Source organism: Lagenorhynchus albirostris, chromosome 19, assembly GCF_949774975.1.
Source record: "Lagenorhynchus albirostris chromosome 19, mLagAlb1.1, whole genome shotgun sequence".
Taxonomy (NCBI): Eukaryota; Metazoa; Chordata; class Mammalia; order Artiodactyla; family Delphinidae; genus Lagenorhynchus; species Lagenorhynchus albirostris.
In genome coordinates, this window is record NC_083113.1 from 25,714,964 (window position 1) to 25,787,052 (window position 72,089).

At 40.9% G+C, this 72,089-nt stretch overlaps 1 long non-coding RNA gene across 1 annotated transcript; it reads left to right on the top strand.

Annotated features, from left to right (window-relative positions):
* Nucleotides 1-8,338: 8,338 nt before the first annotated feature.
* LOC132509873 (uncharacterized) lies at nucleotides 8,339-35,796 on the top strand. Its single transcript, XR_009537157.1, has 3 exons — nucleotides 8,339-8,377; nucleotides 30,736-30,796; nucleotides 35,219-35,796. It is a non-coding gene; the product is annotated as an uncharacterized LOC132509873 (long non-coding RNA).
* The last annotated feature ends 36,293 nt before the right edge of the window (nucleotides 35,797-72,089 follow it).

The following is a 72,089-nucleotide window of genomic DNA, read 5'->3' on the forward strand; positions in this document are numbered from 1 at the left end:
GTTGATTTAAAGAAAATTAGATTAGTTGGGTGATAAGTGAATATAACAATGTTGGCAGAATAATGAAGGTGTATTCACATGACTGCCATTGGGGGAAATGCTGAGCTGAGGACTGACTGTATTTCTGGGAAGATGGCTGTGTGTTGAGAAAGGCTGCTGCCATGTGCATTCCCCCACAAAGTGCTACACCTCTGTTTATGGATCTGAATGAGCTTGAATTTTAAAATGATTCAGTACAACATAGCTGCTCCAAACTGCTAAGTCCACCATAGATTGAATTCACAGAAAAGAGGGAACGGAGCTGGGGAAAAGGACTTGGACTGTAAGAAAGGGAATTCCGACTTCCCTGGTAGTGCAGTGGTTAAGAATCCACCTGCCAGCTAACACATATCCTTCTCAAACTCTTCCAAAATATAACAGAGGGAGGAACACTCCCAAACTCATTCTACAAGGCCACCATCACCCTGATACCAAAACCAGACAAAGATGTCACAAAGAAAGAAAATTACAGACCAGTATCATTGATGAACATAGATGCAAAATTCCTCAACAAAATACTAGCAAACAGAATCCAACAGCACATTAAAAGGATCATACACCGTGATCAAGTGGGGTTTATCGCAGGAATGCAAGGATTCTTCAATATATGCAAATCAATCAATGTGATAAACCATGTTAACAAATTGAAAGAGAAAAACCATATGATCATCTCAATAGATGCAGAAAAAGCTTTCAACACAATTCAACACCCATTTATGATAAAAACTCTCCAGAAAGTAGGCATAAAGGGAACTTTCCTCAACATAATAAAGGCCATATATGACAAACCCACAACCAACATAACATCATTCTCAATGGTGAAAAACTGAAACCATTTCCACTAAGATCAGGAACAAGACAAGTTTGCCCACTCTCATCACTCTTATTCAACATAGTTTTGGAAGTTTTAGCCACAGCAATCAGAGAAGAAAAAGAAATAAAAGGAATCCAAAATCAGAAAAGAAGTAAAACTGTCACTATTTGCAGATGACATGATACTATACATAGAGAGTCTCAAAGATGCTACCAGAAAACTACTAGAGTGAATCAATGAATTTGGTAAAGCAGCAGGATATAAAGTTAATGCACAGAAATCTCTTGCATACACTAATAATGAAAAACCTGAAAGAGAAATTAAGGAAACACTCCCATTTACCATTGCAACAAAAAGAATAAAATACCTAGGAATAAACCTACCTAAGGAGACAAAAGACCCGTATGCAGAAAACTATAAGACACTGTTGAAAGAAAGTAAAGACGATAACAAACAGATGGAGGGAAATACCATGTTTTTGGATTGGAAGAATCAACATTGTGAAAATGACTATACTACCCAAAGCAATCTACAGATTCAATGTAACCCCTATCAAACTACCAATGACATTTTTCACAGAACTATAACAAAAAATTTCACAATTTGTATGGAAACATAAAAGACCCTGATGAGCCAAAGCAATCTTTAGAAAGAAAAATGGAGCTGGAGGAATCAGGCTTCCAGACTTCAGACTATACTACAAAGCTACAGTAATCAAGACAATATGGTACTGGCACAAAAACAGAAACATAGATCTATGGAACAGGATAGAAAGCCCAGAGATAAACACACACACATATGGTCACCTTATCTTTGATAAAGGAGGCAAGAATATACAGTGGAGAAAAGACAGCCTCTTTAATAAGTGGTGCTGGGAAAACTGGACAGCTACATGTAAAAGAATGAAATTAGAACACTCCCTAACACCATACACAAAAATAAACTCAAAATGGATTAAAGACCTAAATGTAAGAAATGGAAATAAAAACAAAAATAAACAAATGGGACCTAGTGAAACTTAAAAGCTTTTGCACAGCAAAGCAAACCATAAACAAGAGGAAAAGGCAACCCTCAGAATGGTAGAAAATATTTGCAAATGGAGCAACTGACAAAGGATTAATCTCCAAAATATACAGGGAGCTTATGCAGCTCAATATCAAAAAAGAACAAACAACCCAATCCAAAAATGGGCAGAAGATCTAAATAGACATTTCTCCAAAGAAGATATACAGATTGCCAACAAACACATGAAAGGATGCTCAATATCACTAATCATTAGAGAAATGCAAATGAAAACTACAATTAGGTATCACCTCACACCAGTCAGAATGGCCATCATCAAAAAATCTACAGACAATAAATGCTGGAGAGGGTGTGGAGAAAAGGGGACCCTGTTGCACTGTTGGTGGGAATGTGAATTGATACAGCCACTATGGAGGTTCCTTAAAAAACTAAAAATAGAACTACCATAAGACCCAGCAATCCCACTACTGGGCATATACCCTGAGAAAACCATAATTCAAAAGAGTCATGTACCACAATGTTTTTGCAGCTCTATTTACAGTAGCCAGGACATGGAAGCAACCTAAGTGTCTATAGACAGATGAATGGATAAAGAAGATGTGGCACATATATACAATGGAATATTACTCAGCCATAAAATGAAACGAAATTGAGTTATTTGTAGTGAGGTGGATGGACCTACAGACTCATACAGAGTGAAATAAGTCAGAAAGAGAAAAACAAATACCATATGCTAACATATGTATATAGAATCTAAAAGAAAAAAAAAGGTTCTGAAGAGCCTAGGGGCAGGAAAGGAACAAAGATGCAGAGGTAGAGAATGGACTTTAGGACACGGGGAGGGGGAAGTGTAAGCTGGGACGAAGTGAGAGAGTGGCATGGACATATTATACACTACCAAATGTAAAACAGACAGCTAGTGGGAAGCAGCTGCATAGCACAGGGAGATCAGCTATGTGCTTTGTGATCACCTAGAGGGGTGGGATAGGGAGGGTGGGGGGGAGACGCAAGAGGGAGGAGATATGGGGATATATGTATATGCATAGCTGATTCACTTTGTTATACAGCAGAAACTAACACACCATTGTAAAGCAATTATACTCCAAAAAAGATGTTTAAAAAATAAAAAAATAAAAATAAACCTTAAAAAGAAAAAAGGAATCCGCCTGCCAATGCAGGGGACACGGGTTCGATCCCTAGCCCAGGAAGATCCTACATGCTGCAGAGCAGCTAAGCCCGTGTGCCTTAACTACTGATCCTGTGCTCTATAGCCCATGAGCCTCAACTACTGAAGCCCATATGCTTAGAGCCCATGCTGTACAACAGGAGAAGCCACCGCAATAAGTTCGTGCACCGCAAGGAAGAGTAGTCCTGGCTCGCTGCAACTAGAGAAAGCCCATGCACTGCAACGAAGACCCAACGCAGCCAAAGATATAAATAAACAAACAAACAAACAAATAAATAAATAAATAAAAGGGAATTCCTATGGAATAAGGTGCCTGCTCCATGTCCAGCACACACATCGAGAGAAGGGAAAACTGTCCTGTCAAGATCCGTTGAGGAAATGAGAGAAGAGAGAAAATGCAGGAGGAGTGGGACAAAATGCCAGTCGCTTACAATTGCTTAGCCCTTAGCAATTGGCAAAGGGCTTACAGGCCTGTTTTCTTGACTGGATTCAATGATATTCTGTAGTCAAGCTGGGTGGGACATGGGGAACTCTTAAACACTGTGTTCTCCTGCACCTCCGTTCCCAGTCCCCTTGGCCTGGCTCCTGCTTCATCACTCCAGCAAGCAGACCCCTCAAAGTCACCAGGGCTCTTGATGATCACCCCAGTTTTGCAGACAAGGAGCCAAGGGCCACCAAAGTGAAGCCACTTCCTTGACTAAGGCTGTCCAGCTGGTGGGGGGCAAAGCTGAGGAGCTTTATGTTCCTCACTCTAGGGCTTGTTACGACCTAGTATTTCCCTTTCTTTACCTGTTTGCAGGACTGTTGTATGGATGTGACACTACTCTGTCTGGGCAGCTTAAGAGTAAATCTGGGCCTCAGTGCGAGAAGATGTCAGCAGAGGGTGGAGCTGGTAGGAGAGGGTAAGGCCAGAGGCAAGTTTCAGCTCTGTTATCTCACCAAGAAAATTCTCCTGACTTCCTTGTTTCAGTGGTGTCATGCTTAAAGTCTCCAGGCCTGAGATTTTTAAAAAACAACTTTACTGAGGTATAATATACGTACAATAACATGCATCCCCTTTTTTGTGTGCAGTTCCACGAGTGTTGATAAATGTTTGCACCCAGGTGTCCACTGCCACCACATTCAAATATAGAACAGTGCTGTCACTCCACGTTTCCTTGTACCCACGGACCTCTGTTCTGCCACGAAAGATTAGATTTGCCATTTCTAGAGCTTCCTGTAAATAGAAACATGCAGTAAGTATTCTTTCATGTCCGGCTCTCTCAGCATGTTTTGAGACTCATCCAAGTCACGTGTATTAATTTTTTTTTCTGACTAGTTTCCATTGTATGTATATACCCTAATTTTTTCATTCATTTATCTCTTGGTGGACAATTGAGTTGTTTCCAGTTTTTGTCTAATATGAGTGAAGCTGCCATGAACATTCCTTAAGATTTTGTGTGGAGGTATACTTCCATTTCTCTTAGGTAGATACCTAGGAGTGGGATTGCTGAGTCATACTATAATGGGTAGCCTTTAAAAGGAAAATGCCAAATTATTTTTCAAAGCGATTTTGCCATTTTACATTCCCTTTAGCAATGTATAAGGGTCTTGGGTTGGGTTGCTCCGTGTCTATACCAATGCTTGATAATATCGGTCTTTTGATTTTTTTTTTTAAACCTGACTGTTTTCTTATTTTTAGCACTGTGGGTTTTTTGTTGTTCTTTTGGTTTGGTTTTGTTGTTTTTTTTAAAATATTTATTTATTTATTTTTATTTTTGGCTGCATCAGGTCTTAGTTGCAGCACGCAGGATCTTTTGTTGCGGTTTTCGGGCTTCTCTCTAGTTGTGGTGTGTGGGCTCCAGGGCATGTGGGCTCCGTAGTTGTAGCACATGGGCTCCAGAGTACATGGGCTCTGTAGTTGCAGCACTCAGGCTCTCTAGTTGTGGCATGTGGGCTCAGTAGTTGTGGTGTGCGGACTTAGTTGCCCCACGGCCTGTGGGATCTTAATTCCCCACCTAGGGTTTGAACCTGTGTCCCCTGTATTGGAAGGTGGATTCTTAACCACTGGACCACCAGGGAAGTCCCAATGTTGGTCTTTTTAATATTAGTTATTTTATCGAGTGTGCAGTGGCATCTCTTCATTTTGATTTTAACTTGGACTTTCTTGATGACTAATGATGTTGAGTATCTTTTCATGGACTTATTGGCCATTTATGTAAGTCTTCTTTTGCTAAGTGTCTACTCACATTTTTTGCTCATTTTTTATTGGGCATTGTCTTATTATTGAGTTGTAAGAGTTGTTTTTTAAAAAATTTATCTGGACACCAATCCTTTTTCAACTATATGTGTTATATTTTCTCCCCCTCTGTGGCTTGCTCTTTCATCTTTTAAAATGATATCTTTAGGAGAGCAGGAGTTAAATTTAGTTTTTCTTCTGCCAAGTGGATTTTCAAGATTTAATTTTCAAAATTTATTTTGGTGCTGAGAAGTGGGAAGGCTATTTATTTGTTCACATAACATGTCTTAGTCCCCAGTGTTCCTCTGGCCAAGCACACTGCATGGGAGGAATCCATCTGTCTCCCTGACTTGCTCCCAGTCAGTAATGCCAGCTAGGAAGTGCCTTGGCCCTGACATCTCAGCTGGAGGCTGCCAAGCAGAGGGGCCAGAGCTAAATCCCAGGTAAGCCGGGTAGGCTTCTGTCCTTGCTGGGGCCCTACCTTTGCAACATCTGACACTGTGAATCTAAATACAAATATCCTCTTTTTTTCTCTGTAGCACTTATGTTGGCTTGTAATCTTATCTTGGTGGGTTCATTTATCTGTCTTTCCCACTTGACTGTGTCTGAGGACAGGGACCTTGTCTGTTTTTATGTCCAAGAATTTGCAGAATATTAGTGGCTTTCAGAGCCCTACTTGCCCAGCACTGTGGGAAGAAGGCAGACAGTTCCCATTCTCAGGGTCCACAAGGAGTTCTAACTTGTGGCTGAGAAGTGTCCCTCATGGTTCTCCATCCCTAGACCAGGGCAAAAGTGCTTGTGGTCTATGGGCAGGAGGCTGGGAGAATCCCACCTCTCAGCCATGTGCCTGGGGTCCTCACCTTAGGAAACACTTGTTTTCAGCTTTACCCTCTTCCCCCTGTGGATCCCCTACTGGTCTGTTAGGTGATGAAGGGTCTCATCACACTATTTGCTCCTTCCTCCTGTCTTCTGTCCCCTCTCTTCTTTCCATCTTTCTTCTGGGGTCCTTTCCTGCCCCCTCCTCCTCCCCACTTCCCTCTTTCCAGCTGTAAGATGTGAGGAAGACCTCAAAGACTCACCAGGAGACAAATTCAACTGTAAGGACAATAAACGTAAACATGGATAACTATACAAATTCCAAAAGTATCTTTATTGTTTTCAAAGCAACCTATTAAATAGCAGTTCTTGCGTGCATTATAAACTTCCTTAAAATTCATTGTCATCTATTACAGTGCATGTATCAGCTTCAAATTTCACCTCAAATGCCCAGGGCTGAGACTTAGGCTTTCTGGGTGGGTTAACCTCCAGTAACCCCAAAGAGCTTAAGGTATGGGAAGTGAAGGCACATCTAAGGAGTTTTTACATAATCCTGGAGGAGTTTTTAATTTTGATGAAATCCAACTTTATCATATTTTTTCTTTTATGATTTGTGCTTTTTGTATCCTATTGGAAAAAATTTTGCCTACTCTTACTTCAAAACAGTCTATGATTTCTTTGAGAGCTAACGATTACATTTAGGCCTATGATTCATTTCAGGTTAATCTTTGTGAATGCCATGAGGTTGCCTTTTCATTTTGCTGATTTATTCTTTTGCTTACAGAGGCTTTTTAGTTTGATGTAGTCTCACTTGTTTATTTTTGCTTTTGTTGGCTGTGCTTTTGGTGCCATACCAAGAAATCATTGACAAGACCAATATCAAGGAGATTTTCCCCTGTATTCTTCTGGGAGTTTTATGGGTTCAGGTCTTACAGTTAAGTCTTTAAACTATTTTGAGTTAATTTTTATGTATGGTATAATATAAGGGTCCAATTTCATTCTTTTGAATGTGGATATCTAGTTTCTTAACACCATTTATTGCATAGACTATCTTTTCCCCATTGTTAATTTTGGCTCCTTTGTCATAAATTAGTTGACCATATATGCATGCGTTTATTTCTGGACTCTCTATTCCACTGATTTATGTGTCTGTTTTTATGCTAGTACCATACTCTTTTGATTAGTATAGCTTTGTAATATAGTTTGAAAGCAGGAAATTGGATACCCCCAGCTTTGTTCTTCTTTCTCTAGATGGCTTTGGCTATTCAGGGTCTTCTGTGGTTTCATTTGAATTTTAGGACATTTTTTTCTGTGAAAAATACCCTTGGAATTTTGATAGGGATTGCATTGAATCTGTAGATTGCTTTGGGTAGTATGGACATTTTAACAACATTTTAATTCTTCCAATTCATGAGCATGGAATATTTTTCTATTTATTGTGTCTTCAGTTTCTTTCATTAATGTCCTATACTTTTCAGTGTACAAGTCTTTTTTTTTGTGATACGTGGGCCTCTCACTGCTGTGGCCTCTCCCGTTGTGGAGCACAGGCTCCGGACGCACAGACTCAACGGCCATTGCTCACAGGCCCAGCCGCTCCGCGGCATGTGGGATCCTCCCTGACTAGGGCACGAACCCGCGTCCCCTGCATTGGCAGGCAGACTCTCAACCGCTGCACCACCAGGGAAGCCCAGTGTACAAGTCTTTCACCTCCTTGGTTAAATTTATTCCTATAAATTTATTCTTTTGATGAAATTATAAATGAGATTGTTTTCTTAATTTATCTTTCTAATAGTTTGTAGTTAGTATATAGAAATACAACTGATTTTTTTTTGTGGTACGCAGGCCTCTCACTGTTGTGGCCTCTCCCATTGTGGAGCACAGGCTCTGGACGCGCAGGCTCAGTGGCCATGGCTCACGGGCCCAGCCGCTCCGTGACATGTGGGATCTTCCTGGACTGGGGCACGAACCCGTGTCCCCTGCATCGGCAGGCGGACTCTCAACCACTGTGCCACCAGGGAAGCCCACAACTGAGTTTTGTATATTGATTTTGTATCCTGCAACTTTACTGAATTCTTTTATTAGTTCTAACAAATTTTTTGGTGGAGTCGTTAGGGTTTTCTATGTCATATCATCTGCAAATAGAGACAGTTTTATTTCCTCCTTTTTGATTTTAATGACTTTTATTTCTTTTTCTAGCCTAACTGTCTGGCTAGGACTTCCAGTACTATGTTGAATAAAAGTGGTGAGAGTGGACATCTCCATCTTGTTCTTGATTTTAGAGGTAACAATTTCAACATTGATTTGCCCTTTGGTCTTACCTCTCTTATGGATCCAAAAAGAGTTGTTAATTTTTCAGTCTATTCAGCTCCTTTCTTATGGAATTGGACACTGGAAATCTCCTTTCCCCAATTTTTAATGGGATATTTTGTTGTTGAGTTGTAGTTCTTTATATGTTCTGGATACTAACCACTTATAAGGTATATGATTTGCAAATATTTTCTCTCATTCCATGAGTTGCTTTTTCACTCTGTTGATAGTACCCTTTGAGGCACAAAATTTTTAATTTTGATGAAGTCCAACTTATCTATTTTTTCTTTTATTGTCAGTACTTTTGGTGTCATATCCATAAATCACTGCCAAATGTCATGAAGTTTTACCCTTATGTTTTCTAAGAAGGGTTTTATGATTTTAGCTCTTATGTTTAGGTTTGATCCACTTTGAGTTCATTTTTGTCTATGGTATAAAGTAAGGGTCAATTTTTGTTCACTTGCATGTGCATGTTCATATTTCCCAGGACTGTTTGTTGAAGAGACTGTTCATTCCCCATTGTGTAGTCCTGGCTCCCTTTTTGACTCATTTGACCACATAAGTGAGGGTTTATTTCTGGGCTCTCTATTATATTCCATTGGTCTGCCATTATGCTGGTAATACAGTTTTGATTACTGTAGCTGTAATATATATATATATATATATTTTTAACATCTTTATTGGAGTATAATTGCTTTACAATGGTATGTTAGTTTCAGCTTCACAACAAAATGAATCAGTTATATATATACATATATTCCCATATCTCTTCCCGCTTGCGTCTCCCTCCCTCCCACCCTGCCTATCCCACCCCTCCAGGCGGTCACAAAGCACCGAGCTGATCTCTCTGTGCTATGCGGCTGCTTCCCACTAGCTAACTACCTTACTTTTGGTAGTGTATATATGTCCATGCCTCTTTATCGCTTTGTCACCGTTTACCCTTCCCCCTCCCCATAGCCTCAAGTCCATTCTCTAGTAAGTCTGTGTCTTTATTCCTGTTTCACCCCTAGGTTTTTCATGACATTTTTTTTTTAAATTCCATATATATGTGTTAGCATATGGTATTTGTCTCTCTCTTTCTGACTTACTTCACTCTGTATGACAGACTCTAGGTCTATCCACCTCATTACAAATAGCTCAATTTCGTCTCTTTTTATGGCTGAGTAATATTCCATTGTATATATGTGCCACATCTTCTTTATCCATTCATCCGATGATGGACACTTAGGTTGTTTCCATCTCTGGGCTATTGTAAATAGAGCTGCAATGAACATTTTGGTACATGACTCTTTTTTAAATTTATTTATTTACTTATTTATTTATTTTAACATCTTTATTGGAGTATAATTGCTTTACAATGGTATGTTAGCTTCAGCTTCACAACAAAATGAATCAGTTATATACATACATATATTCCCATATCTCTTCCCGCTTGCGTCTCCCTCCCTCCCACCCTCCCTATCCCACCCCTCCAGGCGGTCACAAAGCACCGAGCTGATCTCCCTGTGCTATGCGGCTGCTTCCCACTAGCTATTTACCTTACGTTTGGTAGTGTATATATGTCCATGCCTCTTTATCGCTTTGTCACCGTTTACCCTTCCCCCTCCCCATAACCTCAAGTCCATTCTCTAGTAAGTCTGTGTCTTTATTCCTGTTTCACCCCTAGGTTTTTCATGACATTTTTTTTAAAATTCCATATATATGTGTTAGCATACGGTATTTGTCTCTCTCTTTCTGACTTACTTCACTCTGTATGACAGACTCTAGGTCTATCCACCTCATTACAAATAGCTCAATTTCGTCTCTTTTTATGGCTGAGTAATATTCCATTGTATATATGTGCCACATCTTCTTTATCCATTCATCCGATGATGGACACTTAGGTTGTTTCCATCTCTGGGCTATTGTAAATAGAGCTGCAATGAACATTTTGGTACATGACTCTTTTTGAATTATGGTTTTCTCAGGGTATATGCCCAGTAGTGGGATTGCTGGGTCATATGGTAGTTCTATTTGTAGCTTTTTAAGGAACCTCCATACTCTTCTCCACAGTGGCTGTATCAATTTACATTCCCACCAACAGTGTAAGAGGGTTCCCTTTTCTCCACACCCTCTCCAGCATTTATTGTTTCTAGATTTTTTGATGATGGCCATTCTGACTGGTGTGAGATGATATCTCATTGTAGTTTTGATTTGCATTTCTCTAATGATTAGTGATGTTGAGCATTCTTTCATGTGTTTGTTGGCACTCTGTATATCTTCTTTGGAGAAATGTCTATTTAGGTCTTCTGCCCATTTTTGGATTGGGTTTTTTTTTTTTTTTTTTTGTTATTAAGCTGCATGAGCTGCTTGTAAATTTTGGAGATTAATCCTTTGTCCGTTGCTTCATTTGCAAATATTTTCTCCCATTCTGAGGGTTGTCTTTTGGTCTTCTTTATGGTTTCCTTTGCTGTGCAAAAGCTTTTAAGTTTCATTAGGTCCCATTTGTTTACTTTTGTTTTTATTTCCATTTCTCTAGGAGGTGGGTCAAAAAGGACCTTGCTGTGATTTATGTCATAGAGTGTTCTGCCTATGTTTTCCTCTAAGAGTTTGATAGTTTCTGGCCTTACATTTAGGTCTTTAATCCATTTTGAGCTTATTTTTGTGTATGGTGTTAGGGAGTGATCTAATCTCATACTTTTACATGTAGCTGTCCAGTTTTCCCAGCACCACTTATTGAATAGGCTGTCCTTTCTCCACTGTACATTTCTGCCTCCTTTGTCAAAGATAAGGTGACCATATGTGCGTGGGTTTATCTCTGGGCTTTCTATCCTGTTCCATTGATCTATCTTTCTGTTTTTGTGCCAGTACCATACCGTCTTGATAACTGTAGCTTTGTAGTATAGTCTGAAGTCTGGGAGCCTGATTCCTCCAGTTCCTTCTTTCGTTCTCAAGATTGCTTTGGCTATTTGGGGTCTTTTGTGTTTGCATACAAATTGTGAAATTTTTTGTTCTAGTTCTGTGAAAAATGCCAGTGGTAGTTTGATAGGGATTGCATTGAATCTATAGATTGCTTTGGGTAGTAGAGTCATTTTCACAATGTTGATTCTTCCAATCCAAGAACATGGTATATCTCTCCATCTATTTGTATCATCTTTAATTTCTTTCATCAGTGTCTTATAATTTTCTGCATACAGATCTTTTGTCTCCTTAGGTAGGTTTATTCCTAGATATTTTATTCTTTTTGTTGCAATGGTAAATGGGAGTGTTTTCTTGATTTCACTTTCAGATTTTTCATCATTAGTATATAGGAATGCCAGAGATTTCTGTGCATTAATTTTGTATCCTGCCACTTTACCAAATTCATTGATTAGCTCTAGTAGTTTTCTGGTAGCATCTTTAGGGTTCTCTATGTATAGGATCATGTCATCTGCAAACAGTGATAGCTTTACTTCTTCTTTTCCGATTTGGATTCCTTTTATTTCCTTTTCTTCTCTGATTGCTGTGGCTAAAACTTCCAAAACTATGTTGAATAAGAGTGGTGAGAGTGGGCAACCTTGTCTTGTTCCTGATCTTAGTGGAAATGCTTTCAGTTTTTCACCATTGAGGATGATGTTTGCTGTGGGCTTGTCATATATGGCCTTTATTATGTTGAGGAAAGTTCCCTCTATGCTTACTTTCTGCAGGGTTTTTATCATAAATGGGTGTTGAATTTTGTCAAAAGCTTTCTCTGAATCTATTGAGATGATCATATGGTTTTTCTCCTTCAGTTTGTTAATATGGTTTATCACATTGATAGATTTGCGTATATTGAAGAATCCTTGCATTCCTGGAATAAACCCCACTTGATCATGGTGTATGATCCTTTTAATGTGCTGTTGGATTCTGTTTGCTAGTATTTTGTTGAGGATTTTTGCATCTATGTTCATCAGTGATATTGGCCTGTAGTTTTCTTTCTTTGTGACATCCTTGTCTGGTTTTGGTATCAAGGTGATGGTGGCCTCGTAGAAGGAGTTTGGGAGTGTTCCTCCCTCTGCTATATTTTGGAAGAGTTTGAGAAGGATAGGTGTTAGCTCTTCTCTAAATGTTTGATAGAATTCGCCTGTGAAGCCATCTGGTCCTGGGCTTTTCTTTGTTGGAAGATTTTTAATCACAGTTTCAATTTCAGTGCTTGTGATTGGTCTGTTCATATTTTCTATTTCTTCCTGATTCAGTCTTGGCAGGTTGTGCATTTCTAAGAATTTGTCCATTTCTTCCAGATTGTCCATTTTATTGGCATAGAGTTGCTTGTAGTAATCTCTCATGATCTCTTTTATTTCTGCAGTGTTAGTTGTTACCTCTCCTTTTTCATTTCTAATTCTATTGATTTGAGTCTTCTCCCTTTTTTTCTTGATGAGTCTGGCTAGTGGTTTATCTATTTTGTTTATCTTCTCAAAGAACCAGCTTTTAGTTTTATTGATCTTTGCTATTGTTTCCTTCATTTCTTTTTCATTTATTTCTGATCTGATTTTTATGATTTCTTTCCTTCTGCTAGCTTTGGGGTTTTTTTGTTCTTCTTTCTCCAATTGCTTGAGGTGCAAGGTTAGGTTGTTTATTCGAGATGTTTCCTGCTTCTTAAGGTGGGCTTGTATTGCTATAAACTTCCCCCTTAGAACTGCTTTTGCTGCATCCCACAGGTTTTGGGTCGTTGTGTCTCCATTGTCATTTGTTTCTAGGTATTTTTTGATTTCCTCTTTGATTTCTTCAGTGATCACTTCATTATTAAGTAGTGTATTGTTTAGCCTCCATGTGTTTGTATTTTTTACAGATCTTTTCCTGTAATTGATATCTAGTCTCATGGCGTTGTGGTCAGAAAAGATACTTGATACAATTTCAATTTTCTTAAATTTACCAAGGCTTGATTTGTGACCCAAGATATGATCTATCCTGGAGAATGTTCCATGAGCACTTGAGAAAAATGTGTATTCTGTTGTTTTTGGATGGAATGTCCTATAAATATCAATTAACTCCATCTCGTTTAATGTATCATTTAAAGCTTGTGTTTCCTTATTTATTTTCATTTTGGATGATCTGTCCATTGGTGAAAGTGGGGTGTTAAAGTCCCCTACTATGAATGTGTTACTGTCGATTTCCCCTTTTATGGTTGTCAGTATTTGCCTTATGTATTGAGGTGCACCTATGTTGGGTGCATAAATATTTACAATTGTTATATCTTCCTCTTGGATCAATCCCTTGATCATTATGTAGTGTCCTTCTTTGTCTCTTCTAATAGTCTTTGTTTTAAAGTCTATTTTGTCTGATATGAGAATTGCTACTCCAGCTTTCTTTTGGTTTCCATTTGCATGAAATACCTTTTTCCATCCCCTTACTTTCAGTCTGTATGTGTCTCTAGGTCTGAAGTGGGTCTCTTGTAGACAGCAAATATATGGGTCTTGTTTTTGTATCCATTCAGCCAATCTGTGTCTTTTGGTGGGAGCATTTAGTCCATTTACATTTAAGGTAATTATCGATATGTGTGTTCCTATTCCCATTTTCTTAATTGTTTTGGGTTCGTTATTGTAGGTCCTTTCCTTCTTTTGTGTTTCTTGCCTAGAGAAGTTCCTTTAGCAGTTGTTGTAGAGCTGGTTTGGTGGTGCTGAACTCTCTCAGCTTTTGCTTGTCTGTAAAGGTTTTAATTTCTCCATCAAATCTGAATGAGATCCTTGCTGGGTAGAGTAATCTTGGTTGCAGGTTTTTCTCCTTCATCACTTGCAATATGTCCTGCCACTCCCTTCTGGCTTGCAGAGTTTCTGCTGAAAGATCAGCTGTTAACCTTATGGGGATTCCCTTGTGTGTTATTTGTTGTTTTTCCCTTGCTGCTTTTAATATGTTTTCTTTGTATTTAATTTTTGACAGTTTGATTAATATGTGTCTTGGCGTATTTCTCCTTGGATTTTTCCTGTATGGGACTCTCTGTGCTTCCTGGACTTGATTAACTATTTCCTTTCCCATATTAGGGAAGTTTTCAACTATAATCTCTTCAAATATTTTCTCAGTCCCTTTCTTTTTCTCTTCTTCTTCTGGAACCCCTATAATTCGAATGTTGGTGCGTTTAATGTTGTCCCAGAGGTCTCTGAGACTGTCCTCAGTTCTTTTCATTCTTTTTTCTTTATTCTGCTCTGCAGTAGTTATTTCCACTATTTTATCTTCCAGGTCACTTATCCGTTCTTCTGCCTCAGTTATTCTGCTATTGATCCCATCTAGAGTACTTTTAATTTCATTTATTGTGTTGTTCATCATTGCTTGTTTCATCTTTAGTTCTTCTAGGTCCTTGTTAACTGATTCTTGCAATTTGTCCATTCTATTGTCCATTCTATCTCCAAGATTTCGGATCAACCTTACTATCATTATTCTGAATTCTTTTTCAGGTAGACTGCCTATTTCCTCTTCATTTGTTAGGTCTGGTGGGTTTTTATCTTGCTCCTTCATCTGCTGTGTGTTTTTCTGTCTTTTCATTTTGCTTATCTTACTGTGTTTGGGGTCTCCTTTTTTGCAGGCTGAAGGTTCGTAGTTCCTGTTGTTTTTTGTGTCTGTCCCCAGTGGCTAAGGTTGGTTCAGTGGGTTGTGTAGGCTTCCTGGTGGAGGGTACTAGTGCCTGTGTTCTGGTGGATGAGGCTGGATCTTGTCTTTCTGGTGGGCAGGTCCACGTCTGGTGGTGTGTTTTGGGGTGTCTGTAGACTTATTATGATTTTGGGCAGCCTCTCTGCTAATGGGTGGGGTTGTGTTCCTGTCTTGCTAGTTGTTTGGCATAGGATGTCCAGCACTGTAGCTTGCTGGTCGTTGAGTGAAGCTGGGTGCTGGCGTTGAGATGGAGATCTCTCCGAGATTTTTGCTTTTGATATTATGTGCAGCTGGGAGGCCTCTTGTGGACCAGTGTCCTGAAGTTGGCTCTCCCACCTCAGAGGCACAGCACTGACTCCTGGCTGCAGCACCAAGAGCCTTTCATCCACAGGGCTCCTTAATTTGGGATGATTCGTTGTCTATTCAAGTATTCCACAGATGCAGGGTATATCAAGTTGATTGTGGAGCTTTAATCCGCTGCTTCTGAGGCTGCTGGGAGAGATTTCCCTTTCTCTTCTTTGTTCTCACAGTTCCCAGGGGCTCAGCTTTAGATTTGGCCCCGCCTGTGCGTGTAGGTTGCCGGAGGGCGTCTGTTCTTTGCTCAGACAGGACGGGGTTAAAGGAGCCGCTGATTCGGAGGCTCTGGCTCACCCAGGCCGGGGGGTAGGGAGGGTCACGGAGTGAGGGGCAGCCCTGCAGCGGCAGAGGCCGGCGTGACGCTGCAGCCTGAGGCGAGCCGAGCGCTCTCCCGGGGGAGCCGTCCCCGGATCCCGGGACCCTGGCAGTGGCGGGCTGCACAGGCTCCCTGGAAGGGCGTGTGGCTAGTGACCTGTGTTCGCACACAGGCCTCCTGGCTGCGGCAGCAGCGGCCTTAGCGTCCCATGTCCGTCTCTGGGCTCCGCACTCTTAGCCGCGGCTCGCGCCCGTCCCTGGAGCTCTCTCAAGCAGCGTTCTTAATCCCCCCCTCGTGCACCAGGAAACAAAGAGGGACATAAAAGTCTCTTGCCTCTTCGGCAGGTCCAGACCCCTCCCCGGACTCTCTCCCGGCCAGCCGCGGTGCACCAACGCCCTGCAAGCTGTGTTCACGCCGCCAACTTCAGTCCTGTCCCGGCACTCCGACAAAAGCCGGAGCCTCAGCTCCCAGCCCCACCCGCCCCGGCGGGCGAGCAGACAAGCCTCTCAGCTGGTGAGTGCCGGTCGGCCCCGATCCTCTGCGCTGGAATCTGTCCGCTTTGCCCTCCGCACCCCTGTTGCTGTGCTCTCCTCCGCGGCTCCCAAGCTCCCCCACTCCGCCTCCCGAAGTCTCCACCCGCGAAGGGGCTTCCTAGTGTGTGGACACTTTTCCTCCTTCACAGCTCTCTCCCGCTGGTGCAGGACCCGTCCCTATCCTTTTGTCTCTGTTTAGTTTTTTCTTTTGCCCTAACCAGGTACGTGGGGGGTTCCTTGCCTTTTGGGAGGTCTGAGGTCTTCTGCCAGCGTTCAGTAGGTGCTCCGGAGGAGTTGTTCCACGCGTAGATGTATTTCTGGTGTATCTGTGGAGAGGAAGGTGATCTCCGCGTCTTACTCTTCCGCCATCTTCCGGTCTAGTCTGTAATATATTTTGAAATCAGGAAGTATAAGACCTCTAAGTTTGTTCTTTTTTCAAAGATTGTTTTGACTACTTGGGGTTTCTTGAAACTTTGGATGGACTTTTCTATTTTTGCAAAAAGGTTGTTAGGATTTTGATAGAGATTGCATTGAATCTCTAGATTTCTTTGGGTAGTATGGATATTTGAAAAGTATTAAGTTTTCCAGTCTATGAATATGCATTTTCATTTGTTTGTATATTCTTTAATTTCTTTCCACAGTGTTCTGTAGTTTTCAGTGTACCTTCACCTTCTTGGTTAAGTTTATTTCTAAGTATTTTATTCTTTTTGGTGCTGTTGTAAATGGGACTGTTTTCTTAATTTTCCTTTTATATTGTCCACTGTTAGTGTATAAAAATGCAACTAATTTTGTGTATTGATTTTGTATCCTGCAACTTTGCTGGATTTGTGTATAAGATCAAACAGTTTTTTTTGTGTGTGTGGAATTTTTAGGGTTTTCCACGTATAAGGTTATATCATCTGTGAACAGAGATAATTTTACTTCTTCCTTCCTAATTTGGATACCTTGCATTTCTTTTCCTTATGTGATTGCTCTGGCTAGCATTTCCAACACTATGTTAAATAGAAATTATGAAAGTTATCCTTGTTTTGTTTCTGATCTTAGAAGAAAAGCTTTTCAACTTTAACCATTGAATATGATGTAGTTTTTTCATATATGATTTTTCTGATGTTGAGGTAGTTTCCTTCTATTCTGAGTTTATTGAATTCATTTTTTTTTTATCATGAAAGGGTATAGATTTGCCAAATGCTTTATCTGTCTCTATTGAGGGGATCATGTGATTTTTTTCTCACTTCATTCTCTTAATGTAGTGTATCATATTGTTTTTCATATGTTGAACCATCCTAGCGTTCAAGGAATAAATCCCACTTGGTCATGTTTTGTAATCATTTTAACATGCTGATGAATTTGGTTTGCTAGTATTTTGTTGAGGATTTTTATACCAATATTTATAAACAATACTGGTCTGGGTATATATATATATATATATATATATATATATACACACACATATATGGTAGTATCTTTGTGTGGCTTTGGTATCATGGTAATGCTGAGCTTGTAGAATGATTGAGGAAGTGTTCCCTCCTCTTCAATTTTTTGGAAGAATTTGAGAAGGATTGGTGTTAGTTCTTTAAAGGTTTCATAGAATTAAAGCCATTTGGTTCACGGCTTTTCTTTGTTGAGAAGTTTTAACTTACAGAATTAAACTTCCTTAGTAAGTGTAGATCTGTTCAGATTTTCTACTTCTCTATTACTCAGTTTTGGTAGGGTGTGTGTTTCTAGGAATTTGTCCATTACACTTAGGTTATCCAATTATTTTGGTATACAATTTTTCATACTACTCTTTTATGGTCCTTTTATTTCTGTAGAATTGATAATAATGTTCCCATTTTAAACTTATGATTTTAGTAATTTGAGACCTCTCTGTTTCTTTTTAATCTAGCTAAAGGTTTGTCAATTTTGTTGTCATTTTAGAAGAACCAACTTTTGGTATCATTGATTTTCTTTATTGTTTTTCTATTCTCTATTTTATTTATCTCTGCTCTAATCTTTATTATTTCCTTTCTTCTGCTAGTTTTGGTTATAGTTTATTTATTTATCTGTTCCTCAAGGTATAAACTTAGATTGTTGATTTGGGATCCTTTTCTCTTTTGTACAGCTATAAATATTCCCCTTAGTACTGCTTTCATTGCATCCTATGTTTTGGTATGTTGTGTTATCATGTTCGTTTCTGTCAAGATATTTTCTAATTTGCCTTTTGATTTCCTTTTTAGACAATTGGTTGTTTAAGAATGTGTCATTTAATTTCTGCATATTTGTGAATTTTCCAGTTTTCCTTCTGCTATTGATTTCTAGATTCATTCCATTGTGATCGGTAAAGATACTTGGTATCATTTCAATCTTTTAAATTTTATTAAAAATTTTTGGCATAATACATGATCTCTTCTGGAGAATGTTCCATGTATACTTGAGAAAAATATGTATTCTTCTATTATTGGGTGGAGTGTCCTGTATATGACTGTTAGGTCCAATTGATTTATAATGTTTAAGTCCTCTATTTCTTCATTTTCTGTCAGCTGTTATATCTGTTATTGAGAGTGGGGGTATTGAAATCTCTTACTATTATTGTAAAACTGTATATTTCTCTCTTCAATTCTGTTAATGTTTGCTTCATATATTTTTGAGCTCTAATATTTGGTAATTGTTATATCTTCTTGAATAATTGACCCCTTTATCAATAAAGAATGCTCTTCATTGATTCTTGCAACTTTTCTTTTTAACTTAAGGTCTATTTTGTCTGATATTAGTGTGGCCATCCCTGCTCTCTTTTAGTTATTAGTCGTATGAATTATCTTTTTATATCTTTTTACTTTCAATCTATGTATTTCTTAGGTATAAAATGAACCTCTTGTAGATGTCATATAGTTGGAACTTTTTTTTTTCAATTATTCACTCTATGCCTTTTAAAAAAATTTTTTAAATATAATTTTTTTTATACAACAGGTTCTTATTAGTCATCAATTTTATACACATCAGTGTATACATGTCAATCCCAATTGCCCAATTCATCAAACCACCATCCCCACCCCCACCCCCTGCGGCTTTCCCCCCTTTGTGTCCATACATTTGTTCTCTACATCTGTGTCTCAACTTCTGCCCTGCAAACCAGTTCATCTGTACCATTTTTCTAGGTTCCACATGCATGTGTTAATATACGATATTTCTTTTTCTCTTTCTGACTTACTTCACTCTGTATGACAGTCTCTAGATCCATCCACATCTCAACAAATGACCCAATTTTGTTCCTTTTTAAGGCTGAGTAATATTCCATTGTATATATATACCACATCTTCTTTATAAATTCGTCTGTCGATGGGCATTTAGGTTGCTTCCATGACCTGGCTATTGTAAATAGTGCTGCAATGAACATTGGGGTATATGTGTCTTTTTGAATTATGGTTTTCCCTGAGTACATGACCAGTAGTGGGATTGCTGGATCATATGATAATTCTATTTTTAGTTTCTTAAGGAACCTCCATACTGTTCTCCATAGTGGCTCTATCAATTTACATTCCCACCAACAGTACAAGAGGGTTCCCTTTTCTCCACACCCTCTCCAGCATTTGTTGTTTGCAGATTTTCGGATGATGCCCATTCTAACTGGTGTGAGATGATACCTCATTGTAGTTTTGATTTGCATTTCTCTAATAATTAGTGATGTTGAGCAGCTTATCATGTGCTTCTTGGCCATCTGTATGTCTTCTTTGGAGAAATGTCTATTTAGATCTTCTGCCTATTTTTGGATTGGGTTGTTTGTTTCTTTAATATTGAGCTGCATGAGCTGTTTATATATTTTGGAGATTAATGCTTTGTCCGTTGACTCATTTGCAAATATTTTCTCCCATTCTGAGGGTTGTCTTTTTGTCTTGTTTATGGTTTCCCTTACTGTGCAAAAGCTTTTAAGTTTCATTAGGCCCTATTTGTTAATTTTTGGTTTTATTTCCATTACTCTAGGAGGTGGATCAAAAAAGATCTTGCTGTGATTTATGTCAAAGAGTGTTCTTCCTATCTTTTCCTCTAAGAGTTTTATAGTGTCCAGTCTTACATTTAGGTCTCAAATCCATTTTGAGTTCATTTTTGTGTATGGTGTTAAGGAGTGTTCTAATTTCATTCTTTCACATGTAGCTGTCCAGTTTTCCCAGCACCACTTATTGAAGAGACTGTCTTTTCTCCATTGTATATCCTTGCCTCTTTTGTGATAGATTAGTTGACCATAGGTATGTGGGTTTATCTCTGGGCTTTCTATCTTGTCCCATTGATGTATGTTGCTGTTTTTGTGCCAGTACCACACTGTCTTGATTACTGTAGCTTTGTAGTATAGTCTGAAGTCAGAGAGTCTGATTCCTTCCACTCCGTTTTTTCCCCTCAAGACTGCTTTGACTATTTGGGGTCTTTTTTGTCTCCATACAAATTTTAAGATTTTTGTTCCAGTTCTTTAAAAATGCCATTGGTAATTTGATACGGATTGCATTGAATCTGTAGATTGCTTTGGGTAGTATAGTCATTTTCATAATATTGATTCTTCCAATCCAAGAACATGGTATGTCCATCTGTTGGTATCATCTTTAATTTTTTTCATCAGTGTCTTATAGTTTTCTGCATACAGGTCTTTTGTCTCCTTAGGTAGGTTTATTCCTAGGTATTTTATTCTTTTTGTTGCAATGGTAAATGGGAGTGTTTCCTTAATTTCACTTTCAGATTTTTCATCATTAGTGTATAGGAATGCCAGAGATTTCTGTGCATTAATTTTGTATCCTGCAACTTTACCAAATTCATTGATTAGCTCTAGTAGTTTTCTGATGGCATATTTAGAATTTTCTATGTATAGTATCATGTCATCTGCAAACAGTGACAGTTTTACTTCTTTTCCAATTTGTATTCCTTTTATTTCTTTTTCTTCTCTGATTGCTGTGACTACTACTTCCAAAACTATGTTGAATAAAAGTGGTGAGAGTGGATATCCTTGTCTGGTTCCTGATATTAGAGGAAATGCTTTCAGTTTTTCACCATTGAGAATGATGTTGGCTGTGGGTTTGTCATACATGGCCTTTATTATGTTGAGGTAGGTTCCCTCTATGCCCACTTTCTGGAGAGTTTTTATCATAAATGAGTGTTGAATTTTGTCAAAAGCTTTTTCTGCCTCTATTGAGATGATCATATGGTTTTTATTCTTCAGTTTGTTAATATGGTGTATCACATTGATTGATTTGCGTATATTGAAGAATCCTTGCATCCCTGGCATAAATCCCACTTGATCATGGTGTATGATCCTTTTAATGTGTTGTTGGATTCTGTTTGCTAGTATTTTGTTGAGGATTTTTGCATCTATATTCATCAGTGATATTGGTCTGTAATTTTCTTTTTTTGTAATATCTTTGTCTGGTTTTGGTATCAGGGTGATGGTTGCCTCATAGAATGGGTTTAGGAGTATTCCTTCCTCTGCAATTTTTTGGAAGAGTTTGAAAAGGATGGGTGTTAGCTCTTCTCTAAATGTTTGATAGAATTCACCTCTGAAGCCATCTGGTCCTGGACTTTTGTTGCTTGGAAGATTTTTAATCACAGTTTCAATTTCATTCCTTGTGATTGGTCTGTTCAGACTTTCTATTTTTTCCTGGTTCAGCCTTGGAAGGTTATACCTTTCTAAGAATTTGTCCATTTCTTCCAGGTTGTCCATTTTCTTCACATGGAGTTGCTTGTGGTACTCTCTTAGGATGCTTTGTATTTCTGCGGTGTCTGTTGTAACTTCTTTTTCATTTATAATTTTATTGATTTGAGTCCTCTCCCTCTTTTCTTGGTGAGTCTGGCTAATGGTTTATCAATTTTATCTTCTCAAAGAAACAGCTTTTAGTTTTATTGATCTTTGCTATTGTTTTCTTTGTTTCTATTTCATTTATTTCTGCTCTGATCTTTATGATTTCTTTCATTGTACTAACTTTGGGTTTTGTTTGTTCTTCTTTCTCTAGTTCCTTTACGTGTAAGGTTAAATTGTTTATTTGAGATTTTTCTTGTTTCTTTAGGTAGGCTTGTATGGCAATAAACTTCCCTCTTAGAACTGCATTTGCTGCATCCCATAGTTTTTTTTTTTTTTAAGTGGCTGATTTTACTTAGTTCTTTTTTTTTGATATTAGAATCTTTATATTTTTATCATATATTCTACACAATTTAAAAAATTAACGTTACAATGAGGATTTTTCCTATTTTCTATTGCTTTAAATATCACATATTTATAAAAGTAAATTGTATTTTGTATAAATTTGAATATATGTTAAGATATTAAATGAACAGTTTCTAATGGTGTTTTTTCTTTTTTCGTTAACATCGTTATTGGAGTATAATTGCTTTACAGTGGTGTGTTAGTTTCTGCTTTATGATAAAGTGAATTAGTTATACATACACATATGTTCCCATATCTCTTCCCTCTTGCGTCTCCCTCCCCCCCATGCTCCCTATCCCACCCATCTAGGTGGTAACAATGCACTGAGCTGATCTCCCTGTGCTATGTGGCTGCTTCCCACTAGCTATCTATTTCACGTTTGGTAGTGTATATATGTCCATGCCACTCTCTCACTTTGTCACAGCTTACCCTTCACCCTCCCCACATCCTCAAGTCCATGCTCTAGTAGGTCTGTGTCTTTATTCCCGTCTTACCCCTAGGTATTTCATGACCTTTTTTTTTTTTATTTTTCTTAGATTCCATATATATTTGTTAGCATACGGTATTTTTTCTCTTTCTGACTTACTTTACTCTGTATGACAGACTCGAGGTCTATCCACCTCACTACAAATAACTCAATTTCGTTTCTTTTTATGGCTGAGTAATATTCCATTGTATATATGTACCACATCTTCTTTTTCCATTCATCTGTTGATGGACAATTAGGTTGCTTCCATCTCCTGGCTATTGTAAATAGAGCTGCAATGAACATTTTGGTACATGACTCTTTTTGAATTATGGTTTTCTCAGGGTATATGCCCAGTTGTGGGATTGCTGGGTCATATGGTAGTTCTATTTGTAGTTTTTTAAGGAACCTCCATACTGTTCTCCATAGTAGCTGTATCAATTCACATTCCCACCAACAGTGCAAGAGTGTTCCCTTTTCTCCACACCCTCTCCAGCATTTATTGTTTCTAGATTTTTTGAAGATGGCCATTCTGACCGGGTTGAGATGATATCTCATTGTAGTTTTGATTTGCACTTCTCTAATGATTAATGATGTTGAGCATTCTTTCATGTGTTTATTGGCAATCTGTATATCTTCTTTGGAGAAATGTCTGTTTAGAACTTCTGCCCATTTTTGGATTGGGTTGTTTGTTATTGAGCTGCGTGAGCTGCTTATAAATTTTGGAGATTAATCTTTTGTCAGTTGCTTCATTTGCAAATATTTTCTCCCATTCTGAGGGTTGTCTTTTGGTCTTGTTTATGGTTTCCTTTGCTGTGTAAAAGCTTTGAAATTTCATTAGGTCCTATTTGTTTATTTTTGTTTTTATTTCCATTTCTCTAGGAGGTGGGTCAAAAAGAATCTTGCTGTGATTTATGTCATAGAGTGTTCTGCCTATGTTTTCCTCTAAGAGTTTGGTAGTATCTGGCCTTACATTTAGGTCTTTAATCCATTTTGAGTTTATTTTTGTGTATGGTGTTAGGGAGTGTTCTAATTTCATACTTTCCCAGCACCACTTATTGAAGAGGCTATCTTTTCTCCACTGTATATTCTTGCCTCCTTTATCAAAGATAAGGTGACCATATGTGTGTGTGTTTATCTCTGGGCTTTCTATCCTGTTCCATTGATCTATATTTCTGTTTTTGTGCCAGTACCACACTTCTTGATTACTGTAGCTTTGTAGTATAGCCTGAAGTCAGGGTGCCTGATTCCCCCAGTTCCATTTTTCGTTCTCAAGATTGCTTTGGCTATTTGGGGTCTTTTGTATTTCCATACAAATTGTGAAATTTTTAGTTCTAGTTCTGTGAAAAGTGCCAGTGGTAGTTTGATAGGGATTGCATTGAATCTGTAGATTGCTTTGGGTAGTAGAGTCATTTTCACAATGTTGAATCCTCCAATCCAAGAACATGGTATATCTCTCCATCTATTTGTATCATCTTTAATTTCTTTCATCAGTGTCTTGTAATTTTCTGCATACTGGTCTTTTGTCTCCTTAGGTAGGTTTATTCCTAGATATTTTATTCTTTTTGTTGCAATGGTAAATGGGAGTGTTTCCTTAATTTCACTTTCATATTTTTCATCATTAGTGTATAAGAATGCCAGAGATTTCTGTGCATTAATTTTGTATCTTTCTACTTTACCAAATTCATTGATTAGCTGTAGTAGTTTTCTGGTGGCATATTTAGGATTCTCTATGTATAGTATCATGTCATCTGCAAACAATGACAGCTTTATTCTTCTTTTCCAATTTGTATTCCTTTTATTTCTTTTTCTTCTCTGATTGCTGTGGCTACTACTTCCAAAACTATGTTGAATAAGAGTGGTGAGAGTGGGCAACCTTGTCTTCTTCCTGATCTTAGTGGAAATGGTTTCAGTTTTTCACCATTGAGGACGATGTTGGCTGTGGGTTTATTATATATGGCCTTTATTATGTTGAGGTAGGTTCCCTCTATGCCCACTTTCTGGAGAGTTTTTATCATAAATGGGTGTTGAATTTTGTCAAAAGCTTTCTCTGAATCTATTGAGATGATCATATGGCTTTTATTCTTCAGTTTGTTAATATGGTGTATCACATTGATTGATTTGCGTATATTGAAGAATCCTTGCATCCCTGTCATAAAGCCCACTTGATTATGGTGTATGATCCTTTTAATGTGTTGTTGGATTCTGTTTGCTAGTATTTTGTTGAGGATTTTTGCATCTATATTCATCAGTGATATTGGCCTGTAATTTTCTTTTTTTGTAGTATCTTTGTCTGGTTTTGGTATCAGGGTGATGGTTGCCTCATAGAATGAGTTTAGGAGTGTTCCTTCCTCTGCAATTTTTTGGAAGAGTTCGAGAAGGATGGGTGTTAGCTCTTCTCTAAATGTTTGATAGAATTCTCCTCTGAAGCCCTCTGGTCGTGGACTTTTGTTGCTTTGAAGATGTTTAATCACAGTTTCAATTTCATTCCTTGTGACTGGTCTGTTCAGACTTTCTATTTCTTCCAGGTTCAGTCTTGGAAGGTTATACCTTTATAAGAATTTGTGCATGTATTTCTGTGGTATCTGTTGTAACTTCTCCTTTTTCATTTCTAATCTTATTGATTTGAGTCCTCTCCCTCTTTTTTTTTTTTTTTTTTTTTTTTGGTGGTACACGGGCCTGTCACTGCTGTGGCTTCTCCCGCTGCGGAGCACAGGCTCTGGACGCGCAGGCCCAGCAGCCATGGCTCACGGGCCCAGCCTCTTCCCAGGATCTTCCTGGACTGGGGCATGAACCCGTGTCCCCTGCATCGGCAGGCAGACTCCCAACCACTGCGCCACCAGGGAAGCCCCTCTCTCCTTTTCTTGATGAGTCTTGCTAATGGTTTATCAATTTTGTTTATCTTCTCAAAGAACCAGCTTTTAGTTTTATTGATCTTTGCTATTGTTTTCTTTGTTTCTATTTCATTTATTTCTGCTCTGATCTTTATAATTTCTTTCCTTCTGCTAACTTTGGGCTTATTTTGTCTTCTTCTTTCTCTAGTTCCTTTAGGTGTGAGGTTAGATTGTTTATTTGAGATTTTTCTTGTTTCTTGAGGTAGGCTTGTATGGCTATAAGCTTCCCTCTTAGAACAGCTTTTGCTGCATTCCATAGGTTTTGGATCATTGTGTTTTCATTGTCATTTGTCTCTAGGTATTTTTTGATTTACTCTTTGATTTCTTCAGTGATATCGTGGTTATTTAGTAGCATTTTGTTTAGCCTCCATGTGTTTGTGTTTTTTACATTTTTTTCCCTGTAATTCATTTCTAATCTCATAACGTTGTGGTCAGAAAAGATGCTTGATATGATTTCTATTTTCTTAGATTTACTGAGGCTTGATTTGTGACCCAAGATGTGATCTATCCTGGAGAATGTTCCATGCGCACTTGAGAAGAAAGTGTAATCTGCTGTTTTTGAATGGAATGTCCTATAAATATCAATTAAATCTATCTGGTATATTCTGTCATTTAAAGCTTCGCTTTCCTTATTTATTTTCATTTTGGATGATCTGTCCATTGGTGTAAGTGAGGTGTTAAAGTCCCCCACTGTTATTGTGTTACTGTTGATTTCCTCTTTTACAGCTGTTAGCAGTTGCCTTATATATTGAGGTGCTCCCCCTTGTTGGGTGCATATATATTTATAATTGTTATATCTTCTTCTTGGATTGATCCCTTGATCATTATGTAGTGTCTTTCCTTGTCTCTTGTAACATTTTTTATTTTAAAGTCTATTTTATCTGATGAGTATTGCTACTCCAGCTTTCTTTTGATTTCCATTTGCATGGAATATATTTTTCCATCCCCTCAATTTCAGTCTGTATGTGTCCCTAGGTCTGAAGTGGGTCTCTTGTAGACAGCATATATATGGGTCTTGTTTTTATATCCATTCAGCAAGCCTGTGCCTTTTGGTTGGAGCATTTAATCCACTCACGTTTAAGGTAATTATCAATATGTATGTTCCTATGACCATTTTCTTAATTGTTTTGGGTTTGTTTTTGTAGGTCCTTTTCTTCTCTTGTGTTTCCCACTTAGAGAAGTTCCTTTAGCATTTGTTTTAGAGCTCGTTTGGTTGTGCTGAATTCTGTTAGCTTTTGCTTGTCTGTAAAGGTTTTGATTTCTCCATTAAATCTGAATGAGATCCTTGCCGTGTAGAGTAATCTTGGTTGTAGGTTCTTCCCTTTCATCACTTTAAGTATATTATGCCACTCCCTTCTGGCTTGTAGAGTTTCTGCTGAGAAATCAACTGTTAACTTTATGGGAGTTCCCTTCTATATTATTTGTCATTTTCCCCTTCCTGCTTTCAATAATTTTTCTTTGTCTTTAATTTTTGCCAATTTGATTACTTTGTGTCTCAGCGTGTTTCTCTTTGGGTTTATCCTGTATGGGACTCGCTGCGCTTCCTGGACTTGGGTGGCTATTTCCTTTCCCATGTTAGGGAAGTTTTCGACTATAATCTCTTCAAATATTTCTCCGGTCCTTTCTCTCTCTTTTCTCTTCCTGGGACCCCTATAATGCGAATTTTGTTGCACTTAATGTTGTCCCAGAGGTCTCTTAGGCTGTCTTCCTTTCTTTTCACTCTTTTTTCTTTATTCTGTTCCACAGCTGTGAATTCCACCATTCTGTCTTCCAGGTCACTTATCCGTTCTTCTGCCTCAGTTATTCTGCTATTGATTCCTTCTAGTGTAGTTTTCATTTCAGTTACTGTATTGTTCAACTCTGTTCATTTGTTCTTTAATTCTTCTAGGTCTTTTTTAAAGATTTCTTGCATCTTCTCAATCTTTGCCTCCATTCTTTCTCTGAGGTCCTGGATTATCTTCACTATCATTATTCTGAATTCTTTTTCTGGAAGGTTGCCTATCTCCACTTCATTTAGTTGTTTTTCTGGGGTTTTATCTTGTTCCTTCATCTGGTACATAGCCCTCTGCCTTTTCATCTTGTCTGTCTTTCTGTGAATGTGGTTTATGTTCCACAGGCTACAGGATTTTACTTCTTCTTGCTTCTGCTGTCTGCCCTCTGGTCCACTCTATGCCTTTTGACTAAATAGTTTAATTCATCTATATCTAAAGTAATTGCTGATAGGAAAGGACTTACTTTTGCCATTTTGTTATGCTTTCTGTATGTCTTGTGACTTTTAATCCCTCATTTCTTCCATTACTGCCTTCTTTTTTGTTTATTTTATTTTTTTTTTTGGTCATGAAACATTTGATTTTCTTCTCATTTCCTTTGTGTATATTCTATAGATATGTTCTTTGGATTATTGTGGATATTATATATAACATCCTAAATTTATAACAATCTATTTTAAATTGGTACCAATTTAATACCAGTTGTATACAAAGACTCTACTCCTTTACACTTGTGCTTGCTACTTTATATTATTGATGTCACAAATTATATCTTTATATATTGTGTACCAACCACATAGATTTATAATTTTTTTAATGCATTTGTCTTTTAAGTCCTGTAGCAAATAAGAAGTGGAGTTCCAGATTCTTAAGGTGGAACCTTAGATCATTAATTTTAAAGCATTTGAAACCATAAATTTCCTTCTCAGCACTGTTTTAGCTGTACTCCCCACATTTTCACATGTTGTGGCTTCATTTTCATTAGGTACAAAATTTTCTTATTACTATTGTGATTTCTTTTTTTACTTATATGTTATTTAGAAATGTGTTCTTTAATTTTTAAGTATTTCAGGAATTTTCCACATATTGTTATTGATTTCTTATTTAATTCCATTGTGGTTAAAGACCATATTTTGTATAATTTCAATCCATTTACATTTATTGGGACTTGTTTTGTGGTCTAGTATATAGTTTGTCTGTTGAAAGTTCCATATGCCCTTAAAAAGAATGTGTATTCCACAGTCGTTGGGTGGAGTAGTCTATACATGTCAACTATGTCAAGTTGATTGAAAGTGTTAAGTGTTCTGTACCTCTATTGATGTACTGTCTACTGTTCTATTAATTATTGAGAGAAGAGTGTTGAAATATCCAACTGTAATTGTAGATTATTCTATTTTGTTTTTCAATTCTATTAGTTATTGCTACACATATTTTGAAGCTCTATTATCATTTGTACTAAAATTTAGTATTGTTACATATTCTTGCAGATTGACTCTTTATCATTATGAAAAATTCCTTTTAATCCCCGGCAATAGACCTTGTTCTGATGTTTACTCTGTTTGATATTAACATAGCCATTCCAACTTTATTATTATTATTATTTGCATCATGTATCTTTTTCTATACTTTTACACTTGTTTGTATTTTAATATTTAAATTGAGTTTCTTGGATTCAGCATATAGGTGGATCATGTTTTTTTTTGTTTTGTTTTTTAAATCCATTTTGGCAATCTGCCTTTTAATTGAAATGTTTAGACCACTTAAATTTAATATAATAATTTAAAAAGTTGGATTTCAGTCTATCAGCTTGATATTCGCTTTCTATTTGTCTCATCTGCTCTTTATTCCCTCTCCCCTTCTTTCTTGCCTTCTTTTGGGTTGAGTGTCTTCTGGTATTCCATTTTATTTCCACTATTGGCTAATTAGTTAAACACCTTTTAAATATTTTTCTAAATGGTTGCTCTAGGATTTAAAATATACATAATTAACATTGCAGACTACCTTAAAATAATATTATGCCACTTCATGTACAATATAAGAATCTTACAGTAGTATACTTCCATATCCCCCTCTCATACTTTGCACATATATATTACCTCTATATATGTCATAAATCCCCGAATATATTATTTTTTCTTCAAACCATTATCTTTAAAGAAATTTAAAAATTAGAAAAAGACTTTTATATTCACCATTTCTGTCTCTTCAGTCTTTTGCTTATATGTAAGCTTCTAGTTGGCATAATTTTCCTTTTGCCTGAAGTACTTTCTTTAACATTTCTTACAGTGCAGATATGCTAGTGATGAATTATTTCAGTTTCTTCCTGAAAATATCTTTATTTGCCTTCATTTTTGAGATATAGTTTTACTGTGTATAAAATTCTAAGTTGATAATTTTTTTCTTTCAGCATTTTCATTTAGCATTGTTTTCTGGGTTTCTGAGGAGAGGTCTGAAATTATTTTCCTCTTTGTTCCTCAGTATGTAATGTGTCTTCTTCCTCTGGTTCTCAGGAATCTGATTAAAACGTGTCTTGGTATACTTTGCTTTATGTTTATCCTGTTTGAGTCTTGTTGAGCTTCTTGGATCTGTCAGTTTGCAATTTTCATCAAGTTTATCATTTTAAAATTTATTTATTTATTTATTGGATAAAGTTGACATGTAACACTGTATAAATTTAAGGTGTACGTCATGTTATTTTGATACATTTCTATATTGTAATATGGTTGCAGTTGTAATGATATTGATCACATTACATACTTGTAGTACAATAAACTGTACATTAAATATCTATTGCTATTTTAGAACTTGTTACAAGTTTGTACCTTTAAACACCATCAATCCACCCCCCATCTCCTAGTAACCACTGTTTAACTCTGTTTTTTTTTTATTTTTTACATTATTTATTTTTTAAAATATTTATTTATTTGGCTGTGCTGGGTCTTAGTTGCAGCATGTGGGATCTTCATTGCCACATGTGGGATCTTTGTTGTGGCATGTGGGATCTTTAGTTGTGACATGCAGGGTCTTTAGTTGCAGTATGCAGGGTCTTTAGTTGTGGCATGAGAACTCTTAGTTGCGGCATGTGGGATCTAGTTCCTGACCAGGGATTGAACCCAGGCCCCCTGCATTGGGAGCGTGGAGTCTTAGCCACTGGACCAACAGGGAAGTCCCTATTTTGTTTTTTTAAAACAGTGTTGTTTTAGATTCCAAATATATGTGATTTACAGTACTTGTCTTTCTCTGTCTGCTTATATCACTTAGTATAATGTACTGAAGGTCCATCCATGTTGTTGCAAGTGGCAGGATATTCTCCTTTCTCAAGGTGAGTTATATTCCATTGTGTATATATACTACATCTTTTTTATCTATTCATTTGTTGATGGTCATTTGGGTTGTTCCCATATCAGATATTTTTTCGTTGTTGTTGTGATTTTCTCAGACATTTTTTCTTTGCTCCTTTATCTCTCCTCTTCCCTGGGACTTTAATTTTACATACATTAAAATGTTTGGGGCTTCCCTGGTGGCGCAGTGGTTGGGAGTCCGCCTGCCGACGCAGGGGACGTGGGTTCATGCCCCGATCCAGGAGGATCCCACGTGTCGCGGAGCAGCTGGACCCGTGAGCCATGGCTGCTGGGCCTGCACATCCGGAGCCTGTGCTCCGCAACGGGAGAGGCCACGGCAGTGAGAGGCCCACATACCGCAAAAAAAAAAAAAAAAAAAAAATTTGATGTTGTTCCATAGGTTACTGAGGCTCTGTTCATTTTTTCAATCTTCTTTTGTTGTTCTGTGCCTTATTTTGTATAGTTTCTGTTGTTATGTCTTCAATTTTATAGTTTTTTTCTTTGGCAGTGTCTACTATGTAGTTATTCCTATCCAGTGAAGTTTTTTCTTGAAATATTGTATTTTTTCATCTTTGGTAGTTCCATTTGATTCTTTTTTATGACCTCCACTTCTGTCCTTATTATGTTAATGCTTTCCTTTCACTAGTTAAGCATTTTGAATGTATTTGTAAGAGATGTTTTAGGACCCTTGTTAATTACATAGTTTTTGTCATTTCTACCTCTGTTCCTATTGATTTTTAAAATTCTTATGGATCACATTTTCATGCTTCTACAGATGTCTAGTAATTTTTTATTGAAGTTGGACATTGTATATTTTGCATCATTGAGTGTTGCATTGATCGCTTCAAGGTGGCTTGTTTCTTTTGAGACTCGTTTTTAAGCTCTTTAAGGGTGACTTTAGAGTAATTTTCCCCTGGGATTAGTTTAGCTTCACTACTAAGACACTGGTTTTTTTTGCCTTTTACTAAAGACTGTGTGATTCAGTAAGGTCTCTCCATTATTGCTGGTGGGAACTTGAATGATTCCAGGTCCAGGGTGAACTCTGGGAATTATCTAGTCTACAGCTCTTTAGTAATTGTTCTTTCTCCAGAGTTTGTCCTTTGCCCAGCTTTATGTAGTTTCACCATACAGAGCTTGTTATTTGAACAAAGAATAAAGGCAGTCCCTGTGCAGGTATTTGGAGCTCATTTTATAAAAGCTCTCTCCTTCTTGACATTCTGCCCCACAAATTTTAGCTAACTCAGCTCCCTAAAACTCTTGATCTCTGACTCCTCAATTCAACAATACCCACTGTGCTCTATTCAGGTTCCCCTTCTCTTTGCCACAATCTGGAAATTGACTCCAGGCAGAAATTTGGGGTGATCATGGAATTCACTTTGTTTATTTCTCTTCTCTCAGGGATCACAGTCTTTTGTTGCCTGTTGCCCAATATTTGGAAATATATTTTGTACACTTTCCCAATTCCCTAGAGGGGTTAGTCTAGACACTGTTATTTCCTCATGGCTGGAAGTAGACATGCGGCTGGCATTTTTGACCCTTCTTTTCTTTTGTTGTGTATTACCATTCCTCAGGTTAAGCCCTTCATTACTCCCTTCCTGATTATTCTAAAAGCTGCCTCCTTTTACCCACCAACCCATCTGCCCAGGGCATTCATGTTTTTATATTTTTTTTAATTTTTAAAATTTTTGGCTGTGTTGGGTCTTCACTGCTGCACGTGGGCTTTCTCTAGTTGTGGCAAGCAGGGGCTACTCTTTGCTGAAGTGTGTGGCTTCTCATTGTGGTGGCTTCTCTTGTTGCAGAGCATGGGCTATAGGCACGTGGGCTTCAGTAGGTGCAGCACGTGGGCTCAGTAGTTGCGGGACGTGGACCCTAGAGTATGCAGGCTTCAGTAGTTGTGGCACGTGGGCTCAGTAGTTGTGGTACACGGGCTTAGTTGCTCCGTGGCATGTGGCTTGAAGACCAGGGCTTGAACCTGTGTCCCCTGCACTGGCAGGCGGATTCTTAACCACTGCACCACCAGGGAAGTCCCCATGTTTATTTTTATTTTGTTTCTTTCTTGTTTCATTTTGTTACTCCCTTGCTCAAAAATATTTAGTGACTCCTGGAGTGAATATACAATGTTTTTCCTACTCTTTTGTCCTTTCCTTTGGGAGCCATCCTTCCCCCATTACATTCTAATGGAAATGTCAATCTCCATCCCTTGCCCCAATCCTATACACCCCACCCTGCCTAGCCAATCTTGGTACCTCATTTCATAGCAATAGTGATTGTTCCAGGGGTAGATAGTGTCAATCATGGTCTTCTCTGGGACTGATATAGGGACATTGAGACAAAGGGATGCTCTTTTGGCTGAGTGTGTTAGGCTGGGAGAATGTAAATTTGGGACTGTCAAGGACCATCTCCCTTTGCCTAATAGAGAAAGATTTACTGCTATAGAAGAGAATGAGATCAACACACTGGGTGAAGGACAAAGAGACAGAGATAAAGATAGAGAATATATGACAGAGAACAACATTAAGTCCCTTGATTCATATGTGCATGAAGATAGCAAATCCGCATACTTCCCAGTTCTTTGAACTAATTAAATTTTTCCTTGTTTAATCTAGTTTGAGTGGAGATTCTTTTACATCTGAAAGAATTCTGTTTAAGACAGTTCCCCTTTGTTTATATAATAAAATGTAGCTTTAGGAAAGCTACTCACTTTTGGTACCTTTCCTTGCTTTTGGTACTTTGTGCTGACATCAGGTGTGCCATTCTTTGCTTATCAAAATACTAGTCAGAGCAGCTCTGTGGCAACTCTGGAAAGCTTAGTTTTCAGAGTCAGAGAGATCTTGGTTGGCGCTTTTTTGCTGCCTACTAGCTGTGATATGAAAGGTCAGTGCATATATTTTACTTCCTTCTCCAATAAAGAATGGAGGAAGTAGGAAGCCCCATGGTACCAGTAAGAATTAGATTTAACCATGTACAACTGAAAACCCAAGATAAGAATATTTTGAACAGGTAGAAATTTCTTTCTTATGTAAATTAAATCTGAAGGTAAACATGCAGGCTTCACAAAGTCATGAGGGAACCACTCCTTACCCCCTTTTCCTCCACCATCCTAACAAATGGCTTCAATTCTAAAAGTCCTCTTCTCTTTATTGAAGTTAGCTAGACCTATTATGCAGACTCAATATATTATTCCCACCTGGGTACAAGGAAAAATGGGGGAATGGACAGGTATTTTTCTATGTTGGAAATTTTCTCCTCAGAAGGAAGCTTTCCTTTGCTACTATTGTTCACCTCTGTTAGCAGAATCTGCCAAAACAGAAAGTTGAAAGCTCTCGGAATCTCCAATAAAGAAAAGGAGATATGATCCAAGACCATGTGGATAGTAGCAGCAATGATGAGTTGCAAGTTTGTTTTATCAGCTGAGGAAGATAGTGCTTTGCCTAAAATGATTAGGCTTGGTCATGTTTGTGGGGATGGCAAGGAAAGGGCAGATACAGAGAAGCTAAATGATTTGGGGACTCTAGGAGTATGGGCAAAGGAAGGATCAAAGTTCACATGGCTGCCTGGAGTCTCCAGGCCCCTCTTCCCACCATCTTCCATGATTCTCATGGTTCCTCTAGCATCATTTTATGGCCTGTTTTTTCCTGTATCTTTATCATTCCTAGCTGAATTTGTTCTATACCCCTCTAGTCCCTACCTCCACCGATATATCTTCGTATCAGAACAAGAGGGTCTTCCAAGAATGTAATTTTCATTATGTTGCTTTTCTGGTGACTTTCTTTATGTTGCTGTTTTGGTGACTTTTTTTTTTTCCCTCCTGGCTGCTTTGTATTGATTACTAGGACCTGTCTCTTCACCATGGTCCCTAGGATCCTGGAATAATATAATTTAAGAAATTAAGACAGACTAGACAGATTCTCAGGAGATTTTATTGATACGCAACCTGAAGCATGTCTTTGAAATTAAGCCATGCTGCAGTTCACACCTAAACCACAGAGTCGGGATGGTCTAAGTTATGCTGTGTTAACAAACAGCCCTGGGCCATGTGGGCTGGCAAGGGGCTCTTCTCCACATAGACACTCAGGGAACCAGAGTGACCATCTTCTTGTAGCGGCATCACCTGGACCCCATGGTCCTCTCAGTCTCTAAGGGAAAAGAGAGCACTGGAGAGTGTTGTAGAAGCCAGCTCTGCTCCCGTAAGCAGAGCATAAGTTCCCTGAGGTAGGGACTGTGATAAATAAATGCATATTCATCTATTTGTTCATTCTGTGAGATATCCTAGTGAGAGATAGTGTGAAGGTGAAGTTTGGCCAAGAAGTGAGGAAAACCAAATTCTGCCTGTTTTTTCCCACCAGAACCCTGAGGGAAATGAGCAGTGGTAAATGGGAATTGACCCTTGTCTCCCAATGCAGAACACTCTGGCAAGCTGACCTGGGCAACGTGGACCAACCCTTTTACACAGACTACTATGGAAATGGAGTGGAGTATGGGTCCTGCTTTGCCTACGTGGTCCCTCAGTGTGAAGACTGAAGGCTGAGTTCTTATCGTCGAGAAGGAAGGCTGATTCATTCCATCCCTCCAGAGCCGGAAGACTTACAAGAAGATCTGGTGTAGAAAGACAGTGCCTGGTACCAGGCTGGCTTAGTCCTGTACCAGGGCTGGTGCCATGTGGGAGAGGAGGCAGGAGGTGAGGAGAGGGGCTGGATCTCAGCTCCAGTCTCCTTACCCCTCTCACCTCCTACTACAGGGTGTCTCTACCCTTCAGCCCATTAGTGTTCACAGATCTGACCAGTCCATGGAGATTCCTTCTTCCTGGGCAAGTGAGGAAGAAGGTGGCATGGGGAAAGGGACCTTGAATATTAATTAATTAATTCAAGGCAACATATTAATTAATTAAATTAAAAATTGCAATGAACATCTCACATGGGTCAAACATTCCTCACAGTTGCCATATCAGAACTGGGGGCAAATAGGAAATACTAATGACATAACAGGCCACGCTTTTTATTTTCCTAATAAAATCTGCATATTTTCAAAATTAAATCTGCTTGGCTGTCACCCACTGGAGTTCAGAGGTAACAACAACGATGATGATAGGACAGCAGTTGGGTATTGCTTATTCAGTGTTTACTGTGTGTCAGTCACAGTGCTAAGTGCAGCACACCACTGAATTCTCATAGCAAACCAAAAGACGTGGATGTTACTGCACTCCATTCTGTAGGTAGGATGACTGGAGTTCAGAGTGGTGAAGTGGCTCACCTAACTCACAGTCATAGCAATTATGTGTATAAATAAATAAGGCTGCATGTGTGTGTATTTAATAATTATGTACAAGGCCTGAAATGCTGCAGTGGCAGGATAAAGAGGCAGATTTCATGGTGGGCTTTGAGAATTCACCTTACATCTGTAGTTTGCTTTCCATGGCTACACACATGAACGGAAGCTCCATAAGGCAGAAATCTTTTTCTCTGTTGTTCCCTAATATTTCTGAACTCCTGGCACTGTGCTTGTCTTGTGGAGGGTACTCAGTGGCTCAGTGTCTCTTCGGTCGTTCCTTTATCTAGGTATATGGTAGTTATGTGGTGACGTGGGAAAGAGCACTGGGTTGGCAGGTGGAACTGGATTTGAGCTTTGCCCTGACTTACCTTACTAGTTGCATGAACTTGGTCAATTCCTTCAGTCTCTGTGAGCCTTAGTCTCCTCATTTGTGGGATGGAGCCGTCACTGTTCTGCCTCCCTCTCTGAGCTGCTGTGAGGATTTGATGCCAGTGGGCTGTAAGAGAGCTGTGTAAACCGTAAGATGTTTTATTTGATTAAAAGCCCTGGCTTATCTGGTTGCTTTGGTGTAAGGAAGAGTACCTTACAAAGATGACTGCAGCAATGAGGTTTTAATAAGAAGAAACATGGCAAAAAAGAGACAAGACTTGGGCTTGTCCTGGGAGTTGTCAGAGAGTCAGAGTGAGGCATAGTTCAGGGACTGAAAGGGTCCAAGGCCTTTTTACCAACAAGATTCTTTTGGCCCCTCCACTGGAATTTGTAGATATGCTACTTTCAAGTAATGTAACATCTCATAATATTTGCTTTTACTATTCTTGCTGTTACTGACATCCTTCTTCCCTGTCCTCTGAGTCTCTGTGTACCCTCTACCCTCCAAATATTTTTCTCCTCTGGATGGCTTTCACTTCTGCATAAATTGAGTTCACTTATAGACCCTGCTGCTTCAGAGCACCCCTCCAGTGTGTACCCTTAGGAATTAGGCTCTGACCACCAAATATTCCTGATCAAATTCCTGAGGGATAGGATCTGACAGGTTCCCATTTTTTTCTCTCTCTCTCTCTTTTTAAGCAAAGCTTTTCCCTCCAGGACACCTCCTGGGTCAGTGTCCAACCCTGGCTAGGGGATGGGGCTGTGTCTTCTTTGTACTCTGTCATGCATCACTCACTTTTGGGAAACCCAGCCACCATATTGTGAGGACACTCAAGCAGCCCTGTGGAGAGGTCCGTGTGAAGAGGAACTGAGGCCTCCTGCTGACAGCCAGCACCAACGTTCCAGCCATAAGAGCACACCAGTCCACAGTCAAGCCGTCCCTTGATTTACCCACAGCTGACATGTTGATTGCAACTTCATAAGAGACCCTGAGCCAGAATTGTCCAGCTAAGCTGCTCCTTGAACTTCTGACTCACAGAAACTGTGAAAGGAAATAATTACAGGTGATAATGTGATTAATCATGGTGTCACTGCTCACTAGAGGTTACTAGTACTAATACCCCATTTCTCAAGGACCACAGCACTGTTTTCAACAGACCAAGGACAAGAGGACCCAACCAATCCCAGAATCCCATCTTTGAGGATCAGCTTCCTAAGACCACTTTTGGTATCAAATATTGGATTAGTCAGAGTCAAGTCAGTAGAAAAAAAGCCTCACTAGCTTTCTCTATTTTAAATTCTCTCTTTTAAAGGGACTTGAAGGGCAAAAAGGGAATACTGAGGTATCAAAAGGTAGTAACTGCAGAAAGCATGGATTATTCTTAAGGCTTGAGAAACAAAGTTAAGAACATGGGGCTATTGGAACCTAGGTTCTTGGAGGAGGGGCCCTATGGAACTGGGACTCAGAACTCTGAGAAGGAAGTGCTACCAGCTGGGGCTGGTGTATCTGAGTGGGTAGGGAGGATGCCATGAGTTTATATCTGGGAGGGCCGGAAGGACCTTGGAAATGGGACCCACTGTTGTTGCTGAGGGGAAGGGCCATCACTTGGTTGATGCCAACAGGAAACAGCAAAACAGGAAGGAGCAAGTCCTTTTTTACTCCTACAGCTTTTCAGTCTCCCTTTAGTGCCCTCCATCAGTGGCACTTAACAGGAAGCCAGCTGGCAAAGGAGAAGTGATTTGCAAAGTCTTAGCCCCACACCACAGAGGAGAGTGTAGAAGGGTGGGTTTACTGCTCAGAGCAATAGCTTAATAACCTGAGTACTGGCTCCTGGAGGCCATGGCATCTGTAAGCCCTGAATGAGATGCTTAAGGATAATCCATGACTAAGGGCATTTTACTTAAGACCAGGGCTCCCCTAAAACATTGCCTGGAACCCAAAGACGAGATGATAGGAGAGACTCCCCGCTATTTTGTTTCCTTCCTCCTTCCGCAGGTGGCCTTCTTCACCTCCCTCCTGCTCCCAGCACTGGTGAGAACTCAGCTAAATGGAGGACCACTGGGCTGTGGCTACTTTCTACACATACTGGACCACTGTGCATCCTAATTAGAGCTCTGAAGAGTGCACTGCATGGGAACGTTTTTATGCCATTAAGTAGTATTAGCAAGCTTCCTTTCTTTTTTTAACACTTAAACTTCCTTTTCTCATTAGCACAGTCTTCTGGAGGGAGAGGAAGGGGCAGAAGAGCTAATTAGTGAACTTGGGTGACTGTCTCCTACCTCTAACCTTTCCTAAACATCTTGCCCCTTGCTAGAGGAAGCCAGAGCCTACTCTGTCTTTTGAGAAACTATCAGAAAACATTTGCAAATAACTGTGATTGCCTTACAGTGGAGGAAGGAAGCACATTTTCCAATTACAGCCTGGGTGATTGCTCTGGCTTGTTTAATTAATGGAGTGGGCATCTGTTTGCTGAGGCCCTTTTGAATGCATTTTCTGGAGTTTCTTAATTAGCTACAAAAAGCTGCAGGTGTACTGGCAGGGGAGCATGGTAGAGCTGGGATGTCTTCCAGAAGAGAGAATCTTTTTTAATGTAAATATTTAGTTGTATGATGATGAGGTCCATTTTAAAGTTCTCTTCCTATTTGCTCTGTGTGCAGTGGTGTTGGAAGATATATTCGGGTTCCATTTGGATTGTTGACAAAATGAATTGAAATGGAAGAGACCAATTTTCATTATGACAGACACTTGTATGCAGTTAGACCATTACCAGGATGACAAGTTATTCTCGTGCTGTCGCGATGAGACTGCTGTCTGGTTTTTCAGGCAAAAATGCTTGCGAGGGGAGAGGAGATGTCACATACTAATTCTGTGCATCGAATTACACATGCTATATGGAGAGACCCACGGGGGGAGTGAGAGGGGCTTTCGGTTTCCTGGTAAGAGAAGATTGTCTCAGAAACAGGGGTGTGTCCGAAAGGTTTACCATCCTCTGACACGGCTCTCTGCCTGTTATTGTTTATGAGAATCAAAGGATGTTGTCTCTTATGGCAGTAATTACCACCTCTGGATCTGAGAGATGATGTTACCTCGAAAACATTCGAGGCTGCGTTAGAGAGTCTGTGATGAGACGGTGGGTGGGTATCGGAGGGCACACTGTCAACCACAACAAACCATGGCCATGGGCCAGATTTAGGCCACTGTTTCTTAGCGTTTTATTGGACCACACCCACACCCATTAGTTTACGTTTATGGCTGCCTTTACCAAATGGGCAGAGTTGAGTAGTTGTGACTGTATGGTCTTCACAGCCTAAAATATTTACCATCTGGCTCTTTATTGAAAACTTTGCTGACCTCTGAACTGTAGGGATTCTGTGGTCTATTGGATGAAGCTCGGGGAGAAAGACCGCTACTTCTGTGGTCTCCTTTCCAGGCCTCAGTTTGCCGATCTCTGTGATGGGGCTAAACCTTCCTACCCTTTGTGTCTTATTAGACTGCTGTGTGAGGTATAACAGTTGAAACACTGTCTGATGAATTTTTGTATTTTCTCACTAAGAAACACACACTCAGTAATCGAGAAAATGCAACATATGCTTTCATTCTTTCCTTGATGTCCTGTATCCTGTGAACCAAGACTAAGACAAGCGAGGCACTGAAACCAAACTTGTCTTGGATTAGCCCCTCTGTCCTTCATTACTGCTCCCCTCCCACATCTTTTGTAGCATGTGTGGGACGAAGGTTCTTTTTATTCTGGGAGAAAAGGTGCCCATGTCTGACTGTCCGAATAGCGGTTCATCGCTTCTCTCATGCATGCACCTCCCATTCTGCCTCAAGGGTCCTTGTTATTTTATTCCAGGAACCACAAGTGGAGGCAGCTCTATACTGTAGATCTTAATTTTTTAATGTTGAAAACATCTCACTACATTGCCCTTAAGGTTTCAGGTTTGCACTTCTGGACCAGGGTTAAATTTTGAAGGCAAACTGATTTCAGCAAAGCATCTTGTGAGCGTTTGGCATAACTTGGTGAGCGGAAGTGATGCCCCTCTTTGACTCAACTCCAGCCACATCCTGGTGTCCATGGAAATAATGCAATTGAGCAGCCAAGGTAGAGAGGCTTGTAGAAGCTGCTATTAACTAGCTAGGTGACCTTCCACAACTCGCTTGCCTCTGCTGGGTTTCATCTGCCAACATCTGATAGATATTCTCTAACATCCCAGTCTGTTTAAAAAATTCAGTACGTGGAGACCAGTTCCTATTATCTGGGTAGTGGAACGGTAGTCTCGTCCAACATGCTCATTCTTTTCTAATTCCAAACACCCCATTAAGTCTGGCCTTTTCCAGGGACCCTTACGTGACAAAGCAAGGTGGGATGAGTTGTTAAGAAGGGGTGTGTGGTCAGGGGTCCCTGCTGGACAGACGCCAGATGTGCACACAACAGAAACTGACTCTTGCAGCCTTAAGGAGAAAAGTGACGTGTTGGGAGGGTAACGGGCAGCTTGCAGGATCCACAGGAAGGCTGGAGACCAGAGACCAGGGGAGGCTGGGTGGCTGAGGGCACAACCAGTGTTATGCCCTGGAGTAAACTGCTGGTGCCTCCACCTGAACTCCTGCTCAGGACCGCGGCTCCTCATCTGTGTGGGTTAGAAAGAGGAGCCTGCTTTGCAACCACGTGTTACGGGACCAGCTTGGTGAGCAGAGCATGGCCTGGATTCAGCCCTCCAACATGTCCTTACCCAGGCAGGGGCCACCCTAGAGCAGGGGTCAGTGGCAGCCCGCTGGACCCACCACTGCTGGCCTCTCAACTCCACTGCTGCTGTCTTTGATGACTTCCATTCAGCCTGCATTTTTTGTTTCACTACTTATTTATTTATTTAAATTGGTGTGTAGCTGATGTACGATATTATGTACGTTTCAGGTGTACAACGTAGTGATTTATATCCATTTATAGTTATTATAAAATATTGGCTATAGTCCCTGTGCTGTACAGTATATCTTGAAGTTTATTTATTTTATACATAGTAGTTTGTACCTCTTAATCTCCTACCCCTATCTGGCCCCTTCCCCTTTCCCTCTCCCCACTGATAACCTCAGTTTGTTCTTTAAATCTGTGAGTCTGTTTCTTTTTCCTTATATTCACTAGTTTGTTTTCTATACTAGGTTCCACATATAAGTGATATCATACAGTATTTGTCTTTCTCTGTCTGACTTATTTCACTAGGCATAATGCCCTCTAAGTCCATCCATATTGTTACAACTGGCAAAATTTCATTCTTTTTTATGGCTGAGTAATATTCCATTTTGGTATATATACCACATCTTCTTTATCCATTCATCTGTTGATGGACACTTAGGTTGCTTCCATATTTTGGCTATTGTAAATAATGCTACTATGAACATTGGGGTGCATGTATCTTTTCAAATTAATGCTTTCGTTTTTTGTGTGTGTCACTGCTTTTAGATTTAGAGTTCTGGGCAAAAGCACTGGCTTACTTTGGCTTACTTTGACTGAGCGTGGCCCAGATCCAAGCTGTGGGGAAGGGGAAATACGTATCCCCTTTGGCTACCATAATGGGGTTTGGGGTCCTGTGGTTTGGATTCCCCTCGACTTGAAAGAATATTTCCGTGCCAGGTAGCCAAACAAAAGACAACAGTACAACTTACAAACTGCACCAAGTACAGATGTGCAGGTTGTTCACTGCAGAATCTAGGGGGCGCCATTTGCATCGTGGTCTAAATGAAAAGTTCTGTGCACAGCCGCTTGTACTGTGCGGTAATCAAAACCAGTGCACGCATTCACCTTCTCTTCTCAGCATCCTGTGAATGCTGACCCAGCAGTCCCCAGTTCTCTTTGTCTCCAGAGAACATCACATCAAATTCAGAATTACACAAACATTCTGAATACATCGAACAGGAGCAAGGATTTAATTGCTGGCTCCTTGATGGGACTTGGGTTGAAAGTATGCCAGTTGTCGTTCAAATGTTTTCAGAAATACAAAATGACAAATTGCTCATTTGTCCGTTTTCAGAGAGCTTGCTTCCTTTAGGTGATCTCTTTTCGACCTTTACAAAATTCAGTTTTCTCTGATCAAAGGAATTTGCTCTGGAAACACTTAGGGATATTATGAAAGAAGTTAATATTTAAACTTGCTGTAGACGTGTTTATATTTAATGTTCACTTTTGAATGCCGAAGGAGGGAGAGAGATTTCTAATGATTTTTCTCAGCAAACGTGCCTTCAACAGTTGTCAAGTGTTTGAAAACAGAGTTTAAAAGGAGATTGTTTTTCCTCCAACTATCCTATAAAAATCCTATACATACTGTTCTCTCCTTGGTTGAGCCATTTATGTTCATTTTCCCGAGTTTAATAACAGAAAATTCTCTTTCCATTATTTTATCTAGAAGCCTATATTTTGACATAAAACCAAGAAGCTTTTCCACTCCTTTCATTTTAGTTTCCTCACTCCTCAAAGAAAAAAGTAGTTCAATTAAATACCGTCTAAGTGCTCCTTCGAGGCAGAGACCTTTGGAAATTGCGCTAACCCTTTAACATTTAGGAAAGCGTATTTATAGAAGCAGAATGTCTTTGCAGTATGTGCTTGCTGTTCAGAGAGGCAAAAACTTCCTGCACTCTCCTCTGAAGAATGAAGTAATTCCATTTCAAGGCTGGTCATTAGGAGTAATGGAGAGGCTGCCTGGGTGGAGTCTGGAATGTCACAGGCCCATCAGACCAGATTCATGTTTAGGTTTTAAATTAACTACAAGGGAAGTGTCCACTTCCACTGGTTCAGGGGAGCACTAGAGTGAAGATTTGGGGGGGAATCTCTGAAATCACAAGAAGAAATTTCCTCCATGCTAAGGGGTGGTGGTGGGGAGAGTACCATATCCATCCTCTCATTTATCTAATTCAATGATCCATCCATCGATTGATTCATCCATCCATCCAACGATCCTAGCATTTATTCAGTACGTATTTAATAAGCACTTACTCTGTACCAGTGTGTACCAGATGCCGTATGTGAATGCAAAAGAGAATAGAGAAACATAGAATGCCAGAGAAACAGATTCAGGAGCAGAAAGGGATAATAGTGAATAAGGGAAGGCAGGAGGGCAGAGTGGGGCTAGGGATGTGAGTCGGTAGCAAGGGGAGTAGGCCAAATGCATTTTATGTTAGCATTTTAAGCTCTTTCAGATTCACTCTTCCATTATTTTATGTGGATTCTCTGCTGTGTAGAATTTCCATGGCCAAGTGCATTCTTCTTGCATGAATTAATTTATTCATTTAACAAATATATATTGATACAGGGACTGTGTCAGGTCTTGGGTATACAGTAGTAGACAAAAAAAGACACACTCTCTGGTCTTATGGAGTTGACAGTCTAGTGGGAAACAAATACACCTAGATAGATATCTATTTATAATTGTAATATGGGCCACAAAGGAAAAGTAAAAGGTATTAAAATACAATAAAATAAGTCAATAATATGGCGTCTGGTACACAGTAAGTTCTCATTGGATCATTGGATGGGTAGATCAATGGATGGATCATTCAGTTAGATAAATGAGAGGATGGATATGGTACTCGCCCCACCCCCTTAGCGTGGAGGAAATTTCTTCTTGTGATTTCAAAGATCTCCCCCCAAATCTCCAGCCTGATGTTCCCCTGATGCAGTAGAAGTGGACACTCTCCTTGTAGTTAATTTAAAACCTAAACATGAACCTAGTCTGATGGGCCTGTGACACTTCAGGCTCCATCTGGGAGACTTTATTGGGGTTGGGGGTCAGAGAAGGCATTCTGAGCAATTAGATGTATAAATAGGGGTTAGGTGGGAGAAAGCAGGGCAAGAATGTTCCAGGCAGAGATAACAAAGAGTTTGTGTGAAGATCCTAGGGCCAGAATGGAGGGCTTTGTCAGCTGGGCAGGGAGGAGATTGGCTTTCTTTATAAGACGAATGCGGTGGCAATGAGGAGTTTAAGAAGGGCGCAGCTCACGGTGGAAACCCTGACATAGAAACATCATGGATCTTGGATATTTCTGTCCATTTGTGGCTGATGAGCTCTCTCCCTGGTGTCCAAGCTAGACACAGGGTGACAGCTCTAACGATTCATATGTGTTTTGTGTTTTGCAAATTAGAGTTTCATCACTTTTGAAATACACGATGTGAAAAAGCTCCATTGAATGAAAAAACCATTTGCATTGTCACAAGAAATTTCAACATTCAAAAGAGCCGTTCAATTCTAGAAGAATAACTTTAACAATTTTGGAATTGTTGTAAAGATAATTTAAAAATTTCCTCACTATCTGTGCATATACAAATTTTCTCATGGATGGCGAATACCAAGACTTTGAAGAGATAATCATTAACAACTTATTATCAGGAATTGTGTGTGGCCATTTCAAGCATAAAATGTAATGCAAAAAAAGTTATATTCACCAAAACAAGCCCAAGTTTCTCCATTAAAATATTAAAAAAGACTTTAAAGGGAGGGTTTGTCAAATTTAATAATAAACATGTTCCCTAAATCTTTGCCTATTATAATTATATAACATTGAGAAAAGAAAATGAAGTTTTCACCAAATCCTATATAGATATTCCTAATTTTCCTTCAGTTTACCCCTGGATGCCACACACATATTAACATTTTCTACATGTGCCAAGATGTGCAAAAGGCAGGGAAGTGCCCTACCGAACCAAAAGCAGCACCAGTCTGACTTGTGTTCTGATCAATTCAAGAAGCAGCTAAGCCCTGGCTTGCCTGATATGGCCTCACAAACCCTCTTTGAATGTCAACATTCTTCTGAGTAGAAAGTTCTCAACCTGTGAGCTTAGATGATGAGTCAGTCATAATGGACTAAGTTATGCTGCATAACAAACAACCCCCACATCTCAAGTTTTATTTTTCTACTATAGTACATGGTGCTTGCAGATTGGGCACGGGGGGAGCTCTGCTCATTGTGGATAAAAGAACTCTGGAAGGTTTTGCACCCATGATTAAATGCTCTGACTTCTGCTCAAACAGCTGCCTGGAACTATTTACAAGGTCCCATCCAGCCATAGGTGGGCCAGAAAGTATGCTTCCAGTGTGTGCCCAGACAGTAGAGAGCCAGGACTCGTGGGTGAGCAGCCCCGTGTACTCCCACAGGTGGTTCCTTTGAGTGGTCCTGGTGACGGCTACTGTCATCTTTGGCCACTCTGCCTGTTCTATATCCTCTTCCACAATTGTTCAGAGACTGGCTCAATGGATTATGGATTTTCCCTTCTCCAGGGCACTTTAAGGGATGATGCGTCCCTCTCAATTGCCCATGAAGAGACTCCTTATAATGGGATCTGCAATTGGGGCCTTGAACCTCTAAGCTGGAAAGTGAGCTCTGGGCTTTGAGATCAGGGCTTGTATGGGAAGGGGCTGGTGGGCGGCGGCACTGCCTGCCTTCCTCTCAGCCTTGGCAGACATGATAGAGTCGGAGGCGGAAGAGTCCATCTGTGTCCATAAGGAGCCTGCCTTCGGGCTTCACACCCTGGGCCGAAACACTCCCTCTCATTCAGTCTCTGTTTTGCAAATACAAAAACAGCTCCAACCTACACGAGAAGATCCAATCCTTTTCTTCTCACAGAGATCCTCAGTGGGCCTCAGTCTGAATCCGAAAAGTCCTTTCCTCCCTCCGTGTGCCCAAGGCGGGCTGGCTGTTCTACTTTCTACCAGTAGGGGTCACCATTTCCCTTTGTAATTCTTTGGAGACTAAAGCTGGAACCTTCACAGCCCTAATTATATTTTTCCTTTTTTGTTTATGGCATCAATCCTGAAGTTAGGGTCGATCTGTGGTGAGCAATAATACATTTAACCTTTGCCTTCATGCACTAAGATGTAATTGATCATTTGTGGTCTCATTTTCAGGAGCTGGGAGCCTCGGTTCAGTGTAAGATAAATGGAGACAGGGGGACCCTCGATTTTAGTGACATGTTGAAGAGAGCAAAGCACAGAGCTGACTTATTTTATGAACTCCAATATCTCTCTCACCTTTATTTAAAAGCAAAAAAGAATGTTTTTTTTTCACTAAGTGATTTGTTATTTATAATTTTACAACCATAGTCAGATCCTGGTGAGGGTAATTTCCCTTAGAATGCACATTAGCGTCTAGTTGATAAATAAACTTGAGGCATTTCTGCACTGGGCATAAAATAAAGATGAAAACGTTAAATTCTAAACCAAATGGTAGCCCGGAATTAGAGCTTCTACATAGCGCACACTATGTTGTTCCTTCGATTATAATTTCATTGCTGTATGTCTGGATTGCAAAACAATTATTCAACGTGTTTTAATGCAAGCCTAAAGAAGCATTTCTGGTGAATTAACATTAACTGTGACTGTTTATTGAAAGCCCACAATGTGTCAGGCACACTAGCTACTGATATCCTCCATTCTGTAATGCTCACAATGTTGAAGAATAGAAGAGTAGATGTCACTGGATTTGATTCAAATACCTGGAGAGTAGGTACCACTAGATCTGATAGAAAAAGAAGATGAGGCAAAGAGAGGGTAAGCAAGGAAAGACAAGATGACAAAACTAATAAGGGGGTAGAATCAGGATTTGAACCCAGGCTCACGAGGCCCCTGATCTTATCACAATACCACTTTGGGCTCTGAATACTTGCATGAGTGTCTTGCCTTTCCATCCTTTTACAATTCTGGTTCGTTTTTCTTATTTTCCAGCTTGAGGCTCTAGACTTATGAACTTTTCAATTCCCTAATGTGTGTCTGGGCTTTAGTTTAGCCTGAGACTTAAGGAACACCCCTTGAGCAGTCTAGTTAGTAGCTTGCTCCTCATAAGAGGGAAACAGTATATGCTGGTATATTTTGAATCTTCGAAGTGGATGCAGCAGCCATTGAATTCTGCACGGATTTGGTTTCTTCTGTCCACGGGACATTCTCCTTCATTTTTGAACAATAAAACTGGTTATTGAAAAAGAATCTGGGTCCATCAGGTAAGTAGAGAGCCCCACGTGCAGAAGTTTATCCCCTGAATGGCCCAGCCTGCATCAGGCTAGTGATGGGTCCTCAGTTAGTGGGCAGGTTCTGTAGATTTACTGACCACACAGGGCTTTCTGCAGGGTCATCCCTGGTGTCTGAGGATGACTCTGGCCTGTGGCCAGGCAGATGCATCACCTTTACCTCCTGCTTTTCTGTCTAGTGGGGAGAGTGGATCAGAGGACTCACATCCATCCATGGTCAATGCTTTTCCCATCCCAGAGAATAGCCAGCCCACCTGTCCTCCCTCTGATGCCAATTTTAGGTCCAGACATCTAGGTTTTGTATCCAACTATGCCCTTGGAGTGACTCAAGATGCCATTTTTTTCATTCTTGCCGTTTGCATGCTGATGTCCCAGGAGCTTCTCTGTTTTTTTTTTTCTTTTTTTTTTTACATCTTTATTGGAGTATAATTGCTTTACAATGGTGTGTTAGTTTCTGCTTTATAACAAAGTGAATCAGCTATACGTATACATATGTTCCTATATCTCCTCCCTCCTGCATCTCCCTCCCTCCCACCCTCCCTATCCCACCCCTCCTTTGTGGTCACAAAGCACTGAGCTGATCTCCCTGTGCTATGCGGCAGCCTCCCATTAGCTAGCTATCTTACGCTTGGCAGTGTATATATGTCCATGCCATTCTCTCGCCTCATCACAGCTTACCCTTACCCCTCCCCATATCCTCAAGTCCATTCTCTAGTAGGCCTGTGTCTTTATTCTTGTCTTACCCCTAGGTTCTTCATGACATTTATTTTTTCTTAAATTCCATATGTGTATGTTAGCATACGGTACCTGTCTCTTTCTGACTTACTTCACTCTGTATGACAGACTCTAGGTCCATCCACCTCATTACAACTAGCTCAATTTCATTTCTTTTTATGGCTGAGTAATATTCCATTGTATATATGTGCCACATCTTCTTTATCCATTCATCCGATGATGGACACTTAGGTTGTTTCCATCTCCGGACTATTGTAAATAGAGCTGCAAGGAACATTTTGGTACATGACTCTTTTTGAATTTTGGTTTTCTCAGGGTATATGCCGAGTAGTGGGATTGCTGGGTCATATGGTAGTTCGATTTGTAGTTTTTTAAGGAACCTCCATACTGTTCTCCATAGTGGCTGTACCAATTCACATTCCCACCAGCAGTGCAGGAGTGTTCCCTTTTCTCCACACCCTCTCCAGCATTTATTGTTTCTAGATTTTTTGATGATGGCCATTCTGACTGGTGTGAGATGATATCTCATTGTAGTTTTGATTTGCATTTCCCTAATGATTAATGATGTTGAGCATTCTTTCATGTGTTTGTTGGAAGTCTGTATATCTTCTTTGGAGAAATGTCTATTTAGGTCTTCTGCCCATTTTTGGATTGGGTTGTTAGTTTTTTTGTTATTGAATTGCATGAGCTGCTTGTAAATTTTGGAGATTAATCCTTTGTAAGTTGCTTCATTTGCAAATCTTTTCTCCCATTCTGAGGGTTGTCTTTTTACCTTGTTTATGGTTTCCTTTGCTGTGCAAAAGCTTTGAAGTTTCATTAGGTCCCATTTGTTTATTTTTGTTTACATTTCTCTAGGAGGTGGGTCAAAAAGTATCTTGCTGTGATTTATGTCATAGGTGTTCTTCCTATGTTTTCCTCTAAGAGTTTGATAGTTTCTGGCCTTACATTTAGGTCTTTAATCCATTTTGAGCTTATTTTTGTGTATGGTGTTAGGGAGTGATCTAATCTCATACTTTTACACGTACCTGTCCAGTTTTCCCAGCACCACTTATTGAAGAGGCTGTCCTTTCTACACTGTACATTCCTGCCTCCTTTATCAAAGATAAGGTGACCATATGTGCGTGGGTTTATCTCTGGGCTTTCTATCCTGTTCCATTGATCTATCTTTCTGTTTTTGTGCCAGTACCATACTGTCTTGATTACTGTAGCTTTGTCGTATAGTCTGAAGTCAGAGAGCCTGATTCCTCCAGCTCCGTTTTTCATTCTCAAGATTGCTTTGGCTATTCGGGGTCTTTTGTGTTTGCATACAAATTGTGAAATTTTTTGTTCTAGTTCTGTGAAAAGTGCCAGTGGTAGTTTGATAGGGATTGCATTGAATCTATAGATTGCTTTGGGTAGTAGAGTCATTTTCACAATGTTGAATCCTCCAATCCAAGAACATGGTATATCTCTCCATCTATTTGTATCATCTTTAATTTCTTTCATCAGTGTCTTATAATTTTCTGCATACAGGTCTTTTGTCTCCTTAGGTAGGTTTATTCCTAGATATTTTATTCTTTTTGTTGCAATGGTAAATGGGAGTGTTTTCTTGATTTCACTTTCAAATTTTTCATCATTAGTGTATAGAAACGCCAGAGATTTCTGTGCATTAATTTTGTATCCTGCTACTTTACCAAATTCATTGATTGGCTCTAGTAGTTTTCTGGTAGCATGTTTAGCATTCTCTATTTATAGTATCATGTCATCTGCAAACAGTGACAGCTTTACTTCTTCTTTTCTGATTTGGATTCCTTTTATTTCCTTTTCTTCTCTGATTGCTGTGGCTAAAACTTCCAAAACTATATTGAGTAAGAGTGGTGAGAGTGGGCAACCTTGTCTTATTCCTGATCTTAGTGGAAATGGTTTCAGTTTTTCACCATTGAGGACGATGTTGGCTGTGGGTTTGTCATATATGGCCTTTATTATGTTGAGGAAAGTTCCCTCTATGCCTACTTTCTGCAGGGTTTTTATCATAAATGGGTGTTGAATTTTGTCGAAAGCTTTCTCTGCATCTATTGAGATGATCATATGGTTTTTCTCCTTCAATTTGTTAATATAGTGTATCATGTTGATTGATTTGTGTATATTGAACAATCCTTGCATTCCTGGAATAAACCCCACTTGATCATGGTGTATGATCCTTTTAATGTGCTCTTGGATTCTGTTTGCTGGTATTTTGTTGAGGATTTTTGCATCTATGTTCATCAGTGATATTGGCCTGTAGTTTTTTTCTTGGTGACATCCTTGTCTGGTTTTGGTATCAGGGTGATGGTGGCCTCGTAGAATGAGTTTGGGACTGTTCCTCCCTCTGCTATATTTTGGAAGAGTTTGAGAAGGATAGGTGTTAGCTCTTCTCTAAATTTTGAAAGAATTCGTCTGTGAAGCCATCTGGTCCTGGGCTTTTGTTTGTTGGAAGATTTTTAATCACTGTTTCAATTTCAGTGCTTGTGATTGGTCTGTTCATATTTTCTATTTCTTCCTGGTTCAGTCTTGGCAGGTTGTGCATTTCTAAGAATGTGTCCATTTCTTCCAGGTTGTCCATTTTACTGGCATATAGTTGCTTGTAGTAATTTCTCATGATCTTTTGTATTTCTGCAGTGTCAGTTTTTACTTCTCCTTTTTCATTTCTAATTCTATTGATCTGAGTCTTCTCCCTTTTTTCTTAATGAGTCTGGCTAATGGTTTATCAATTTTGTTTATCTTCTCAGAGAACCAGCTTTTAGTTTTATTGATCTTTGCTATCATTTCCTTCATTTCTTTCTCGTTTATTTCTGATCTAATTTTTATGATGTCTTTCCTTCTGCTAACTTTGGGGATTTTTTTGTTCTTCTTTCTCTAATTGCTTTAGGTGCAAGGTTAGGTTGTTTATTTGAGATGTTTCCTGTTTCTTAAGGTAAGATTGTATTGCTATAAACTTCCCTCTTAGAACTGCTTTTGCTGCATCCCATAGATTTTGGGTCGTCAAGTCTCCATTGTCATTTGTTTCTAGGTATTTTTTAATTTCCTCTTGATTTCTTCAGTGATCACTTTGTTATTAAGTAGTGTATTGTTTAGCCTCCATGTGTTTGTATTTTTTACAGATCTTTTCCTGTAATTGATATCCAGTCTCATAGCATTGTGGTCGGAAAAGATACTTGATACAATTTCAATTTTCTTAAATTTACCAAGACTTGATTTGTGACCCAAGATATGATCTATCCTGGAGAACGTTCCTTGAGCATTTGAGAAAAATGTGTATTCTGTTGTTTTTGGATGGAATGTCCTATAAATATCAATGAAGTCCATCTTGTTTAATGTACCATTTAAAGCTTGTGTTTCCTTATTTATTTTCATTTTGGATGATCCGTCCATTGGTGAAAGTGGGGTGTTAAAGTCCCCTACTATGAATGTGTTACTGTTGATTTCCCCTTTTATGGATGTTAGTATTTGCCTTATGTATTGAGGTGCTCCTATGTTGGGTGCATAAATATTTACAGTTGTTATATCTTCTTCTTGGATCGATCCCTTGATCATTATGTAGTGTCCTTCTTTGTCTCTTCTTATAGTCTTTATTTTAAAGTCTATTTTGTCTGATATGAGAATTGCTACTCCAACTTTCTTTTGGTTTCCATTTGCATGGAATATTTTTTCCATCCCCTTACTTTCAGTCTGTATGTGTCTGTAGGTCTGAAGTGGGTCTCTTGTAGACAGCATATATATGGGTCTTGTTTTTGTATCCATTCAGCCAATCTGATTCTTTTGGTGGGAGCATTTAATCCATTTACATTTAAGGTAATTATCGATATGTATGTTCCTTTTTCCATTTTCTTAATTGTTTTGGGTTCGTTATTGTAGGTCTTTTCCTTCTCTTGTGTTTCTTGCCTAGAGAAGTTCCTTTAGCATTTATTGTAAAGCTGGTTTGGTGGTACTGAACTGTCTCAGCTTTTGCTTGTCTGTAAATTTTTTAATTTCTCCATCAAATCTGAATGAGATCCTTGCTGGGTAGAGTAATCTTGGTTGCAGTTTTTTCTCCTTCATCACTTGCAATATGTCCTGCCAGTCCCTTCTTGCTTGCAGAGTCTCTGCTGTAAGGTCAGCTGTTAACCTTATGGGGATTCCCTTGTGTGTTATTTGTTGTTTTTCCCTTGCTGCTTTGAATATGTTTTCTTTGTATTTAATTTTTGACAGTTTGATTAATATGTGTCTTGGTGTATTTCTCCTTGGATTTATCCTGTATGGCACTCTCTGTGCTTCCTGGACTTGATTAACTATTTCCTTTCTCATATAAGGGAAGTTTTCAACTATAATCTCTTCAAATATTTTCTCAGTCCCTTTCTTTTTCTCTTCTTCTTCTGGAAACCCTACAATTCGAATGTTGGTGCATTTAATGTTGTCCCAGAGGTCTCTGAGACTGTCCTCAGTTCTTTTCATTCTTTTTTCTTTATTGTGCTCTGCTGTAGTTATTTCCACTATTTTATCTTCCAGGTCACTTATCCGTTCTTCTGCCTCAGTTATTCTGCTATTGATCACATCTAAAGTATTTTTAATTTCATTTATTGTGTTGTTCATTGTTGCTTGTTTCATCTTTAATTCTTCTAGGTCCTTGTTAAATGTTTCTCGCATTTTCTCTATTCTATTTCCAAGATTTTGGATCATGCTTTACTATCATTATTCTGAGTTCTTTTTCAGGTAGACTGCCTATTTCCTCTTCATTTGTTAGGTCTGGTGGGTTTTTATCTTGCTCCTTCATCTGCTGTGTGTTTTTCTGTCTTCTCATTTTGCTTATCTTACTGTGTTTGGGGTCTCCTTTTCGCAGGCTGCAGGTTCATAGTTCCCGTTGTTTTTGGTGTCTGTCCCCAGTGGCTAAAGTTGGTTCAGTGGGTTGTGTAGGCTTCCTGGTGGAGGGGGTCTAGTGCCTGTGTTCTGGTGGATGAGGCTGGCTCTTGTCTTTCTGGTGGGCAGGTCCACGTCTGGTGGTGTGTTTTGGGGTGTCTGTGGACTTATTAGGATTTTAGGCAGCCTCTCTGCTAAAGGGTGGGGTTGTGTTCCTGTCTTGCTAGTTGTTTGGCATAGGGTGTCCAGCACTGTAGCTTTCTGGTCAGTGAGTGAAGCTGGGTGCTGGTGTTGAGATGGAGATCTCTGGGAGATTTTTGCCATTTGATATTATGTGGAGTTGGGAGATCTCTTGTAGACCAGTGTCCTGAAGTTGGCTCTCCCACCTCAGAGGCACAGCACTGACTCCTGGCTGCAGCACCAAGAGCCTCTCATCCACACGGCTCAGAATAAAAGGGAGAAAAAGTAGAAAGAAAGAAAGAAAAAAAAGAAAGAAAGGAGGGAGGAAGGAAGGAAGGAAGTGAAGGAAGGAAGGAAGGAAGGAAGAAAGAAAGAAAGAAGATAAAATAAAATAAAATAAGGTAAAATAAAATAATTAAAATAAAAAATAATTAAGAAAAAAAAATTTTTTTAAAAGGTTAAAAAAAAAAAAAAAGGACGGATAGAACCCTAGGACAAACGGTGGAAGCAAAGCTATACAGACAAAATCTCACACAGAAGCATACACATACATGCAGAAAAAGAGGAAAAGGGGAAAAAATCATAAATCTTGCTCTCAAAGTCCACCTCCTCAATTTGGGATGATTCGTTGTCTATTCTTGTATTCCACAGATGCAGGGTACATCAAGTTGATGGTGGAGATTTAGTCCGCTGCTCCTGAGGCTGCTGGGAGAGATTTCCTTTTCTCTTCTTTGTTCTCACAGCTCCCGGGTCTCAGCTTTGGATTTGGCCCCGCCTCTGCGTGTAGGTCGCCGGAGGGCGTCTGTTCTTCGCTCAGACAGGACGGGGTTAAAGGAGCAGCTGATTCGGGGGCTCTGGCTCACTCAGGCCGGGGGGGAGGGAAGGGTATGGATGCGGGGCGGGCCTGCGGCGGCAGAGGCCAGCGTGACGTTGCACCAGCCTGAGGTGCGCCGTGCGTTCTCCTGGGGAAGTTGTCCCTGGATCCCGGGACCCTGGCAGTAGCGGGCTGCACAGGCTCCCCGGAAGGGGGTGTGTGGATAGTGACCTGTGCTCGCACACAGGCTTCTTGGTGGCGGCAGCAGCAGCCTTAGCGTCTCATGCCGTCTCTGGAGTCCGCGCTTTTAGCCGCGGCTCGCGCCCGTCTCTGGAGCTCCTTTAAGCAGCGCTCTTAATCCCTTCTCCTCGCACACCAGGAAACAAAGAGGGAAGAAAAAGTCAGCTTCTCTGTTTTTAATGAAACTACAGAATATAAGATTCCACAATCTTCTATAACACAATCTGATTGTTCAAATTTGTTAAATATTTGTCTTACAGCTAACTCAAATACTGCATGCTGTAATGTCAACCCATTTCCCGTTACCTCCTTGGACAGAAATCTGAAGAAACTCACTGATATTCCTTAGGGCATGAATCTACTTGATACTTTAATAATAATCAAGAAATATAGGGTCCTTCAGTGTACAAGGTGCCTTCTAGACCTCATGACATAGGCTTTTAGCAAGGAGTAAACTGAGGCTCAGAGAAGTTAGAGGATTTGCCTAGGTCACACAGCTGGGCACTCAAACTAGATGACAGGTTGGAAAGGCCCGGGAAAGAGAAGGATAGAGAGAGGATCAGATCAAAATCAGTACAGCTACTAAGGAAGTGGAGGGAGTGGGCAGGAACCTGTTGAGTGACGCTTGGGAGAGCTTTCTCATCTCTTAACAGAAAATTAGTCTCTAGGACCCTGCTCCAATATCCAAGACCTTTCTTTACACTCCTGCAGATGGAGCAATTGCCGCTGGATGCACCAGGTCCATAAGGACTCTTCTTAGGGTATATATATATATATATATATATACCATATATATATATATATATTTTTTTTTTTTAAGGAATTTGTTCACATGATTATGGAGTCTTGTCAAGTCCAAAATCTGATGGGGTAAGCTGGAATGCTGGAGACTTAGGGAAGAGTTGCAGTTCAAGTCCAAAGGCCTCTGCTGGCAGAATTCCTTTGCCTCTGGGGGAGGTCAGTCTTTGTTCTATTCAGGCCTTCAGCTGAATGGATGAGGCCCACCCACATTATGGAGAGCAATCTTCTTTTACTCAAAGTCCACTGATTTAAGTATTAATCTCATCCAAAAAACACCATCACAGAAACATCCAGAATAATGTTTGACCAAATACCTGGGCTCCATGGCCCAGCCGAACTGACACATAAAATTAGGGATTCCCATTCCAGGGTCTGTCTTAACTGCTGGGCTGTGGGCTCCCCCAGGGCAGTCACTGTCTTTTATCTTTCTCTCCAGCACTCACTCAGTGATGAATATGCAGCAGATACTCAATAAATGCATATTTATTTGATAAAACAAAAAATAAACAAAAACCCCCAAAGCACTTTCAAAACTCGTATCCAGTTTTATTCTTACCATACTTCTCTGGGGTGGGCACACTTGTCCCCACTCTCCCTGCTAAGAAACAGAGACTTATGAAAATATGCCCAGAATCACAAACCTTGTAAGTGGCAGAACCTGGTCTCCAGCTGTGGTCCTTATACTTTTTGCCTTTGCACTATACTACAATGTACTTTTATTTGATGTGAATGTGAGAGGAGGCATTCTGGGATATACAGAATCAGTATCTTACAGAAACAGTTGTTCAAGGTCTAATCCAACCAACACCAGCAACAATGAATATTTTATTGAGATCTACCATTTTCTCGTGCACATAATTCAGCTATTTACTGAACAGCTGTGAAGTACCTAGCCCTGACTGGAGGTGAGCAATTGATCTAGTCTCTATCCATCCATTCCTCCATCTTTCCCTCCCTCCCTCCAGCCGATAGTTACTGAGCATGTACTGTGCACCAGACGGCAGGGGAGGTGCCGGGAACATAAGGACGGTTAAGACCTGGTTCTGTCCTCAAGGTGTTCACAGTTAAGGGGGAAACCAGATATGTTACCCACCAGCCACAAGGGCTCGACGGCAGCATGTTTCTCTAGCAACAGGGAAGTCTGTGAGCATCATGGTGCCTGGATCCCAGTAGGGACTTGACAGCAGCAGGAATGCCTTCATACACGAGGGACCAGCTGGCTCTGGGCAGTGAGACTGGTCCCTGGGCTTCTCAGGTGTGTCACAGGCAGCAGAAAGAATGAAGTACACTGCTCTCTACTTTGTCCTTTATTTGAGGCTGAAAAAGGCCACATACACAATGCCAGGGGCAGCATTGCCCCCTGATGGCCTGGTCTCTTGATCATTTTTATCATCATCGTTATCGGTTATTATATCAGCATTTATCATCAAATATTTAGAGTCGTCCAGTTGTAGCAGGTCATCCTTCCATCTTCCCTTCTCAGGTCTTAACAACAAAGCTGTTCAAGGGACAGCTGCCTAATCACTCCCCATGAGACCTCTTGTCAGTGTTTCTTTCTGTTCGACAGCTCCACCTGCAAAGCCTGCTGGGGGGCAAGATAGCTTCCATCCACATGGGCCACCGGAGGCCTCAGAGCCTTCTCACGCACTCTTCCATATCCTTGGAACACTCTTTGTATGGCCTCTCCTCATCCTCTTATGTCCTAACTTACATGCTACATCTTTGGAAAGTTTGTCACTCACCTCTTCCTCCCACCTGAAGTAGCGCCTTTCCCATTTGCTTCTCACTGCCTCTAATTCTCTGGTTTGTTTAATTGTTGGCTGCCTCCCCAGCGAGAATGCAAGCTTCCCAAGGCCTTGCCTGTTTCATTCAGCATAGCACCGTGTGCCTTGCGTGTCGTAAATGCTCAACCAAGATTTAGGGAATGGATGCAAGGGTCTTTGGAGCCATATAGCCTGTCTCTACACAGCACAGCGCCTCTGACCCCTGTCCCTGCTGGTGAGCTCATCCCTCCCACTGCTCTTTAAGGTGTTCTGATTCAGGGCTGACAGCGCACCTCTGGTGGAAAGCGGAGCCTTGGGTTGAGGTTGGTCTGCTGAGCCATTTATTCTGGACCCTCCCAGCACATTCCTTACAGGCTGTCTGGTGATGCCCTCTTGCTGCTTCCTGCCCATGTTCCCAGGAAGACTGTGAGCCTGTCAAGGACCTGATATGCTCTTTCATATCCCTGATGACACTACATGCTCAGGAAATACCTGGGGGGTATCCAGTCTATTTTAAAGCTCATAACCATCTAGATTTGGATAGAGCCACACAGCTCTCTGATCATCCCAGCTAAGGTGACAAGCTCCCGGTAGTATAGCAGAGTGGATAGGGATTCGATCTTGGAAATCAGTCAGTCTGAGTTTGAGTTCTGGCTCTGCTACTGTGACTTCAGGCAAGTCACTTAACCTATCTGAGACTCAATTCTTCATCTATAGAATGGACATCACTATAGTACCCACTGTGCAGAGTTCACGGATGGAGGAGTGTATCTGGAGGGTCAGAGGACGAGGAAGAATTGCTATCAAGCGGCTGCCCCATTACGTGTGCTTGCTGAATATCCTGGTTTGTTAAGAGCAGGCAGAATGTTGCTGCTCATGAGTGGCAGAGGATAGAGAAAGAGAAAGGAACAATAAGAATCCAATAAAAACCACACTCAGGACTGTGGAGAGCTGCTCTGTATCACAGGGCCACAGAGCACTTGGGGCTCGCAATCACAGCCTTGGAGTTCCAGGAAAAATGTAGACTGTGAGATAGTGACATCTGTAAGAATCTTAGAAAGCTTTCCACCAGGAACGATTAAAATAAAAATACATTTATACACTCGTAGTCACATAAATTGGCATGTGAACAGTGAAATCTCTAAATCTACTAAGTTATGAAATCTCTGAAGACACCATTAGTAGAAGGTTCATCCTGGAAACCCTAATGACTACAAGACACCAGACGCAGCACAGGAACTTAGGAGATGCTGCCTGGTGGAATGGATGAATCTAGAATTTTGTATTTGAGAGGCATGTCATTCCTATCCCCTCCATGGTCATGGCAGCAGCTAACCAGGGTCGGGAGGGTGGGGTTCAACTCTGTAGAATGATAAGCTGAGTCAGGGGCCAGATAGGAGATGCGCTGGGTGCCTGATCAGGCTGGAGAGCTAGAAGTGTGGTCCTGCCCACGCACAGAACCTGGGGGGAAGCAGGGTAATTGGAGGGATGCTGCTTAGAATCCCGGAATTGGGAAGGACCTACAAAGGTCAGTGGTACCAGCCTTTCCTTCAGCACTTGGGAATCTGACACGCCCAATTCTTCTTGGAGGTGTCCAAGGATGGGGAGTCACCATTTTCCTCCCTTTCCTTTTAAAAGCTACATTTCCCTGGTGACTCTTTCTTATGGCTGACCACAGTCACTTGCTTTATTAGGAGTCCATATCTCATTCTTTGGGTCCCTAGGAAAATGTAAAGGAGAGCTCAGCATCCTCAAATGCTTCACTGACCTCATTTACCTCAATGTCTTTTAAAATACTCTAATCAAAAGCTGGGTATGAAGCCCAATGTAGGCCTTACTAATGAAGAAAGTTCAAATGGACAGGAAAACCATGGTATTCTGGAAGCTCAACCAACAATCTTTAATATTCTGACTCAGTTGAAGTTGTCAGCTCTAGGTGGCCACAATGAGATAACTAAATGCCCCATAGGTGAGTAGGACATAGCCATGAGGCTCCCAACAGAGCCAGCCATACTGGCTTTAGAAGGTAAGCGGGTACCTTGATATCTGGGGAGCTCCAGGGTAGCTGGGGATTAGGAAAAGGGCTCTAGTTCTGGGGGGTGCAGTGTGACCAATAAGGCTTTCTGGGAAAACTAAACTATGTGGGTGATTGGACTGAACTCAGAATAGTGATTAAAGGAGGACTCTAATACAAATAGCAATAATTGCAACAAATTATAGTTTTAATGATAAAAATAGCTTTTTGTTTTATTTGTTTCTCCTTATGAAAGATAGCATGTTTTTATTTCTTTTACTTCCCCAGCTTTACTGAGCTCTGATGGACAAATAAAAATTGTATATATTTAGGTTGTACAATATGATTGTTTAAAAGGTATACAATGTGACGATTTAATATACATAAATGTTGTGAAATGGTTACCACAATCAAGTTAACTAACACAGCCATCACCTCACATAGTAGCTTTTAGTTTTAAAAGCACCAGCACGTACAAGGTATTCTGCTAGACACTTTATATGTATAATCTCACTCCTCACACCAGTCTATGAATTAGGCACCTTTATTATGCCTATCTTATAGGTAAGGAAACTGAGGTACATAGTGTAATAAGCTTATCAGGCATTCTGTTAAAGACACACTAGTGGCTATCAACTGGCAGTGGTTTTGCTCCCAGGGGACATTTGAAAATGTCAGGAGACATTTTTGGTTTTCCCGTGGAGCTGAGGGGCATTGCTACTGGCATCTAATGGGTTGAGACCAAGGATGCTGATATACATCTCACAATGTACAGGACAGCACGCCCGCTCCTAACCCTAACAAAGAATTACCCAGCTTAAAATGTCACTAGTGCCCAGGTCAAGAAACCCTGCTCTATACAAGTGGTCTACTTTAATCCTTACAGGGACCCTGATGAGAAAATTCGGGCTCACAGGGATGAAGCCATATGCCCAAGGTCTCTCAATAGGTGAGTGGCAGGGCTCGGGGTTGAAGCTATGTGTGTCTAATTTCAAGCCAGGGCTCTTAGCCACACGGGTGGGTGGCTCCAAAGGGGTTGGTACACAGCATTTCAGGAATGGAGAAGAGGCTTGGTCTTGGGAGGTTGGACTCTGGGGCACTGTTATCAAGATGTGGCTAAGCTGCAATCGTGGGAGCTCAATGGTGAGCGTGGGGGAGCTGTGTTCCTTCTTGACACCAAGGGGAGGGCACGTCAGCACTAAGCACCTTCTGACAGAAGGAGGACATTCCCTAAGGAAGCTGGAATGGATTTTCATTCATTCACCTGTTCTGTGTTTATTGAAGGTTAACTCTGTGCTTGGTGCTGGTGATGTGATGGCAAAAGGCCAGTCTCCTGCCCCCATGAAACATATATTCAAGTGGGGAGATTGACAGTGTGCTAACCAGCAAACGCGTAGAATAAGTATGTATCATTAGCCCCTTGAAGAAAATACATAGGTGCACTGACAAAGGATAGCGTGTTGGTGGATATGTTAATAGGGAGTCAGGAAGGCCTCCCTGAGGTGGGACCACATAAACCATAAGAAGGCTGGGAAGGAGCTGGGAGAAAATAATTTCAGGTAGTGGGAACGGCAAAGATAGAGATCATGTGGTGGGACTAGGCTCAGGGTGATCTAGCGGCAGAGGGATGGTAATACACGGGGCTATTCAAAGCCCTGGTCTCTGACACTGCCAGGCTATGACGTGGGAAGAAGCTTGCACCAGAGTGTACGGTAATGCGCTGCTTCCTTCATCAAGAGAGTCTGGCTCTGAAGAAAATGTCAGTGGAACCCAGCAGCATGCTCAGTGATGTAGTTGATCGACATTCTGGCCCAAGCTCCTCATCTTATCACAGACTGGTTACATTTTGTGGATGGTAGCTGGTCTGGGGACAACACGCTGAGTAGTCCTGCAGAAGCCAATGCTGACGGTTTTCCAGCCAGATCCCTCAGTCTATCCAGGCAGGCATGGCCCTGTGTCTTCTTGCTTAAGTGTGTTCCCAGGCCCACGAAGTGAGAGAGTGGCATGGACATATATACACCATCAAACGTAAAATCGATAGCTAGTGGGAAGCAGCTGCATAGCACAGGGAGATCAGCTCGGTGCTTTGTGACCACCTAGAGGGGTGGGATAGGGAGGGGGGAGGGGGGAGATGCAAGAGGGAGGAGATATGGGGATATATGTATATGTATAGCTGATTCACTTTTTTATACAGCAGAAACTAACACACCATTGTAAAGCAATTATACTCCAATAAAGATGGTAAAAAAGTAAATAAAAGAAATAAAAGGAGAGCTAAGAAAAAAAAAAAGAAAAAGAGTGTTCCCAGGCCCAAATGGACACCCTGCCAGAGCACTGGGAATTAATGCCCCCATAATGATGCTCAACAGTGAGGGTGGTAAACTCCCCAGCTGCCTCACTCTGTGCTGAGACCACTCTGAGGCATGTCTACACAGAGGGTCCCCAGGAGAGCTGAGCCCCTACTGTCCACAGAAGTGATCCCCTCAGTAATGCACTGTTACACGTTTCCCAATCTCTCACAGCGCTTCCGGGATTATCTCTCAAATTATCTCCTTGAACCGAATCCATGTCTCAAGGTCTGCTTCTGGGAGAACTCCAGCAGAGAGCATGGCTGGACTGGAACGCACACAGGGCGAATGGCAGCTGTAGAAGTCGGATAGCTGTGCAGTCCCAGATCACACAGGGCCTTGTGGATCATAGTAGGAAACTTGGACTTGATTCTAAGTGTGTGGGGAACCACTGAAGAGCTTAAGCAGGGGAGGAGTATTACATGAACCAGTTTGTAATTTAAAAAGCTCCTCAGGTTGTGCTCTGTGGAATGGATTAGATGGGAGCAGAAGTAAAAGCAGGGGACCAGTTAGAAGCTGTTGGCAGCAGTTCAGGTAGGAGCTGATGGGGGCTAGGGGGTGTGGTACAGATGGAGGTACATGCATAGATTTGAGATATATTTTAGAGGGTAAACCAATAGGACTTGATGGTGGATGCACCGCAGGGGGCAGGGAGAAGGAGGAGGGTCAAGGATGCCTTGATTTCTTGATTTCCAGTGTAGATGGAGGGAGCTGGGTGGTATTCTGCCATGAAAGGCACTTAGGAAGTCAGTGATTAGGAAAAGCTTCTCTGCTTTGATAGTGTCTCACATTTAAGCCATGCTAGCTGATCCAGGAATCTACTGTGTGCAGTGAATAAATATGAACTGTATGTATCTTGGTAGAATCTCTGAGAGAAGATTAAAACCACTGTTACAGCCACAGGGAGAAGCCATTCCCTCTATTTCACCAAGCATAGGGACATTAAACTTAACAGGCTAAGAAATGAAGTGGAAAACCTGCCCAGTGACCACGACAGCTGCTGACGAGCTCACACTGAGAGGATTCCCTCCACGTGAAATGGGAGACACGGGAGAGGTAGGGTAAGGACATGAGACCAAGACCTCTATCTTCAATAGCCAGGGGCTGCCAAACCACCACCCTCAAGCCACAGAGGGCCACCTGAAATGCACATATACATTTCCCAAGATCTGGCTGCAAAGGGAGGGATTAGAGACCTGGGGCCGTGTTTTATTTAGAGTGTGACCTCTCCTGGGAAAGGACATTTGGAACAAAACACAAACCAATGATACCCCTATTTTAACAAATGGACCAAGACTTCATGCCCCAAATGGGGATTTCTTTAGGAAGCAGTCTCCTCGAAAGACCCTAGGATTATAGGTTTTCACAGTCAGAGATGGCAAAGTTAGCACGGGTTACCCCAAAGTGCAATGAACATCTGGCCACGGGTTGGGCTGAGTATTTGGCAGCATTCTGAGGATGGTTCTGATGGAGAATGTCTGATTCTGGTCCTGAAGTTCAAACTGCCTCCATATTCCCAGTTGATACTCACAAGGCAACTGGTTTCTATACACCCTGTGGTACTTGGGTTTAACCACAATTACGATATCTGGATTTCATACCTTGTTTTGTTCACCAGACCGATGTCTGTCTGTCTATCTATCTATCTATCTTCTATCTATCTATCTGTCATCAAGTGATGTTTGATTCCTACCCAAACCAAAATCTGCTTTCATCATAAAGCCTGGCCACCAATGAGCATTGTCCATAGCAGAGCATAGAGATTATGAACACGTGTTCTAGGGGTAAACCGACGGGGTTTAAATCCTGGCTCTCTTCCTTACCCACTCTGCACGCTTGGCTAAGTTGGTTAGCTACTCTCTACAGCAGTTTCTTAAGCTGTAAGTGGGATAATACCTCACAGGGCTGTAGTGGGGATTAACTGCATTAAGGAACCTAAAGCCTTAGAGCAGCACCTGGTCAGCACTCAGGTCTCAATAAGGGTTGGTGATAACAATTTTTGTATGTTTAGGGTCTGAAGTACATTTTTTTAAATCATATGTTTAATCAAAGTATAGATGATGTACAATATTGTATAAGCTACAGGTGTACAGTATAGTGATTCACAGTTTTTAAGTTATACTCCATTTATAGTTATTAAAAACATTGCCTATATTCTCCTTGTTGTACAATATATCCTTGTAGCCTGTTTATTTTAAGCATAATAGTTTGTACCTCTTAATCCCCTACACGTTATTTTTCCTGTCCTCCCTTCCCTCTCCCCACTGGTAACCACTAGTTTGTTTTCTATATCTGTGAGTCTGCTTCTTTTTGTTATATTCATTAGTTTGTTGTTTGTATTTTCTCTGTCTGACTTATTTCACTTAGCACAATACCCTCCAAGTCCATCCATGTTTGCCGCAAATGGCAAAATTCCAATCTGGGTCAGTGTCCTCACCTTCAGGGCTCTGCATCCTCACCTGTGGGGCTTCCCGCTAGATGAACTGTTAGGTGGTCCCTTCAGTTGCCTGTGACCCCACAGTTCAGAGCTTTCCCAGTAAGTGCCATCCATGCCCTGCTGACCCGCCTGCACAGACCCCCTCAGGAACCTTCTAGTAAGCTTGGGACAGGGCTGGGGAGGGCTCTGAAAAATACTTTAAATATTGTTTTCTGTCACCTTGCAAATAATATTTCCATTGTTCTCTTAAAGGAATGTATGTTCTTTATGGCAAAATTGAAAAATCTAGAAAAGAACAAGGAAGAAAATAAAAACCACCTGCATCCACCACCAAGAGACAGCCATGTTTAACAACACATAAGCCCAGTGCTGTTTTTATGAGATCATTAGTAGCTGTAGTTATTTAGTATCAACTGTGTGTCTTGCTAACACGTCTTACTTCCTCTGATTTCATTTTAACCTCACTATAGCCTTGTGAGGTGGGTATCCTTTTTGCCATTTTATAGATAAGAAAGTTGGGGCTCAGAGACATAAGACTTGCTCAAGGTCAAACATTCTCCATTGTAAACTGCTTCTGCTCTTTAACAATATATTATTAGTGTTTCCACATGTGGTTAAATATACTTCTAAAACACAATTTAGAATTTCAAATATTTAATTTTGCAACTAAGTAATTCATTCACATGGTTAAAAAATAAAAAGATTTATGGTGAGGAGCTTTTGTTCATGCCTGTCCCCCTTCTAACTACTCTCACCAAAAACTCTCGCTCATTTCTTGGATCTCTTTCCAGAGTCTCCTTGCGATGATACAAGGTGGTATGCATATAGGGTTTTATTTCTCTGCAAAAGGTTGCACACTATAATCATTGTTCCACACTATAAACCCTGCTTTTTCACTGAACAATGTTTCTGAGAGAACTTTCTACAGCAAGTGTATGCAGAACTTCCTCATTTCTTTTTGTCATGCTATAGTAACCCATTATATGAATATGCTGCAATTTATTTAACCAGTCACTATTGATAGACATTTGGATATTTTCCTTAATATTCACCCTTTCAAATACTGCTGTAAAAAATAACGTTGCAAATGAGCCATTTTTCAGTTTTTAAAGGCTGTGTGATATTCCTGCTGAGTGACATGCCACAGTTTGTTTAACCAATCCACTATGAACGGATATCTAGGTGGTTTCTGGGTTTCCCTTATTGCAAATAATGCTGACGTGAACATTCAGGCCCGTGAGCACTTGTGCTCTTACTTTTGATCCTTCTCTCAGGGAAACGCTAGGAGTATTTTTAAGGCTTTTGATAACACACTGCACATCTGTCTCCAGGAAAAGCTGTGCCAGTTGCCAGCCACAGCGTCTGAGAATGTGGGGTCCTGCTCGTCCTAACAGGATGCTCTTGGGGGAAGGCAGCTGGGGTAGGTGAAGGAAGGGTAGTTCAGACCACAGGCCAAGGGCAGCCACACTGGGGAAGTCCTTCAGACTTCTTAACCGAGAAGGAAACCACACTCACAGAGAGGAAGAGCCTCTCCTGAGCCCACATGGGCGGGGTGGATCATGTGGGCTGGAGCTGGGGCTGCCTCAGGGCTCCCGAATCATTGCCGAGGCAGCATATCTCAGTGGTGAGGGACATGGACCACTCCGTTTGGAATTCTTACAGATCTTTGCTAGCTGTGTGCTCTGGGGTAAGCTAACAAACCTCTCTGAAGCTCAGATTTCTCATCTGTAAGATAGGACAAAGCTCACTTAATCATGGCAAGGAATTAAAGTAGCTAACCTGGTGGGACACAGGGGCTAGCCCACACTGATTAGTATTCTTATTAAAGACAGTCATCGTCATCATCCATTGACTCGTGGTCTCTCGGAGTTGATCCAAATGAAGACAAGCAGCTTGGGAGCTAATTTGTAGCTACCAAGTCAGACTCAGGCTGCTGAGGGATAAATAGATTTTGATGACGGCAGGGATGTCTTAATTTTCTAAGGGTACGAGCACTCATTCTGCTGTAAGCCTCCTCTCCAAGCGTTGAAGTTCCGGAGGAAGAGGGCTTGGAGAACCGCAGGCACTGAGAGAGTCTCTATCTACCCAATTCTTCCTTGCTTATCTGCGAGAAGCTTGGGCCACGCTGGCTGACTGGAGGTGTGCTGTGTTTTGTTGAAAGCCCCCCGGCGGTTCAGGTCTCTCTCACTGCTGATGTGACTTGGTACACTAATCATCCATCCATTTAGCAAATATTGATCCTTATTAAGGGTCCACTATTGTTATGTGGTAAGGATGCGATGTTGAACAAAAATGTGATGTATGCTTAAATGGAGCTTAGCATATAGTAGGGTATATCAGCCTACTAGTGCAGTGTAATAAACGCCTCTAACATTCCAGCGGCATGCAGCAATAAGCATTTATTTTACTATGCCTCTGTATCTGTGTGTTGGCTTCAAGTTTGGCTGATCTAGCTGGGCTCCTCAGGGCTGTTCTAAGTTGCAGGTCAAGTCTGGGTCCAATCCTCATGACTCCCATCCTCCTTGTGCCGGTGGAACAGCTGGGCACATTCTTCGCATGCTGATGGCAGAAGCACCAAATACCTCAAGGTCTAGGCTCGAAACTGAGTTGCCATCACTTCCCTCCATTTACCAAAATAGGTCATGTGGCTTAGCCCCAAGTCAGGGGATGCAAAATCATATAACAAAGGGTGCAGACACAGGGAGAGTTAAAGAATTAGGACCAATATTTCAGTCTTTTCACAAGGGAAATGGACATTAATGAAACAGTGCCTCAAATATGTAATTGTAAACTATGACACATGCCATGAAGGGAAATTTATGAGCTTGAGGAGGGACCTGATTTAGTCAGAGGCACCAGGGTAAACTTTCCAGAGGAGGTGATGATTATGATGAGATCTGAAGGATGACAGAGTAGGAGAAGACATCCCTACGAGGAAGCATCACATGCAAAGTCCCTAGGTCAGGTGGAAGCAAGTGTGGCTGGAGGATGTGAGCAGGGGGAGGGTTTAAGAGGAATTTTGAGGGGTGGGCGGGGCCATGTCCTTTAGGATTTTGGCCTTTGTCCTACAAGTAACTCATGACTTGAAAATGAGGAGCGTTGGCTTCTTGTCATCGCTGTTCCTTTGCTGGGAGTTATGTTCACCCCTTCTCATTGCCCAGTCCTGTTCATCCCTCGGGATGCAGCAGGAATATCAACTCCATGAAGCCCTTTCAGCTTCCCTGGGCAGCCAGCTGCTGCCTCTCTGGCCCTCCCTTTGCTGGGTACGGATGTCTTCTGTGATCATACTGGCCTGCCGTTTTGGTGGTTTGTTTCTCTTGCAAGGCTGTGAGCTTTGGGGAGGCTGACACCAGGCTGTATTTCTCTTTGCCTCTCCTGTACTTGGCAACAGGCCTTGGCCCAGATCAGTTACCCAGGAAATGTTTACTGTTTTGAAGATTAAATAAGATAATGGATGCAGGAGTACTATGTAAAATGTGGAACATCAATACATTATTATTATCCCCATCATCCAGATGCTGCCATGTTATCTTCCCTGGTGGGAGGGACAATCTTCGTTCCAAGAGGGGGCTCTGGCTTAGTGGGTGATACAGACGTTGCAAGCATAGAGGTTGCACAGAGGGGCTAGAAAAGTAAAACAAATGAGCAAAAACGGGCTGGGGTATAACAAAAAGGAGTGGTGGGCTTGGGGCAAAGTGTAGAGGGAGTGCCCCGTTCACGGGAGCAGCCTCTATTCGGCTCTGCCAAGCAGGAATGTGGGCTCTAGTTACCAGATCTGATCATTTCCAAGAGGAGTTAAAAAAACATATTTTATTTGGAGAAATAGACATTTAAAAATTTTTCCCTCTGATTAAAAAATTTTTAAAAACCCCACTGCAGGTCAAATGAAACATAGCTGGTGACCTTTTAGGCCTGTGGCGTCCAGTTTGTGACCTTTGGTTAACAGAATGAGCCTCGGAGCCATACAAAACTAGGTCCCAATCCCAGCTCCTTTTCTTACCTGCTGTGTGACATCAGGAAGACAACGTGATCCTCAGTTTCCTCCTTTACAAGAGGGGAACAATTATAGAACCTACTGCATAAATAAGGTGTATTTGGTACAAGGCAGATACATACTAAGCACTCAGGGAGCTCTAGACATCATTCCCTTTGTCGCTGCTGATTCCTGTTACCCCCACCCGTCAGCTTGGAGCACGGGTTTGTGTATAAGCACTGTCACGCGGAGCTGGGGGAAGGGCAGTTGGTGGTTGCAGTCAAGTCAGTTTGAAATCTTCTGAAGGTTTTGCTGCTGAGGATGGATGTCATCTGTCACGGCCATTTTTGAGGCCAATGGAGAATGACATGAGAAGAGACACCTCGGCAGGTGAATAAATGACGTGTCTTATCTGGATGATCCAGGCAGCTGCTAAACCCGTGTTCAGACCGTTCATTCACTCTCTAGTTCCCAAGGCTTTGATGGATGCTACCTTCTAGGAAAACTGCTGGGGTGCCAAAAGGAGTAAGCCACAGTCACACAATGTTGACACGAAACACCAAAGAGCTCGTACACTGTGTCTCTAGCTCTGCCTCTGTCTCTCTTTCTGTCTCTGTCTGCCTCTCTCTGTCTCTGTCTCTCTCTGTGTGTGTGTCTTTCTCTCTTTGCCATATGAGGGCACAGAGAGAAGGTAACCAACTGCAAGCCAGGAACAGAGTCCTCACCAGGAATCGAATCCTGCTGGAAACTAGATCTTGGATTTTCCAGCCTCCGGAACTGTAAGAAAACAAATTTCTGTTGTGTAATTCTGTTGCCACTTAATCTGTGGTATTTTGTCATGGCAAAATGAGAAGCTAAGCCCAAGCTAAGACGCATACTGTGCCAGGCACTGATCACATTACTACATACATCATCTCGTTTAAGCCTTCCAGCCAACTCCAGGAGGCAGATTCTGTTAATATCCCCATTTTACAGATTAGGAATATAATAGTAGTAGCTACCATTTGTGAGCACTTATTATATTTCTGGCACTGTTCTTAGCACTTGCATTTATTTTCTAGTTGAATGCTCTGAACACACCCTAAAGGTATTATTATTATCCCCATTTGACAGAAGAAAGCACCTAGGTTTATAGAATTAGGGAACTTGTTCAAGGGCACAGAGCTGTAAGTGGTGAAGCTAGGTTTCACATCCAGGGTGTTCCAAATCCCTGCAGGAAAGGTCCCACAGCTAGTAAGGGGTGTGGCCACTGATTTCAGAGCCATTGCGTTAGTCTGTGTCTCTGAGGCTTCTCCTCACCTATAGAAAGGACGGTCCTTCCCTCCTGCCTCCCCTAAGGGAATCACGGCACTGACTCATAACTGAGAAGGGTTACAACAACTGATTTAGAGTTTTCTTTCCCAGCCACACACAGATCCTCTAAAACCTCCGTGGGAAGAGCATCGTTACATCTGCCCTTGGTGCTGATAGAGTCTCAAGGAGAAAACCTGTTTCCTCACATGCTCTTCCTCGCTGTCTCTCTCTCTCTAAGTAGAAAAGGATTTCCTCTCCAATAGTCAAACTAGATGAGCATGTAAAGCCCTGAATAGAAGATTATTAAAGCAGTCCACAGTCAGCCTTTCAGCTCACGATCTAATTAGCTGGAAGAGGCCCCTTAGAGTCTACACCAGAGAAATCTCCTAAGGCCCCAGAAAGTCGTCTAATGAGAGAAAATGAAACCATCTGAGGAAAGGGAGAGGCTCATGTTTGTGTGTCTGTGGGAGGGAGGAGAGACTCCAGCTGCTGTGTGTACCTCAGTAATCACTTCCATGGTACCCCTGGTGAGAAGATGAAAAATGTAATCACAAGACTCTCAGCTAACACAACCTGGGCAGTAGTCGCCCTGGAGCCTGGTATACAGGACACCCCCTAGGGTTCTCCAGAGAGAGGAAGATTGGTTTTCTTTAGAGCTACTGCAAGCCCCAGGTAGCCAGCCTCTTCTCACCACCTTAATAGACCAGAGAGGAAGAAGCAGACTAAAAATAGCCTGCGATTGTGTTAGGGAGGCCTCTCACACTCGGGGAGAGTTGTAAGTGACCTGTGAGAGGGGATGGGCTGGTCAGTCAAGTATTCTCTGAGTCACTGCTCTGCGCTCCAAGAACAGCAGGAAACACAGCCCGCCTCTGAGGACTTTGTAACCATGTCACTCAGTTCACTCACTCCGCCATTCACTCCCTCAACAAGTATTGACTGGGCATCCACCGTGAGGCAGGCACTGTATTTGGCACTGAGAGATGGAACAAAAAAGCCCTTATATTCTGGAACCAGAGATGGGCAGAACACAGGCAAAATGAACACGATAAATGGAGGATGTGAGGAATGTGCTATGCAGGAAACTAAAGTGGGGTTTTGTGTGACAGATGTGTGTAGTGGGGTTTGTGATGTGCTACCCAGATGTCTCCCTTCAGGGGTGACGCACTTATTCAGCAAATCTGGGATCTGTGGGCTTAGAAGTCCTGGTTCCCAGAGAGGGGTTTTGCCAACAGGGGGTCACAGCTAGAGTCACGTACGCCTCAAGGTGTGGCTGCCTCCTGGTCACTTCAGGCTCCCGGTTAAGTAACTCTGATCATTAATAGGATGTAGGCTGCTATTGAGTCATGGGGGCAGGGAAGAATATACTTGTCACCCAGGTGATCCATGGGGCACTTCTTGTCCAATTTTGTAAGTAGATGGGTAAATGCAGCAGCCATGGCCCAAGAAGGGCATGATGATGGTGGCCAGACCTGCCACCAGGTAAGCCATGAAGACCAGCATGCTTGTTGTGAGGGGAAGGGGGATCCGGAATGGGTAGGAGAAGAAGGTGACCCAGAGGTTAGCTGTGGTGGTGGGGGCTCAGATGATCCCATGAATCCTCTCTTGGAAGTTTGCCCCCAAAAGAGACCAACCAGAATCCTAGGGAAACTGTTCACAGAGCTGAGCAAAGGAAGGGAGCAGATCTGATGAGCACAATGAGTGGAATGTAGCAGATGCTATGATGTGTCACAAACGCACCCCCTTTAGGACACAGGCACTCGTTTCCCAGTTGTTGGGAGTGTTGGTGGCTGACAGCTCTCAGCCAAATCACTCTCTGGAAACCTCCCTCCAAGGGAGAGCTGCCTTTCCCAAGGTCATGTCTCCTTCATGAGGGTAGCTTGCATCCAAGGGTGAGCAGGGCAGAAGTCCAAAGCCCAGCCCCCTTGGCTCAGCTCCAGGGCTCCCAGTGGGATCACCTGAAGTCTTTGCTGTGAATGTATCTAAGCTTAACCCCTCCTTCTGCTCTGTCCTGTTTCTTTCACCCATGACAAGTGCTGGTTCCAAGGGAGGCCCAAAAACTTTCCGCAAACAGGTCTCCAACTCAGAGTCTGTTTCCTGGAGAATCCAACCCAAGACAGTGTGTGACTGATGGAAGGAGAATTAAGTTATACAGTGTTGCCAGAAGACCTCTCTGAGAGGGTAATGTTTGAGCTGAGTCCTGAATAATGAGGCGGGACTCAGCTTTGAGAATATGCTTGGGGAAAGTATCTCCGGAGTATATTAGTACATATATTAGAGGATAATTAGTACAAAGCCCGTGAGATGGGAACCGTCTTGATGTATTAAAGGAATAGGAAGAAGGCCTATGGGGCTTGAGGGTAGTGATGGAGAAGGAAAGTAAGATAAAAGGATAGAGAGGGTGACAGGGCCAGGTCTTACAGGGCCTTATATGTTGCAGTGAAGATTTTGGGTTTTATTCTAAGGATGATGAGAAGTTATTGGAGGGGGTCACCAGAGGAATGAAAGGATCCAATTTACATTTTAAAAAGATCACCCTGGCTACTGTGAATTCAATTTCATCAGGAAGGCAAGACTAACTGACACGGAAAATTAGAGAATAACCTCAAAGCAATATGATTCTGTGTCTATAAAGGGCATGCATCAGGCTCTTTAACATGTGTCTCTCACATTCACTGAATATTCATTTAACAATAATAATAGTTGAACACTTACTATATACCAGACATTGTACTTGGTTCTGAGATATAGCAAATAAACAATATAAATAATATACTGAACCTCACGGACTTACATTCATAGTGGACAAACCTTAATAAAGTGCTCAGTTGGGTGGCAAAGGGTTCAAGCAAGTCACTGGGAGTGCTATATGAGGGAAAGGCTTCATGGAGAAGATATGACTCGGATTAGGTGGGGAAATGAATAGGGAGCACCCATGACAGATAGAAGAAACTGTAAGAATAATAATATGGCAGCAGGGGTGAACATGGTAACAGTATCGACAGTTACCATCTATTGAGTACTAATTATGTGCCAGATACCGTGCTAAGAATTTAGCATCTTTTATATTGTGTAATCTTCAGGGACACCATATGGAATAAGCAATATTTTTCTCCTATTATACAGATGGTGAAACTGAGATTCATGGAAATGTTTGTTCCAGATCACATACTCAGGGACTTCCTTGA